This window comes from Dipodomys merriami, unplaced genomic scaffold (assembly GCF_024711535.1).
Source record: "Dipodomys merriami isolate MVZ:Mamm:240054 unplaced genomic scaffold, mDipMer1.0.p SCAF_233, whole genome shotgun sequence".
NCBI lineage: Eukaryota > Metazoa > Chordata > Mammalia > Rodentia > Heteromyidae > Dipodomys > Dipodomys merriami.
In genome coordinates, this window is record NW_027203749.1 from 1,171,522 (window position 1) to 1,243,610 (window position 72,089).

The window sequence follows — 72,089 nt, forward strand, 5'->3', positions numbered from 1 at the left end:
CATTGTTTTATATACTTTAAATCATAGTAAATTCCCTATTGCTGTCCTTTTCTATTGAATGGATATTTTTGGCCTTGCATTCCATGAGTGTTATTAACCCTTTAATTTCTTTAATTTCCTGACCTATTTCTAAGGGATGCAGGCATTGTATTCAATTGGTTGGGCATGAGCCCAACCAATTGCTGCTGTGTAGCGCCGATGGGAGAAAGCTGCCATGCCCACGGCAATGGGGCGATGGAAGGATCCTTTGACAAGAGTCTAACATGGCTCCCATCCCCAAAAAGGATGGGGTGAAGTGTCTGCTTGTGTTTTGCCGCAGGATGCGGAAGCGCCGAGGAGGATTCCAGGCTGGCTAATCCGCCATGCTGAGATTATGTCAGTCACTCCAGAGAATGATCTTGAAGGAGCAGGGCCCCATTCCCCAAATGGGGGCAAACCAAAGCCCTAACCTCTAGGGGTCAAGAGATAGTTAAAGTGGCAGGAAGGGCCCTCACACCCATTTGTGGTAATGCTAGCATTGAGAACCTGTGTCCAACTTCCAGCTGAGATACACTGTGCCTATCTGCCTGACTCCCCCCTACTGCCAGCCCCGTGTGGTGGGAGGGGCCATCCATGAGCATGTATACTAATGCCACAGGGCTCTTTGCGGGAGAAAATGTTGGATTTCTGGAGCCATATTCTAGTCCGATAGAATGGACTGGGCTGTCTGCTTGCCCACCTATTTGCACATCCATGGACAGCCTCCTTGGGTGTGTTAGTGTGGTAGAATGAACACATGTGGTAAGGTATTCAAGGATTGATTGTGGCTCTGAGTTCCTCTGGGAGGAAAAGGTGTATGAATAGAAAAAGATGGAGCTGGGGCATGACCCATCTAGAGTGTCTTTGGAAGGAGCTGGCATGCGCCCCACATGGATTCCACTATGCCAGGAGCTTCCTGCAGCCCCTGCTCATCTACCACCATGAAAGATCTGTGGATTCGACATCTTGTCTACTGTTCTGGTGGTGGGTGTTTCCCACTATGCAGTGCAAGACTGGTCGCAGAGGAATGACGTGATCAACGGTGTCTTGCCAGTCACCATCTTGGTCAGCCCACGTGGACAAGCTCATTCTCATATCTAGAGACTGGCTGTTGCCTTAAGGCTCACTTGGACTAATGCCTCTTCCTATATCTGTTCCAGAGACCTATACCACGCCATGGATTTGTATCACTGACTGTGCAAGCTTGTGTTATGCATCCATTCAGGCTGGTGGCTGGGCAGGGTGTGATTGTTAATGATGGGGAGACATTTCATGTCTCTGGCAGGAATAATTGTGTTCTTACTAACTGCATAAATAATCCTGGACATTTTGGAGCACGTACAATGTCTTTTACTATGCAACCTCCTTATCTTGTTGCCTGTTAAGTTGATGGAAACATGGTATAGTGACTGTGGGCTTCAATTTGCTACTGAGGTTCAAAAGGCTCTTAGCCGCTCACAGAGATTTTTGGAACTATTGGTTGCCAGCATTATTGCTATTGTAAAACTTAATTGCCAGAGATACTGCTTCTGCCATGACCATTACCCAAACCATATATACAGCACAACATGATAACACTTGAGCTTGAAAGGTTTCTAGTGTCCTTGGGATCCAGGTGTGAGTGGATAAAAAGATTGTAGAACGTGTAAGTGCTTTGAAAACAGCCATGATGTGTGTTACTAATCAGGTAAAACTGCTATGGACTCAGTTAAAAATGACATGCCGTTTCCTCTAACTTCAGGAACGAGACAAGGATGTCCACTCTCCACTTCTCTTCAATTTAGTAGTAGAATGCCTACCAATAGCAATAAGATATGATGCAAAAATAAAGGGGATCCAAATAGAGAAAGATGTAAAACCCTCCCTCTTTGCAGATGACATGATCTTGTATTTAAAGAATCCCATGGACTCCACTCCCAAGTTACTCCAGTTGATTCGAAACTTTGGCAAAGTAGCAGGGTATAAAATTAACCCTCAAAAAACAATGGCTTTTCTATATGCCAACAATGAGAAGAGTGTTGCAACTACTTTTGTAATAGCCCCACAATAAATAAAATACTTAGGAATTAACTTAACGAAAGAAGAGAAGAGCCTCTAGGATGAAAACTTTAAAAACCTGAAAAAGGAAATTAAAGCAGAACTTAGGAAGTGGACAAAACTCCCATGCTCTTGGATTGGAAAGATCAACATCATGAAAATGGCAATACTTTCCAAGGCTATCTGCAATACCTATCTATATTCCAACTTCATTCTTCAATGAAATAGAGGAAGCAAATCAAAAATTCATATGGAACAATAAAAGGCCACAAACAGGTGTCTTAAGGATCGCTTTTAATCCTGAGCAGAAAGAACAGTGCTGGAGGAATATTAATACCAAGTTTCGAACTCTACTACAAAGCCATAGTAGTCAAAACAGCTTGGTACTGGCACAAGAACAAACCTGAGGAACAATGGAATAGAACTGAAGACCCACAAATGAACCCCCGAACCCACAGTCACCCAATATTGGATAAGGGAGCTAAAAAACTAGAATGGAAGAAAGACAGCCTCTTCAGTAAATGGTACTAGCAAAATTGGTTTAACATCTGTAGAAAACTAAAGTTAGACCCTTATATATCATCCTGTACCAGAATCAACTCCAAATGTACCAAAGATCTTGAAGTCAAAGCAGACACCCTGAAAGCATTACAGGAAGGAATAGGAGAAACTCTAGGGCTCCTTGGTTTAGGTAGAAATTTTCTTAAGAAATACCTAGAAACACAACAAATCAAAGAAAGGTTGGACAAATGGGACTGCATGACACTGCAGAGCTTCTGCATGGCAAAGGACACAGCTAGTAAGATAAATAGAAAGCCCACTGAATGATGAAAGATCTTCACTAGCCATACAACAGACAATGGCCATGTACCTAAAATATACTTAGAAATAAAAAAATGAAATCCCTAACAACAAATCCTCAAAGAAAAACCTGCCCAATATATAAGTGTGATAAAGACTTAGAGAAACTTCTCTGAAGAGGAAATAAGGATGGCCAACAGACACATGAAGAAATGCTCAACTTCTCTAGCCATAAAAGAAATGCAAATCAAAACAACATTGAGATACCACCTCACCCCAGTTGAATGGCTATAATTAAGAAATGTAATAACAACAGATGCTGGAGGGAATGTGTACAGAAGGGAACTCTGCTGCATTGTTGGTGGGAGTGTAAACTTGTTCAACCACTTTCGAAAGCAGTATGGAGATTCCTCAAAAGACTCCACATAGAGCTCCCCTATGACCCAGCAATCCCACTTTTGGGCATTTACCCAAATGATCACAAACAAGGGTATACTAAAACTACCAGCACAAATCTACCTATTGCAGCATTATTTTCCATAGCTAAGATGTAAAACCAACCCAGATGCCCCTCAGTAGATGAATGGATCAAGAACATGTGATATATATATATATATATATATATATATATATATATATAAAACATACATAATATATAACTATATAACATATAGTTACATATAGTTATATATAATACATAATAATATATAGTATATATTTTATACTATATATATGATGGAATTTTATGCCTCCATTGGAAAGAATGATATGCCCCATTTGTTAGGAAATGGAAAGACTTGGAAAAAATTATACTGAGTGATGTAAGCCAGGCCCAAAGAAACATAGGTCCCATGGTTTCCCCTATTTGCAATAACTAGTATATGTCTAGGACAAGTAGAAAAGGTCAAAAGCTATGTACATATGACCATATAATATGAAGTTAAGCCAAATAAACCCCAAGATAGGGACACAAGTGTTTTTTCTTTCTGGCTATTGTTTTTAATTTACTTTTAATATTATATATATATATATATATATGTATGTGTATATATATATATATATATATATATATATAATATACTTATAATGTACTATGTGATTTTTTTTTTGGTTCTTTTGTATGTTCTTTCCCCACAGTAGAATCCCTGTTCTCACTGGATTTGATGCCGGTGCTCTGCATCTTGTATATACATTTTTATAATTTGGGGAGTGGAAGGGAAATAATAAAATGCTGAAATGAGGATACAGGTTGACCCGTTGTAACAATGAGATATACAAGACGCTATGTTTCAATGAACTTTACAGTTTCATGGGCGTGGTGGGGAACAGTTGGGAAGGTGGGGAGGGAAGGGATTGTTGGGGAAAATCAAAGGAGGAAGTGATAAGGCTTGATAAGAAATGGTCACATTACCTTACTCATGTAAGTGTAACCCCTCTGTACAGTATTTTTCATAATTAAAAACATTAAAAATTGAAAGATTAAAAATTAGAATTACATTTTACAATTGCTAACTGCGGATTTTGCTTCTGTAAACTTGCTTGAACTAGCACTGACCCTTCCCCTCCCTGGAAATAAATAAAAAGTTTCGGAGTCTAGGTGTCGGGACAAGCTCTGTAGTCATAAATAAAGAACAAAGGTCGTAAATAAAGAACAAACGAGTGTGAGTTCCTGTTTGGAAATTACCCATATGGACCCGAGATAAGGGCCATCTGGCGAGTCCAGCCAGCTAGATCAAAGGTCCACCTGTAACTATGTGAATTCCCCTCCAAGGTCACCGCTCCCCCTAGATTTGCCCTGAGCCAACCAGTTTATGACCAGTGTTACAAAATTTCTGGCCTAGCAAAATGATTGCCGGAGTACATGGTGAATTTTAAATTGGGCCAATCCCAGAGCACCTGGTGTCTTATGCCAATCCTGTGGCCTTTGTCTTTAAAAATGCTTGTAACCACTGCACGGGGCTCTCTGACTGTCCAGGGCAGAGAGTCCATTTGCGCAAACGCCAAATAAACTCCTCTTGCTTATTGCATCTCCCGGCCTGGAGTCTGAGTTTCTGGGGCGCTCTCCCGTTGACGAAAGTATCCTAGGGGGCTAGGGTCTTTCAAAATGACATGACATGCTAATTCTCAGTATATTTGTGTTACCTCTCTTAAATATGATGGAAGTGTGATTTGCACCAATATCCAGTGACTTATTCAAGGAATCTGGTCCCATGATGATTTGGGCTTTGATATTCTGCAGCATTAGGGGCAGATATTTGATACTGGCCTCTTCACCATAAAGGTAGCAGACTCTGAAGACTTCTGCCTCAGATCTCCATTCCCTGCAGGGATTCAACCCAGGAAATGTGTGACAGCACTCCTTTTGGTATTACTTGGGCATTTTGTTGTTGGTTGTTTTGGTGTTGCTTTCTCTGCCATTCCTCCTGAGATGTCTGATCTGCTCCTTTGCCCAGGGCCAGGCTGATACATACTTGCTCAAGTTACAAATTAAAAATGGGGGAGATGTTGCAGACCCAAAGGTGGCAGGAGCTGGCAACGTGTGAGCAAAGGCTCCTGGCCATGGACTCCCACCCTCTGGGCTGCAGGTGTTTGCCCTTTCATTTAAGGAAGTGTTTATCTTGGCTTTGGGCCTGGGAGCTTATCTGAGGGAGGATGGCAGACAAAGATCGTTTGAAGTAGAATGAGGAAGAATATGTACCATCTGGGCTTGTTTGAAGTAGAATGAGGAAGAATATGTACCATCTGGGCTTGTTGGTGCGGTGGGTCCTGGAACAATGTGATACAAGCCTCTCATAAATGTAGAAAGTAGATAAAGCTGAGGCTTTTGCTAGAATAAACAGAGCTGTGCCTTCAGCCTCCTCTCCATCTCCTCCATCTACCCCCTTGCCCTTTGGGAGCCCCTGTACATGCTGTGGCTGGACCGAGGCACTCTACCACTTGAGTCACAGCGCCACTCCTGGCTTTTTCTGTGCATGTAGTACTGAGGAATCGAACCCAGGGCTTCATGCATGCTAGGCAAGCATTCTACCACTAAGCCACCTTCCTAACTCATCCATGCGACTCTTAGCTACCATTAACTCTGCAAGGAGATGGAGTCCTGAGGGTATCAGAATTAAGAAAGGGCAGGAAGTGAACTCAACAGATCAACAGCCTTGTAAACCTGTCCCTCCCTCCCCCAAACCAGAAGTGCAGCTGTGGCTCAAGCACTAGCATGTTGGCCTTGAACAGAAAAGCTCAGAGACATTGCCCAGGCCCTGAGTTCAAGCCTCACAACTGGCACAAAACCAACACCACACGAAACTCTGTCATTTTCAGTGGCTTAGGTGTGATATTGATTGACAAGAGGATGTCTATACATTCTCACTCTGATAAGCAGCTGGCTCAGAATCTTGAAGAAGAGGTCAAAGCTTTGCCCTTGGGTACCTCGTATAGGAAAAATTAAAATTAACAGCAGCTGTTGCATTGCTACCAGAGGGAGAAGTTGCTCTTCTCCTGCCGTGTTTCAGAACACAATGGAAATCACTGCAAGGAGTCATTCAAAAACACACATGTGGGTGAGATGAACTAGAGTTCCAGGTCCCCTGCATAGTATCATTACATGAGACTTCTCTTAGTCATGGGGAATTACTCCTCCCACCCAAAGTTCATTCCAGTTGCCTCTTTCCTTATGTCCTTAATTTCAAAATGCTTTTAGTTTCAAATAGCTATAAAAAGGGATTTTGAAGCACAATGTCAATTTAGGAATATAACACATCGTTTCTATGTGTGTGTGTGTGTGTGTGTGTGTGTGTGTTGGTACTGGGACTTGAACTCAGGGCCTGGGTGCTGTCCCTTAGTATTTCTCTCAAGGCTGGCTGTTTGGTGCTCTACCACTTGAGACCCAACCCCACCTCTGGCTTGTTGCTGGTTCATTGGAGATGAGAGGTATATGGATTTGGCTGCCTAGGCTGGCTTCCAACACTGATTCTCAGAGCTCAGCCTACTGAGTCGCTGGGACTACAGGTGTGAGTGCTAGTGTCTGTCATGATAGTACAATGTATCTTGATCAGTGTCATCTTTTCCGCTTTTCTTCCTCTTTCCAATTCTTCATCTAGCAACAAGCAACCATTCTGATTCAAACTAGACCAGATAATTTATATATTAGAGCTTTGCACTGATTTCTAATTTGCTGTCTACCATCAGACATGGAAACTAATCAGTGTCACTTCAAGTCACAGCTTTTCTTTCTGTCATTCTCCTTTTGATCCCTTCCTTCCAAATTTGACACCTAAATAAAAAGTGCCAGGCACCAGCGGCTCATGCCTTTAATCCCAGCTACTCAAGAAATTTAGATATGAGAGTCACAGTTCGAAGCCAGCCCGGAAAAGAAACTCCGTGAAGCTGTTATCTCCAGTGAACCAACAAAAAGTCAGAGGTGGAGCTGTGGCTCAAGGGGTAGAGTGCCAGCCTTGACTGAAAAAGCTTAGGGACAGTGCCGAGGCCTCTAGTTCAAGCCCCAGGAGTGAGACACAGAGTCACAAAACAATAAAGTGAGGGATGATGGATTTTTCCTTACGGTAAGGAAGACTTGCCCTACAATAGAATCACACCAAAGACAACACACCTGACAAGACACACAAGGAAGAACACCGTCTTCCCAAGAGGCTGAAAGTCTGACTGAGAAATCAGAAGCTGGGAAGTGAATCTCAAAAAGCAGTGATGCTGCCCCTGTATAAAGACATCCGGCTGTTGACTATGTATCACTCCTGGAATCCCAGCCACTCAGGACACTGTGATGTGAGGATCATGGTTCAAAGCCAGCAGGAAAGTCTGCAACACTCATATCTCCAATGAACCACCAAAATCCAGATATGGCGCTGTGGCTCAAGTGGTAGAGCACCAGCTTTGAGCACAAAACATCAGGGACAGTGTTCAGACCCCAAGTTCAAGCCCCAGGACTGCCACAAAAAGAAAATAAAAAGAATTGGATTCATAGGCAATCTACATCTGCCTTTTTAATATGGTGAAAGTGCTAACATGTCTCCATGCCCAGCTAAAGAGACAGAAAGAGTATATTGAAAATCTTATAAACGCTTACATTTGGGGTACACCTCACCCAGGTTGGCCTCTGAGGAGCATTGTGGAGTAGCAGGGGAAGTCTCTGGGCATCAGGACCCTGTCCATCCATCCTCCCTGCTCAGAAACTTAGGGGTGAGAACCCCATTGTGAGTCCCCCAAACTCCCTTCGGGGGTAGGGAATCTGAAAGGCTTAGTTAACTCTTCTCTGTGTCTCCCCATTTTACCTTGTTATCCTAAAATAAATCTCTACCCAAAGTTCCCTTGGTGACACTCTTTACTTATGTGCTAGGGGGTGAGGATGGGCGTGGGGAAGTATGATTCGCACTATGTCCAGCATGGGCTTTATTTCTCACAAGCTGATTGCTCTGTGTATGCCAAAGGGGCAGGCGTGTCTGGCTGGTCCCTTCTATATGATTTTCTCATTTCATTGTGATTGTCAAGATAGAACATGAATCTGGGTGAGTGGAAATTCATCATGTGGAAATTTCCACGCGAGCAGCCGGACAAATTTCCCCTTTACAATGAAACCCTGGTGGCATGTCTTTCAGTATTACTTGCTCTAATCCAGATATATTTATGACTGGTCTAAAATATGTCATATTATTCATGGGGCTGAGAGGGATATCTTTTGCAGGGAGAGAGAGTGATTATGTCTGAGTTTAATTTAGATACTAGCGTGGACAACAGGGCTACTACAGCTTAGGAGATATTGTTTCTCATGGCTGAACAATTTCTGCTTTACAAGAAACTGAAGCGGACCATGAGCTCACAAACCACGAGCAAATGACAGACATGTCCTCCATTCTCCAGCTTAGAGCTGCCTTCCTCCCAATCTGATTTCCACAAAGGCTCTGATCCACTCAGGGAAAGCATTTCAGGGACACACACACACACACACACACACACACACACACACACACACACGCGCACACACACACACACACACACACACACACACACACACACACACACACACACACACACAATCTCATCCAGACACCAGTGGCTCACGCTTGCAATCCAATCTGCTCAGGAGGCTGAGATCTGAGAATCCTATTTTGAGGCCAGTGCAGACCAGGAAGTGTGTGAGATTCTTATCACCAATAAACCTCCAGGAAGCCAGAAGTGCAGGTGTAGCTCAAGTGGTAGAGCACCAGCCTAGAGTGAAAAGCTAAGGGACAGCACCCAGGCCCTGAGTTTGAACCCCAGGACAAGTATTCCCCCTCCCAGCGCTCCCTCCACAAGTATGATTAAGCTTTGTTCATGAGATGAGGCTAGCTCAATGATCTCACCAGTGATATTTGTGCTTGCCAGCTGACGCACACATCTGTGGGTCACGTGACAGTTCACAGGACACTCTGGCAGCATGACCTCTGACTCTGGACTCCATCACTGTTGGTTGTGAGCGCTTCTCATTCTCTGTCCCATGACCCTAGGTTGCTCAGACACAGAGAAGGATCTACACTCACATATACACCCTCCAGCACCATTTCTGTTGGACAAAGCCACCCTGGGCTCAAGGATGGTGCCTCTGGCTTCAGGAGGAGGCCGGAAGTCACCCCCAGAGAGCCTGGAGAGAAAGAAGATTTGGGAGATGTGTTTTTTTTTTAACTCAACTTCCCTAGAACTCTTAAAAGTTATTGAAAGTATTTAAAAGTTATTTTTGTATTTTCCTGCCAAATTCCATACAGGGAATATGACAAAGTTTCATCTATTAATCAGGAGATTAGACCCAGTACTGGTGCTCACGCCTGTAAACCCAGCTATTCAGGAGGCTGGGAGCTGAGGATTTAGGTTCAAAGCCAGCCAGCGCAAGAAAGTCAGAATTGACACATTTCTAGTATCATTTCTTTTTTTTACTTTTTTTTTTTAAATTTTAAGTTCAAGACCAGGAATTGAACTTGGTACTTGGCAAGCGCTCCAACAGCGGAGCCACACCTCTAACTCCTAAAGGTTGATTATTTCTTTTCTTTTTTTTTTCTTTTTTGGTGTAATTTGAAACTTCTGTCTCTCTTTCTCTCTATACATATTTTATAGACAAATGCAGACAATAATAGCTATACATCTATTTTAAAAGGCGCACAATATAGGAGGACCCAAGCTGTGAGCTTGTAAAAAGGAAGGATAGATGAAAACACAAATGTGTGCAGAGAGAGTGAAACTGGTTGTAGGGGAAAGGATCTGCTAGTGGTAAGGGGACCCAAAACTAACTCCGTTTTTAATATACCAGAAGTCCCCCCCACCCAGAATAAAAATACTGGTTTGTCACCAGCCCCCAGGGTCAGGAAATAGGCTGTTTGTTGAGACCCCAGCAAATGTGGAAGCCATGCAGATAGTTGTGATAAGGTTGTGAGATCTGCAGCCCGGTTTGGTTATCAATAGTGAAACAGCCCAGCCTCCTTTGCCCTTCCAGGAAGGAGTAGCCTTATCTCTGCCCCTGCCCCCATGATTAAGAATATTAGTCTGGGGCTGGGAAGGTGGCTCAGTGGTAGAGCGCTTGCCTTGCATGCATGAGGCCCTGGGTTTGATTCCTCAGCACCACATAAGCAGAAAAAAAAAGCCAGAAGTGGTGCTGTGGCTCAAGTAGTAGAGTGCTAGCCTTGAGCTGAAAAGCTGAGGGACAGTGCCTAGGCCCAGAGTTCAGGCCCCACGACTGGACCCCCCCAAAAAAACCCCAAAAAAGAATATCAGCCTGCTCTGTGTGGGGACCCTCAAATTCGTGCACCATTTCAAACCAAAATGATAGGTTCATTGAAACAGTGACTAGGAGATGGACTGTAGCCCTATGGGCCACTGATATAAATACGCAATCTGTGTGTGTGTGTGTGTGTGTGTGTGTGTTACAACCCCGTTGGCCACCTGCATGTGATCAGTCTGGACCACATGGCTTTTGCCTTTAAAAACTCTAGCTTGTGGGTCGTTCTGGGTCATAGTTTCAGCTCCGGAGTCTGTGCTGCATCCCTGGCCGGTCAGCTCTCCACTTCCCCAAGAAAGTCATCTTTTTACACGAGGGTGTCACTGAGTGGTGGACTCTTTCCCCCATCACACTGGTGATCTGATAAACAGGGCTCCTTTAAAATCCTAGTTATAATTTTCAAGACAGCCCTACAGAAGGTATCGTACAGAACAAGAGAAAAGTAGAATCAGAACAGTAAACTAGAAAAAAATCTCCAAAATAAATAATGCTAATATTAACTGCTCAGTTCTGCTTCTGTACCCAGCTTGCTTGCACCTGCGCTGAGATTGAGGCTGCTCACTCCAAAGTTGAGTTCAGCCCCAGTCAGTCAAGCCAATAAACTTCAGCATCCATGTCTTTGTGCAGCCCACTTCAAGATGACTGGAGCCTAAATAGGGTGGCGTGGGGGGATCACAGGACACTCCCAGTCCCAGTCACTGGACTGACAGGTTCAGTACCCTATCAGCCAAGTGCCCGCCCCTATCTCCAGGGAGCCAGGCATGTCCATCACCTGAAGGGGCTGGGCTTAACCCTCTCCCCCACCCCCACCATGAAGACAAGATGCCAGACCTTCATTGGACATACTCAGGTATTAGCAGGCCTTAACCTTCTATTTAGGGTCTGCTTAGAGGCAGGCGAATCAAGCCATTTGGGGAGTTAATCAATGTAGGTTCAGAGCACTCATCTGCATGTCTCCTAAGCACAGCCCTCCCAGCTCAGCTTGAGCAAGACATCTGCATTCAATGAAAGGCCTCTGGCACCTCCAGGCTTTTCAGCACTGGGTGGAGAATTCCTTCTACTCAGCAAAAGGCACCAGGATGGCTGTGAGAGAAATTGCTTAAAACTCAGCCTCCATACTTCACTGGAAGGCTGAGATCTGAAGATAACAGGAAAGACCATGGGGTTCTTATCTCCAATGAGTCACAAGATGAGCTAAATACATGACCATGTCAAATCCTCCTTATCCAGAGATAGACCATAAAGTGAACTGGTTTCCTAGAGCTGTGAGCAAAGATCTGGAGTTTCCAGTCCTCAGAAGCCAACCTTCTTCCTCCTCTTCCTCTACAGACTACTGAAATCCCTTTCTTCCCCCAAAAAGAATGCGAACAAGGGAGAGATAGCTACAGTTTAATCTGCAGTAGAACTGTGTGTTTTTACCTACTGACTTGACTCCTCATCTTTACTTTCTTCCCACAAGGAAGTAAAATCTCTGGTTACAGTCCTGACTTCTAAAGCCATGCCAAGGGTCTCTTGTTCTGTGGTGTATAGTTCTTCTCTCCCAGACTAGCCACCCCCTGTCATATAAGAAAGCTGGAAGGTTTAGCAGCTTTCCTAGAGAAACAGTCTCATACCCAGTTGCCCTGGTTATTTTCCCGGACTTGGGAGCATGAATCTCAATATCCCTGAGTCACTTTTTGTCTTGATCATTTTTCAAGTGCCTTACTTGTTTAAAAATCTTTCAGGATATAAAACAAAACCAAACAAACTTCCCCATGCTGTTTGCCTGCAATCCCAGCTACACTGGATGCTGAGATCTGAGGATCAGGGTTCAAAGCCAGCCTGCGTACAAAAGTGTGTGAGAGGGCTGGGAAGGTGGCTCAGTAGTAGAGTGCTCACCTAGCATGTATGTGTAAGGTTCGCTCCTGGATGGCTAGCAAACTCCACCCTCCTTGCAGCGAAGTCTCCACCCAGTACCTGCAAATGGGACACCTGGAAGAGGTCACATCTGAATCCTCTGAGGTCACATCTGAATTTGATGTGGCCACACCTTTCCCCAACCATACCCTAGATAAGGCCTAGCCCAGGCCCAGACTCTCTCTCTGTTCTTACCTCTATTGCTGTTCTTTTCTAGCTCTCTGTTCTTTTCTAGCTCTCTCTGTTCCTCTCTGCTCTCTCTCTGTTCTTTTCTTGCTCTCTCTGCTCTTTTCTAGCTCTTTTCTCTCTCTTTCCTCTCTCTTTCCCAGCCACGTGGAGTGCCAACCTTTCCTGGTCCCAGCGGGTCTACTGAATAAACCTACCCCTTACCTGAATACCACGTGAGTGCTGGTGCTGTTCTTACTCGGCTACCTCTTTTTAAAAACCTAACAGTATGAAGCCTTAGGTTCGATTCCTCAGTACCACATACCCAGAAAAAGCTGTGACTCAAGTGATAGAGCACTAGCCTTGAGCAAAAGAAGCTTAGGCCCTTAGTTCAAGCCCAAGGACTTACCAAAAAGAAAAAAACAAAACCAAAAACCATAAAGAAATCAGTGTGTGATATTCTGATGTCCAGTGAATCCCCAAATTCTTAAGGTAGATAATTCTTAATGGTAGAATATAAGGATGAAATGACTATTATATATAGGCACACACACCCTACTATATACATGTGTATATATATATATATATATACACATATATATATACACATGTATATAGTATATATATACATATATATAAAATTTTTAAAATATAAAAAATATATATTATATATATATAAATATATATATAAAATATATATATAAAATATATATATATAAAATTTTTAAAAGTTAAAGAAAATGTAACTCATCACCTAGATGTTTCTGTGAGAGGCGCTCGCCCCCTGGCGGCCAGCGCTGGTGAGTTCACATAAACCAGGTGAGGCAAAAAAATAAATAAAAGCAAAACACACCAGAAACACCAAGGCCTCACAGGTGATAGGTAGGGGATGGGCCCAGCTTGAAGAGTCTCTGGTCGTTGCAAGAGGCTGAGAAGGATTTCCAGAACTCTCTGCAGCTGAGGGAACAGACTGCTTCATCAAGATGATAACCTGATTAATTAGAAAAACAAAAATAAAAAGGATTCTTCATTACTGGGTGTCAGGCAGCTCAGGCCTGTCATCCTGGCTACCCAGGAAACTGAGATCTGAGGATTACGGGTTCAAAGCCAGCCAGAGTCAGGAAAGTCAGTGAAGCAGCAAAAAGTCAGAGGTGGCTGTGGCTCAAGTGGTAGAGCAACAACCTCGGGCAAAAGAAGCTCAGGGACAGAGCCCAGGCCCCAAGTTCAAGACCCCTCTCTCCCACACAACATCAAATGAGGCCTGGCAGCCTACCAGGCCCACAGAGGACGAGAATAAACTCCAGAACCTTCCACCCCAGGAGAAAATGGCTCAGTGTGCCACTCACAGAAAATCCCACTCCTTGCCTCCGTGCAGTGTGAGGCACACTTCCCGCACACGTGTGCGGTGTGTCTGTGCACGGCAGAGGCGGAGGGCTGAGGAGGTGCACTGCACAGAGGCCGCCGTGGCCGGGCGGGAAGCTTTTCCCTCTGCCAGCGCAGGGCTGCAGAGGGTGCAGGCCCCGGAGGAAGTCCCGCCCACTCCTGCACAGGGTGGACGGGGCCCAAACAGATAGGAGCCAATCAGAGGAGCCTTTGGGCAGCGGGTGACACTGCTTCACCAATCAAACTAAAGAGGAACCAGAGTAACCTAGTGGGAACAGGAGAAGACTCTAGATGTTCTTCCTAGGTCTCCCCTGGGGCAAGGGGGGGGGAGGTGGAGGACCAGGAACCTGAGCCAGCCTTTCTGCCTCCTTCAAAGGAGCTCAGACACACTTTGCTCACCTTCCACACTTCCTGACTTCTTTTTCCTCCTCTATCCTCTCCCTTCATTCCCTTCCCTTCCCATTCCTCCACCTCCTCCCCTTCCTACTGTTTCCACACACCCCTCTCCCCTTCCCCCTCCTCCCCTCCTCCTCTCCTCCTCCTACCCCTTCCCCTCTCCCTCCCCTCCCCTTTCCTCTCCCTCTTCCTCCCCTTCCCATTCCTCCTCTTCCCCCTGCTCCTCTCTTCTGCTCCTCTTTCCCCTCTCCCCTACTTCTTTCCTCCCCCTCCCCTTCCTCTTCCTCCCCCACTTCCCCTTCCTCTTCCTCCCCCACTTACCCTTCCCCTTCCTCCCCCTCTACCTCTCTCCTATCCTTTCTCCTTCCCCTCCCCATTCAAAGGATTGACTTGAGGTGTTGGTGACTCCTTTTGCCGATCATGGGTTCGAGTCCCATCAGCCTCGGGAAGTTTGGATAATTCAAGAACTGATCAGAAAAAGAAGTCCATAAATTGCTGGGGTTTAAATTAGTTGGGCTGTGGAGGCTGTAGATATTTTGTTCAGAATGAAAACACAAGCATCAGGGGGGATGAAGCTGGTTTTTATTAAACTGCCGGGAGTTTGGTTGGGTGCAGTGGTTCTTTCCTGCAGTCCCAGCTACTTACAGGGTGGATGTAAGAAAGAAGTCTATTCAAGGACAGCATGGGGAAAAGGTTAGCGAGACCTAATCTCAATGGAAAAGCCATGTGCTGTAGTGTGGTCTTGTAATATCAGCCATATGCAAGGCCATTGGTTGGGAAGGAGTCTTCTAAACTTCTTTATGTCCAGGCTGGCCTTGATCCACCATGTCCTGAAACTTGCCTCTCATGAAAGCTAGGATTGGGCTTGAGTCCCTGCAGCCAATAACAGCAAGGAAAATTCTACAGAGCCAGGAAACAGCCAGCTTGCCTGACCAAGTCACAGGAACCACCACCTCACCTAAAGTGAGTGCGGCCAGGACTTGAACTCAGGGCCTGGGCGCTGTCCCTGAGCTTTTCCTCTCAAGGCTGGTGCTCTACCACTTGAGCCACACCTCCAGTTTTTGCTGGTTCATTGGAGATAAAAGTCTCATGGACTTTCCTGCCTGGGCTGGCTTTGAACCTCAATCCTCAGATCTCAGATCTCTGCCTCCTGAGTTGCTGGGATGACAGGCATAAGCCACAGTGGCCAGCTCAGCTCTCTTTCTTTCTACAAGAGTAAGTGGCTGGAGCTGATATGTGGGTTTTTAGCTGGGGCTACAGGAGTGCACAGAAAGCTCCTTCCCAGTCTGGAGAGTGTGTGTGGAGGGGATGTTAATCTTTGTGGGATGGCTTGCAGGCCTGCATAAAAGCTGGGAAACTCTCTGTGTCATTTCCCTCTTTTCATTATCTTTAAAAACATCAGACATTTTTATCAAATGTCTAACCTGCTCTCTGCTGAGGCAGGAAATGGAAGAATTTTAAGAACTCATCATTTACACACACACACACACACACACACACACACACACACACACACACACACACGTAAAGCCAAATTTGGAAATCCTCATCCAAAAGACCACCAGAGACTCTCACCAGTGTAAATGCAAAAGTATCTTTATTGCAAGCTTGAGCTTGGTCCTCTGCGCACCAAGAGTTCCCGAGCGCAGGGTTATAGTACTTTTTATACAATTGTTAGGGAAGGAAGTAACTTTGTATACATCACAGGAAAATCTGAATACAATTCTATAGTATGATTGGCGCACTCAGAGCAGAAACAGGTTGTTGGTTAGATCAGAGGGCTGACATACTTTAAACTGGTTGGCTTGCACCACAGGGAGTCTCAAGGAGATAAGTGCTAAACTGCAGGGCTCCTTTCTTAAACACCACCTTTGGCCTGATGGAGGGGGTCACCAAGCCCTGCAGCACCTGCCTGCTCACGATTATCTCAAGGATTGTTTATGTACCCAGTCGCCCAGGAATTGCTTCTTCTGTCCATTCCCAGGCCAGGCTCATGGTCAGCTGCATATCTCATACTTCAGAAGATGACAGCTAGCTCAAGATGGAGGTACTCAGGCCTCACACTCTTCATTCCCCCCTTTCAGACATGTCCCTCCAAGGGCCAGTCATGGTCCTTCCGGGCACATTCTTTCTCTATTGGGAACCAGTTGATACTGAGCCTTTAAGATCATCAGTTGTACTGTGTTAATGCGTTCTCTAACAAACATCACTAGCCGGTTTACAACACAGGACCCGACTGTGAGTAGCAAAATTAACAGCATGCTTAAACAGAGGACGCTATGGCTCACAGGGGTCAGTGTGTGACCAAACACTCCACAGCTGTGGCCAAACTCTCAGGGCCGGGCAAGAACACCAGCCCATGGCATGCCAGCTGGACACCCTGTCTTCCTGTCACCACAATTTGGGTTTCACTCTGTGACTTCCTCTCTGTGCTTTTCCTGACATCTTTGCTCTGATTGACAATTACTACTCTGTGTGTGTGGCAGGGGCAGTCTTGGAGCTTGAACTCAGAGCCTGGGAGCTATCTCTGAGCTTCTTTTGCTCAAGGCTGGCACTCGACCACTTGGGCCACAGCAACACTTCTGATTTTCTGGTGCTTCATTGGAGATAAGAGTCTTCTGGACTTTCCTACCCTCCAACTGTGATCCTCAGACCTCAGCCTCCCGAGTAGCTAGGATGATGGGGTGAGTACCACCCATGCTTTACTCAACTAGAAGAATTTTATGAACTTTAGGCTTAGATCACTAATTTAACACAGTAAGTCTAGCCTGGGACTGGTGGCTTACACCAATAATTCAAAGCCAGTTCAAAGCTACCTTGGGCAGGAAAGTGTGTAAGATTCTTATCTCCAATAAACTACTCAGAAAAAGTCAGTAGTAGTGCTGTGGCTCCAGTGGTAGAGTGCTAGCCTTGAGCCAAAGAAGCTCAGGACAGTTCCCAGGCCCGATTTCAAGCCCCAGGAAAGGGAAAAAGAAAAACAACAACAAGAAAAATCAGTAATTCTGTTTATGTAAGAGAAGTGGATCTGGATTTCTTTTTCTTTTTCTTTTTGTCAGTCATGGGGCCTAAAATCTGGGCCTGGGCACTGTCTTCAAGCCTTCAGCTCAAGGCTGGTGCTCTACCACTTGAGCCACAGCACCACTTGCAGCTATTTCTGCTTGTGTGGTGCTGAGGAATCAAACCCAGGGCCTCATGCATGCAAGGCAAGCGCTCTACCACTGCGCCACCTTTGCAGCTCAGATCTGAATTCATTATAGAAATATAGCAAATGTTTTGAATGGCCGTGTGCTCATGGGAAGATGGATGGGAGCTTGGCAGTTTTCACACAGATCCTCAGACCCTTGAGAGCCAAGCTTCTCTCCTCATGGCTGGCAGGAGAAAAATTCAAACAACACTCAACCACCGTGGAACTGATAAGAAAGTTTAATAGGAAAGAACTATTGAAACTGGGATTTTAGACCCCAGGCCCAGTCTAGGAGAGTCCTACATTAGTTCCAGCCACTCTTCCCCTTAGGACAAATAATGAGAACTGGAGAAGGGCAAAGAAAGGAGTCAGATTCCAGGGCATCCAGGGGCAGACAGCACCTGAGGACATCTTCTGCATCTTCAGGGGTGCAGACACAGGCTTTGACTTAAATAGAGAGAATCGGGAGTGGGCAGGGGAGGAAAAGGTGTGCAGAGTGACCACAGTGCTGAGCCCCAGATGAGGCCTGGTTGACCTTGAGCGCAGTCTTAGTCCTTGGAGGAGATCTGGAGGATTGCTGTCCTTGATTCCCCGGAATGAACAGGAGCGAGGTGAGCTCCTGAGTTTGGGCTGTTCTCTTTGAGATGCTCTGAAGAGGGCATGGCCCGTGTGAGGTGTGGTTTGCCTGCCACACGAGATTGCAGGGTGCAATGCAAGGTCGAGGGGTGTTGAGTTCATCTCCAGGACCCAGCAACAGTGTCTTTTAAGTTGGCTCTGACGATGTTCTTCTTTTATGTTTGGAAAATCCTTTCATCTCAAAGAAATGGGGCTTCCAGGAGAAGGGGACAAAGCGGAAATGTACAAGTCAGCTAACAAGAGGAATGAATGCAAGTCAGGGGCATCGCATGGCTTACACTGCACGAGATCCCGGTTTAAATACAACTTCCTGAAGCCGGGCGATGGTGTGCACGCCTGTCATCCCAGCTCCTCAGGAGGCTGAGATCTGAGGATCATGGTTCAAAGCCAGCCTTCATCACCAAAGCTTGGAGACTGCAGGCTCTGAGATCAAGCCCCAGGACCAGCAAACAAACAAAACAAAACAAAACAAACCACTTCATGACATGAGCACTACTAAAGAATATTTGGAGTCATTACAAATAGCCAGTCTACAGTCTGTCTGTCTGTCTGTCTGTCTATCTATCTATCTATTTATCTATCTATCTATCTATCTATCTATCTATCTATCTATCTATCTATCTATCTATCTATCTATCTATCTATCTATCTATCTATCTATCTATCTGTCTATCTATCTGTCTATCTGTCTATCTGTCTGTCTATCTATCTATCTATCTATCTATCTATCTATCTATCTATCTATCATCTATCTGTCTATCTGTCTATCTATCTATCTATCTATCTATCTATCTATCTATCTATCTATCTATCTATCTATCTATCTATCTATCTATCTATCTATCTATCTATCATCTATCTATCTAGTCCTGGGGCTTGAACTCAGGGCCTAGGCACTGTTCCTGAGCTTTTGCTCATGGCTAGCACTCTACCACTTGAACCACAGTGCCACTTTTGGCTTTTTCTCTATGTGGGGTACTGAGGAATCAAAGCCAGGGCTTCATGCATACTAGGTCAGTACTCTACCACTGAGCCACCTTCCCAGCCCCAGACTTTACTCTTAGGAGAGGAACAGGAAGGCACCTGTGAGCATAGGAAATAATATTTATCAACACGAACTCCAGGAAATGGAAACAAGAGGTTTGTTTTCTTTGTTGTGATTTCTGTTTCCTTTTCTTGTTGTCTGGCTTGTTGGTTTCTCTGTCTCTGAGAGGATGAACGGGGCACAGAAATGGGGGGACAGAGGGTGGACAAAGGCAGCCTTGGCCCTCACAATGAACTCTATAACTTGTGGGTGGGGATGGGAGGGAAAAATGGGGAGAGAGCGAGGGAAGGGGGGACATGGTAGAAATGTACTCATGACCAACTAATGTCTGTCACCCCTCTGTCCATCACTTTTAGCATATGAATAATTTATATAAAAGAAATAGCCATCCCTGTCTCTATTTAAATAGAAGGTCTGGCCAGAAAGTACAAGTTTGCCATCTGAAATAGAAACATATAAGTAAACACATACAGATTTGGATACATATTGCACACAATGCACATTTGCATAGTCTATCTGAGCACATGCATACATAATTGCATACAGATATATACAGTGTGCATATGCATCGTGTGTATGTAGACAGTGTGTATTGACCTCAGACACATCTGTCTATCTGTCTGTCATCTATTTGTCTATAGCTATAGATAGATAAATATCTATGCCACTGGCACCCAATTTGACATCTCCTTATACAACTAACTGGCATCAATAAAATAAAAATTCCACATAATTACAGCTACAGAATGGGTCTTGAGGTAAACTTCAATATTTCTTTTGTCTCCTTGATTATTCTTAGCTACATCACTGTAGCCGGCCAGTGGTTCATGCCTGTTATCCCAGCTACTCAGGAGGCTGAGATCAGAGGATCATGGTTTGAGGCCAGCCTGGGCAGGAAAGTCCCTGAAACTCTTATCTCCAATGAACCACCAGCAAACTGGAAGTGGTGCTGTGGCTCGAGAGGTAGAGAACCAACCTTGAGTGAAAAAGCTCAGGGACAGTGCCCAGGCCCTGAGTTCAAGTCCCAGTCCCAGTACACACACACACACACACACACACACACACACACACACACACACACACACACATACACACACACACACACACTTAAACAAAAAAAGGAAGCTCCTTGTACTTCTGTGGCCACTTCCTCTGTGCTTAGAGCTGTGAGCTTGTTCCACGCCCCAGCTGAATACTTTTCTCTAATGCCAGCTCTGTCTCTACATCGTTGAACCATGGACTACTCTGTGTAGTAGAGGTCTGTGTACTAGAGGGCGGGCAAGGCGCAGGGTGACCATCTGTCCCCCATGCAGTGGCCCAGGAAATATTCACACCACTGCCTGTGCAACTGGACGTACAAAGGTAAGATTCACACTCAGCACTCACAGCACCAACTATGGGGTGAGAGACTTTACTTATTTATTTATTTTGGTGCCAGCCGGTGCTGGGGCTAGAACTCAGGGCCTGGGCACTGTCCCTGAGCCTCTTTGGCTCCAGGCTAGTGCTTTACCACTTGAGCCACAGCGCCACTTCCAGCTTTTTGCTGGTTCATTGGAGATCAGAGTCTCCCGGATTTCCCTGCTCTGGCTCGCTTTGAACTGTGATCCTCACATCTCAGCCTCCTGAGGAGCTGGGATGACAGGCAGGAGCCATCAGTGCCTGCAGAAACTTTAATTGTATGTTTTCAACGAAAGTATTTAAGAAGTGGATATAGAGTCCACCATTAAGCAATATCTGATTTTAACTTGAAATCATGCATTTATATCCGAGTTTCCCAACTAAATTTTATTGTTGCCTGTCTTCGATCTTTCTATAAGCCCTGTGGGGGGCCTATAAAACGGTGTTTATGAAAAATTGTTAAATTGAATGGATTTTAGCCTGCTTGGATGACAAGAAAAATGTAATAATTTTTTAAATTACATTTTTTATTGTGAAAATATTGTACAGAGGGGTTACAATTACATGGGCAAGATAATGAGTATATTTCTTATCAAGCATTGTAGCCTCCTCCTTTGTTTCCCCTTCCCATCCCTTCCCATCCTCCCCTCTACCCCCCACCCAAACCTCCCCCCCAAAGTTGTAAAGTTCATTTTCAACATAATGACTTATACATTTCATTGTTGCAATGGGTCCACCTCTATCCCTAGTTAAAGATTTGTTTTTCCTCTTTCCCTCCACAAATTATACCGACATCAAATACAATGAAAGCAGGGGTTATACTGTGGGGGAGGGACATACAAAGCAACAAAGAAATAATCTTATAAATGTGTTAGAAACAACCGCACGAAAGAAAAAACATTTGAATACATATCTTAAGGTTCATTTCCCTAACATCAACTTATCTGACCTTTTCTGCTTGACTCAGACATATACTAGTTATTGCAAATAAAGGAAACCATGGGACCTATGTTTTTTGAGGCCTGGCTTACTTCACTTAATATAATTTTTTCCAAGTCTTTCCATTTCCTACCAAATGGGGTAATGTCATTCTTTCTGATGGAGGCATAGAATTCCATTGTATATATATACCACATTTTCTTGATCCATTCATCTACTGAGGGGCATCTGGGTTGGTTCCATATCTTAGCTCTAGTGAATAAAGCTGCAATAAACATAGTCATGGTGGTAGCTTTAGTGTGGTCTTGTTTGTAAACATTTAGATAAATGCCCAAAAGTGGGATTGTTGGGTCATAGGGGAGCTCTATGTGGAGTCTTTTGAGGAACCTCCATACTGCTTTCCAAAGTGTTTGAACAAGTTTACATTCCCACCAACAATGCAGTAAGGTTCCCTTCTGCCCACATCTCCTCCAGCATCTGTTGTTATTAGAGTTCTTGATTTTAGCCATTCTAACTGGGGTGAGGTGGTATCTCAATGCTGTTTTGATTTGCATTTCTTTTTTTTTTGTATTTTTTTAATTGTAAAGATACTATACAGAGGGTTACAGTTACATGAGTGAGGTAATGAGTACACTTCCTCTTGAACATTGTTACCCCCTCCATTGTTTTTCCCCTACCATCCCCTCCCTCCCTCCCTTCCCCGTGGTTCTTTTTTTTTTTTTATTGTGATTAAGTGATTACATAATTTCTGGAAATTCACAGAATTGTGGAATAATGATGCTCATTTAATGTCACAAGTTCATTCTAACTTTCCTGGAGCAAATTTTCTATCACAGTCTGTAATATATAACGGTGCTCACATGTTATATACCATATATGTGATCAGCAGCATGGGGAAATTTGGTAGTGGTTCAACCAGATGAGTGGGAGTTCTTTGTTTCTTAAGTCCTGTTAGTTTTGTCATATCACCTAACATTTTGGATTTAGCATCCACTTATCAGGGAGACCATGTACTGTTTGTCTCTTCGTTCTTGGCTTACCTCGCTCAACATGATTCCTTCTAGCTCCATCCATTTCCCTGCAAATGCCATTATTTTGTCATTTCTAATGGCTGCATAATATTCCATTGTGTATAGATACCACAATTTTTGGATCCATTCATCTGTGGTGGGGCATCTAGGTTGTTTCCATATCCTAGCTATTGCGAACAGTGCTGCAATAAACATGGAGGTGCACGTGTCCTTGTATATTGGTTCCTGTTGTTCAGGGTAGATGCCTAGAAGTGGTATGACTGGGTCGTAAGGGACCCTCCAGACTGCTTTCCAAAGTGGTTGTATAAGTGTACATTCCCACCAGCAGTGTAATAGCGTTCCTCGTTCTCCACATCCCCTCGTTGGCTGATTTGTGGATGTGGGACATTCTGACTGGGGTAAGGTGGTATCTCAGGGTTGTCTTTATTTGGATTTCCTTCACCACCAGGGATGATGAACATTTCCTCATGTGTTTCTTTGCCATTTTTGTTTCTTCATTTGAGAAGTCCCTCTTTAGTTCCCTTGCCCATTTAGTAATTGGTTTGTTAGGTTTGGGAGGGATTAGTTTCTTGAGTTCCCTGTATATACAGGATGTTAACCCCTTGTCTGATATATTGCTGGTAAATATTTTTTCCCAATTAGTTGGTTGTCTTTCTAGCTTGGTTGCGATAGCTTTATCTGTGCAGAAGCTTTTTATTTTAAGGTAGTCCCATTTGTTGAGTCTCTTTCCAACTTGTTGTGACCCTGGGACTCTGTTCAGGAAGTTCCTTCCTGTGCCTATTAGTTCAAGTGTCTCTCCTACTCTGTCCTGCAATAGTTTCAGAGATTCAGGTTTAATGTTAAGGTCTTTAATCCATTTTGAGTTGATGTTGGTGCATGGTGATAGGCTGGGGTCCACTTTTAGTTTTCTGCATGTGGCTGCCCAGTTTTCCCAGCACCAGCGGTTGAAGAGGCTGTGTTTCATTGTATGTCTTTGGCTCCTTTGTCGAATATCAGCTGGCTGTAGGCCTGTGGATTTATTTCTGGATCTTCTATTCTGTTCCATTGGTCTTCGGGTCTGTTTTTGTGCCAGTACCATGCTGTCTTTGTTATTATAGCTCTGTAGTAGAGTTTGAAGTTCGGCATGGATAGCCCTCCCATATTGTCTTTATCCCCTAGAATTGTTTTGGCTATTCTAGGTCTTTTGTTGTTCCATATGAATTTTTGGACTGTTTTCTGTATTTCAGTGATGTACGTCATTGGGATTTTAATAGGAATTGCGTTGAATTTGTATATTAGTTTTGGAAGTATTACCATCTTCACTGTATCAAGTCGGCCTATCCAGGAGCATGGGAGGTCTTTCCATTTCCTAGTGTCTTCTGCAATTTCTTTCTTTAACTTTTTATAGTTCTCATTAAATAGTTCTTTTACATCTTTGGTTAGGTTAATTCCTAAATATTTTATTTTTCGGGAGGTTATTGTGAATGGGGTTGCTCCCTTTATTTCCCTCTCTTCCTGTACATTATCAGTGTACAGGAAGGCAACTGATTTTTGTGGGTTTATTTTGTATCCTGCTATTTTGCCGAAGTGATTTATGATTTCTAAGAGTTTGGGGATGGAGTTTTTGGGATCGTGGAGGTATAGTATCATGTCGTCTGCAAAAAGGGATAGTTTAACTTCTTCTTTCCCTATGCGGATCCCTTTAATGTCTTTTACTTGCCTTATTGCCCTGGCTAAGGGTTCCCGGACTATATTGAAGAGGAGTGGAGACAGTGGGCATCCTTGCCTTGTTCCTGATTTTAGGAGAATTGGTTGTAGCTTTTCCCCATTAAGTATAATATTGGCTATTGGTCTGTCATAAATGGCTTTTATTGTTTTTAGAAATGTTCCTTCTATTCCTATTTTCTCCAGAGCTTTTAGCATGAATGAATGTTGAATTTTGTCAAAGGCCTTTTCTGCATCTGTGGCGATAATCATGTGATTCTTGACCTTGGCTCTGTTGATATGTTGAATTACATTTATTGACTTACGTATGTTAAACCATCCCTGTGTCTCTGGGATGAAGCCTACCTGGTCATAGTGAATTATTTTTTTATGTGTTTCTGGATTCTGTTAGCTAGAATCTTGTTAAGGATCTTTGCATCTGTGTTCAAGGAGATTGGCCTGTAATTCTCCTTTTTGGTTAGGTCTTTGCCTGGTTTGGGGATGAGTGTGATATTGGCTTCGTAGAATGAGTTTGGGATAGCTCCCTCCTTCTCTATTTCTCTGAAGAGCTTGAGGAGTATGGGTATTAGTTCTTGTTTAAAGGTCTTATAGTATTCTGCTGTGAATCCATCTGGTCCTGGGCATTTTTTTGTTTGAAGACTTTTGATAGCTTCCTGTATCTCATTATAGGATATTGGCTTATTTAATTGGTTAACTTCTTCTTTGCTCAGTTTGGGCAACTTGTATTTCTCTAAAAATGCATCCATTTCTGCCCAATTTTCTTCCTTTAGAGAGTATAGCTTTTGAAAGTTAGAATTGTTTGATTTGTTAGAATTGTTTGGATATCTTGGGTACGTGTTGTGATGTTTCCTGTGGCATGCCTAATCCTATTAATATGGGTTTCCTCTCTTCTTTTTTTAATTAATCTAGCCAATGGGCCATCAATTTTGTTTATTTTTTTCAAAGAGCCAGCTTTTTGTTGGGTTTATTTTGGTTTTGGTTTTCTGATTTTCTAATTGGTTAATCTCTGCTTTTAATTTGGTTATCTGGCTTCGTCTAGTAGCTTTAGGTCCCATTTTTTCTCGTTTTTCTAGCTGTTTTAATTGCAACATGAGATTATTTACTTGGTCTGTCTCCATTCTCTTGATGTAGGCACTGAGGGCAATAAATTTTCCCCTCAGGACTGCTTTTGCTGTGTCCCACAAGTTTCTTTGTGAGGTGTTTTCATTTTCATTGAGTTGTAGGAAATGCTTTATTTCTTCTCTGATCTCTTCTGTTATCCAGGCCTTGTTAAGGAGTGTGCTGTTCAATTTCCATGTAGTAGAGAAATTTCTGCGGTATGCTTTGTTATTGAGAGCTAGCTTGATTCCACTGTGGTCAGATAGGATACAGGGGATTATGTCGATCCATTTGTATTTGCTTAAGTTCCTTGCATGAACTATGATATGGTCTATTTTGGAGAAAATTCCGTGAGCTGCTGAGAAGAATGTGTACTGTGTTGTTTTAGGGTGAAATACTCGGTAGATGTCAGTTAATTCCGCTTGGAGTATGGCCTCTCTTAATTCGGTGGCTTCTTTGCCAACCCTCTGGTTGGTAGACCTGTCCTTTGGTGAGAGTGGTGTGTTAAAGTCTCCTAGTATTATCGTATTGGGATCTATTTTATTCTGTAAGTTTGAGAGCATTTGTTTGACATATCTGGGTGCACCAATATTTGGGGCATATAAGTTGATGATGGTTATATCCTCCTCTTGGATTGTTCCCTTTATTAATATGTAGTGTCCGTCCTTGTCTTTCTGTACTGATTTTCATGAAAAGTTTATTTTGTCAGATATCAGGATAGCTACACCTGCTTTCTTACTGGGGGCATTTGATTGGTAGATCCTTTTCCACCCCTTCACTCTGAGTTTGTTTGTATGTTTGGCTGAGAGGTGGGTCTCCTGAAGGCAACAGATGGATGGGTCTTGTTTTCTGATCCAGTCCTCAGTTCGTTTTCTTTTAATTGGCGAATTCAGCCCATTTATATTAAGAGAAAGTATAGAGAGATGCATTGTTGTCCCTGCCATTCCATTTTCCTAAGTTTTTCTTCTTTCCTTTCCTCTTGTGCTTGCTCAGTTAGACTTTGAGTAACACCTGTTTGGGGCAGGCCCCAGTTCCTGGTTGCTTTCTTCAGGTTGTGTCCCCCCTCTTAGAATTCTTTGTAATGCTGGCTTAATGTTTATGTATTTATTTAGTTTTTCTTTGCTATTAAAAGTTTTCAGTTCTCCATCAAATGTGAATGCTAGCTTTGCCGGGTATATTAGTCTGGGTTGGCAGTTATTGGCTCTCAGGGCTCGTATGGTGCTTTCCCAGGCTTTTCTTGCATTCATTGTTTGTGTGGAGAGATCTGCAGTGATTCTAATTTTTTTCCCATTCTAGTATAGCTCCTTCTTCATTTTTGCTGCATGCAGGATTGTTTCCTTATTATTCAGATCTATCATTTTTACTATAATGTGTCTAGAAGTGTTTCTCCTGGGGTCTTGCTTGTTGGGTGTTCGATAAGCTTTTGTGATGTAGTTAAGATGGTCGTTTTTGAGGTGGGGAAAATTTTCATTGATTATCTTGTTAAATAGGTGTTGCATTCCCTTGCTCTGGAATTCCTCACCTTCGTCCACTCCGATTATGCGAAGGTTAAATTTTTTAGCATTATCTGCTTGCTCTTGAATTTCCCTTTGGTTTAATTTGAGTGATTTTTCCATATCTGTCACTTTTTGGTCCAGTTGGTGTATTCTGTCTTCTGTATCTGACACTCTACCTTCCATTTCATTCACTCTGTTGACAGTGGCTTCTATTGTGGTTTGCATGGAGGAAATGAATCCCTTTATGGATTCAATGTTGGTTCTCAGAGTACTGATCTCACCTCTCAATGAGGTATGCATTACCTCTAATTTGGCATTTATCTCACTTCTTACTGAGGTTTGTGCAGCTTCTATTTTTGCATGCATCTCTTGTTTGATACCCTGTATCTCTTTTGATAGATCATCCTTGTGCTCTTTCAATTTCTGATCAATTTCTCGCTTTATTTCTTGAGTCATTGCCTCCAGCAACCCTTGGATGTAGCTTTTGTCTTCCATTCCTGCTTTGCTCCCACTGGGGCTCTCCCCTGCTTGGCTGCTGGCTTTTGAGGTGAGCTTGCTGTCCTGGGTCGTGGTAATCCTTGTGATGTTTCTCTGTGATTTTCGCATGGAGGTTCAGGAGACTGTTCTTCAATTTTGTTTTGGTGTGTCTGTCTTTGCTTGGTTGCTGATTCTGTATTGGTAGAGAGAGTCTGTGCCTGATCTGGGTTCTGTTGGGAGCCTATTTCCAGCTTCTATTCTAACTTACTTAGGATTCTCAGCTCTCTGCTGTAGGTTGCTGGCAGTTTCCGCCTTTGGAAGGGTTGAGCAGCCTAGACTGCTTGTGTTTGCTCCTACGGGTGCTCTTGTGAAGAACAGATGCTCTGGATGCACTCTCCCAAATACTGGAGTCTGCTATGGGCTCCTGATGTGTTTTTGTTTTGTTTGTTTTGGGCTGGTTGTGGGCTTGAACTCTAGGTTTGGGTGCTGTCCCTCAGCTCTTCGCTCAAGGCTGGCACCCTACCATTTGAGCCACAGCACCACTTCTGACCCTTTTTGCTTTTCTGATGCTGAGGAATCAAATCTAGGGCCTCATACATCCAAGACTATCACTCTATTGCTGAGCCACCTTAACAGTCTGAGCTCCTGCTTACTATCAGGTGCTGGCAGCCTGTGTTGCCCAATTCCCAGTCTAGGGTATATGGGTGGAGTTTTGGTGGTGTTTGGGCTTCTCTTGTCCTGGGCCTCCAGGTCTTTTGTTGTCACAGGCGTGCTTCCTGGGGAGTGTTGTTTCCTGGTTTTCTCCCCTCTGTTGAGGCGTATGCTCAGCTTTTTACTTCAATTGGGAGGAGTTGGTCATGTTGTTCAGGCGCCGGATCCCCGGGCCTGGTTCCGGCCCCAGCCTGGAGTGCGCTCGTTAGGCCTGTGCTGATGTGTATTCCACCTAGGTTATGCAGCCTGGGGGACACAGTTCAAATTTCTTCTACTGTTGGTAGTCTTGACCCAGGGGCGCTGTTCCTGGCTTGGGCATTTAAGCTCCCTTCCAGGGGCGCTCTTGCTCTAGCCTGGCCTGCTGAGTGTGCTCCACGGGCTGGTGGAGCTCTCAAACAGTTCCAAGTTTTAGTGGGTCCTGTGGTCCGGGTATTGGGGTAGGGAGTCTAGGTCAGGGTCTGGGGATTCCCTCCAGCTCTGGTCTCCCTTGAGGGATACACTTCCCCTGTGGGATACTCACCCTGGAGCTGGTTGTTTCTGTGTGGTGTAGGTCGTCAGTTGTTGTTGCAATCCGAGTTCAGTTGGGGTGGTTGCGGGCTGGGTTGGGTGGTGGTGGCTCTGTGTGATTCTTTTCTGTCTCTGCCTCTGTCGAAGCTGTGGGGTCAAAAGTGTCCACGCCCAGGCAGCTTCTTCGCGGTGTCTCTGGGGCCCGGGAGGCCCCGCCGGGTCGTTGCGATCGCGATCGGGCGGGTGGTCTGCCGACAGGTCCCTTTGTTGCCCTGCTGGTGCCGAGCGGCTTTGGCGGGATGGAGCCTCTCTGCTCGGGTGGAGAGTGAGGGGTGGGGGTGGGATCCACGTGGAGACTCCCGGCTGGTAGGTTTCTCTGTTCCTGGAGATCCGCTGTTCTGCAAACCGGTACCTGGTGATCTGCAAGTGGCCCCCTGTGTCTCTGGGGCTCCGGCAACCCCTGCCGGGCCGGCTGGCCGGCGGCTTGGCGCACTGCCGCGCGGCCAGTAAAGGTTGGGGGAGGGGTCTTCGCTTTTCTCTGTTCTGAAATTCTTCTTTTCCTCTCTTTCTTTTTTTGTTATTCTCCCCCTCTGGTTTTTCTCTGAGTGTTCCTCTTTTTGTTGTTGTCGGTCTCTTTGGGAGATTAAGCATTTGAACTCGAACTCTCTTTTTGGTTGGAGAGAGCTGTGGCGTTTCCCTACTGCCCCATCACCATCTTGGTCCGCTCTCACAATTAGGATGTTTTTAAAAGTCATAAAGACGCTAAGTCTAGCTTTTTGGTTCAGTTATGATAATTGTTATTTTCTCATTAAGAAAAAAATTGTCATTTGAGTTTAAAAATCTTAATGTGTGTCTGTTTTAAAACAAACAGCCAAGAGGCAATGAGTGACACTTGGCCTCAAGATTTCAAGGGATCTTTTCAAAACGCAAATGAAAACTAAAGTATACAATATTAAAAAGAAGATTAGTGGGAGACTTTAAAAAATTAAAAAATAGATTTTTGGATATAAAGTTTAAATGTAAAATTGTTCTTAACATTGGCTTCAATGTGCACAAAGGAAAAATTAGGATTACCAAAATAATTGCTATTCTAGTTTGCTCTTGTAGGTTTTTTTTTTTTTAAGTTTCCAGCAAGCCCAGAGCAAAGGTCAGAGGATTCTTACAAGTTTGTCAGATGTAACTTTGACTCTTAATTAGTTTCAGGTAAGAGCATGCTTAAAAGCTATTTCTATGTTGACCACCTTGTTGCTTTTAATTGGAGTAAAGTGGCCTTTTATAAGACTCATTGATCTACAAACTGGTTCAAAGCCAGCCCGGGCACAAAAGGTCCCTGTGAGACTGTCACCTCTACTCAGCCAGCAGAGTGATGAAAGAGCAAGCAGAGATGCTTTGGGACTCAAAGTGGCAGAGTGCTAGCCTTGAGCTGTAGAGCTGAGGGACAGTGCTCAGGCCCCGAGTTCGAGTCCAGCAACCAGCTAAAGGGAAATGCCAATGAGGCATTTATCCCAATGCGGAGAAGACACTCCTGGGACAAAAGCAATGGAGGAGCATCCAGAGGCAGTAAGCCACTGCTTGGATGGTAAAAATGTCAGATCCTAGAGTCATTTGTGCATGGCCCTTCAAAACTGGTCAGAGCCCGGAGGTCATAAAAAGAGTTTGTAAGCATGCCAAATGTCCATGACTATCTACCTTGTAAGGGACAGGAACTTGCCAGTTCTCTGTGATAGTAAAAAGCTAATGTTATAAAATGTGGTGGATAGTTTAAATCTCAACCCCTTTATGTGCCAAAAGCTCTAATTGGCAGCTCTAATTGAGCTGACACTAGTTACATGAAATTCATCTGCTCAGGAAAAAGTTTGTAAACCTGAGAGAGTGTTTCTATTAATATCTGTCTCAAGGCCTGCAAAGGTAATTTAGGCATTGTTGGGATCATTAGAGATCAAATCCCTAAGCCATCTAGGAAGATGCTTTTGCAAACCAGAGTGCTAAACAAGCTACACTGCTGTAGCCGGAAAAAAGGTCTGTGCAGTTGTCAAAAGTTAAATATTGTTCTTCATGACATCTAACCCTGATAGCCTCTTTGTAAAATAGGCTAAAGTTATAGGTTCCTGGCTAGGTAAGATCAACGCCCCTAAAGTCAGCTTGAAGAAGTTACGGAAGATGGACCTTCGCCCTTCTACATCCATTTTTAAGATCAAGGGTCCAGAGTCAGAAATTTTGGAGAAACAAGGCAAAATAGATTTAAAAAAAGGCATAAAAATAGTGTTAACAGTTGTCGGTGTGCAAGGTGTGGAGACTGCATCTGTACTAAGCCTTCTGAGCCTTCTGTGTCTATTTTACAAAAATATCTGGTTAGTAAAAAAGTTGTGATTTTTGTAAGTTGTCCTGGGCTATTATTTAAAGATCTTAAAAACCAGCAGGATCAAAGCCTGCCAAGCCTATGCAATGTATCTTTAACTAGTCTGTGTAGGAATTTACAGCCCAGCATGAGGTGTGATAGTCCCTTGGAGCCACTGAGAGACCCTGCTGTTGCTGCTGCTGCTGCTGCTGTATACCCTAATGGGTAAAGTTCAACGACGGCCTGACAGCCACATGGAGGAACTCCTGCCTGATTCCATCACCTGAGTCTGCTTCCTGGTTGACTGCTGCTAAATCTAAGATCTTGTGGGACATTCTTTTGGGTGATATCCAGAAACCTTCTCTTCCAACAGTGGGTATTGGGGACAAGAATATCACTGGCTTGCTTGTCTTAGGCACTTCAGTGCATAGTGACTGGAAATCCTCTCTATGGTCAAAGCCTAGTTTGGCTCTGGTATGGTAATAACCTGAGTTTGTTATCAATGGAAGTAATAAACTGAAAGGGAGAGGGGGGTAGTAAGGAAGCCTTGGGAAAGGAATTGGGGAAAATTGGTATCCCCTTTGGATAAGAAAGGATTTGAAAAGTAAGGATTGTCTTTAAGACAAACCTCAGAAAGTTTTTTTTTTTTTTAAACCTCAGAATGTTTAAGTATGTCGTAGATGGTATGAGTATGTCTTAAAATTGGAGCTTACAAGTACAGCTGGTATAAAATTAAGTTAATTGTGATACATGGAGTCAGGACTGGTGGAAAAAAATGTAAGGGGCCCTGGTACTGTTACTTTTGTTACAATCGGACATTTTGTTACATTCATGAGCTGAGGTAGTATGCAAAAAAGTACATATTTTTATAGAGTAGGAGAGATAGACCTGTGATGCCATCCAACTACCTGTTGACTATCGATTCTTAGATCTTCCCCATGCCTTCATTTCTCGACTGTAATGATTATGGTCACGCTTCATTAACTCTTCATTAAAATGAATCCATACCCCATGAGTCTTGCCTACCATTTTCTAGCGGCATTCTGCAGGAAGTGCTCATTCAAGGATGAGACAGATTGCATTCCAGGACCCTTCCTAGTTCACGAAACAAGTATCTCAGGATTTCCCGCCATTCCCTCATCAAAGGGGGCTGACCAGTATTAACCTTCGGGGCCTCAGTTGCTGGTCGGCCTGAGGCTCCCCGGAGAGCCAGCAGGCCTTCAGCCTTGCCGGGTCACCTTCACTCTGCAGGCCGCCTGGTTTGGACCTGGCACCGTGCAAAAAAAAGAAACGTAAAAGCAACAAGATGCAGACATAAAGGGGATCCAAATAGGGAAAGAAGACATAAAACTCTCCCTCTTTGCAGACGACATGATCTTGTATTTAAGAATCCCATAGACTCCACTCCCAAATTACTCAAACTGATTCAAAACTTTGGCAAAGTAGCAGGGTATAAAATTAACCCCCCAAAATCAATGGCCTTTCTGTATGCCAACAATGAGAAAAGTGTGGCTGAAATTAGGAAAGCAATTCCATTTGTAATAGCCCCACAAAAAATAAAATACCTAGGAATTAACTTAACTAAAGAAGTGAAGGACCTCTATGATGAAAACTTTAAAATCTTGAAAAAGGAAATCAACACAGAACTTAAAAAATGGCAAAACCTCCCATGCTCCTGGATTGGCAAGATTATCATCGTGAAAATGGCAATACTTCCCAAGGCTATCTACAAATTCAATGCAATACCTATCAAATTTCCACCCTCATTCTTCAAGGAAATAGAAGAGGCAATCCAAAAATTCATATGGAACAATAAAAGACCCCGAATAGCAAAAACACTTCTCAACGGAAAGAACACTGCTGGAGAAATATCAATACCAAATTTCAAACTCTACTATAAAGGCATAGTAATCAAAACAGCTTGGTATTGGCATAAGAACAGACCTCAGGACCAATGGAATAGAATTGAAAACCCAGAAATGAACCTACAGACCTATAGCCATCTAATCTTCGATAAGGAAGCTAAAACAATAGAATGGAAGAAAGACAGCCTCTTCAGTAAATGGTGCTGGCAAAATTGGTTAACTACATGTAGAAAACTAAAGCTAGATCCTTATATATCACCCTGCACCAGAATCAACTCCAAATGGATCAAAGACCTTGAACTCAAAGCAGACACTCTGAAAACATTACAGGATGGAATAGGAGAAACCCTAGGTCTCCTTGGCTCAGGTCGAAATTTTCTGAATAGAGACCAGGAAACACAACAAATCAAAGAAAGGTTGGACAAATGGGATCGCATAAGGTTGCAGAGCTTCTGCAGGGCAAATGACATAGCTAGCAAGATCAATAGAAAGCACACCAATTGGGAGAAGATCTTTACTAGCCATACAACGGACAAGGGTCTCATATCTAAAATATACTTGGAACTCAAAAAATTAAATCCCCCAACAACAAATCCTCAAAGAAACAACTGCCCAATAAATAAGTGGGCGAAAGACTTAAAGAGAAGCTTCTCTGAAGAAGAAAGAAGGATGGCCAATAGACACATGAAGAAATGTTCAACATCCCTAGCCATAAAAGAAATGCAAATCAAAACAACATTGAGATATCACCTCACTCCAGTTAGAACAGCAAAAATCAAGAACTCTAACAACAACAGATGCTGGAGGGGATGTGGACAGAAAGGAACCTTACTTCATTGTTGGTGGGAATGTAAACTTGTTCAACCACTTTGGAAAGCAGTATGGAGGTTCCTCAAAAGACTTCACATAGATCTCCCCTATGATCCAGCAATCGCACTTTTGGGCATTTACCCAAATGTATACAAACAAGACCACACTAAAGCTACCAGCACAACTATGTTTATTGCAGCATTATTTACCATAGCTAAGATATGGAACCAACCCAGAAGCCCCTCAGTAGATGAATGGATCAAGAAAATGTGGTATATATACACAATGGAATTCTATGCCTCCATCAGAAAGAATGACATTGCCCCATTTGTTAGGAAATGGAAAGACTTGGAAAAAATTATATTAAGTGAAGTAAGCCAGGCCCAAAGAAACATAGGTCCCATGGTTTTCCTTATTTGCGATATCTAGTATAGGTATGAGTCAAGCGGAAAAGGTCAGATAATGTGATGTTAGGAAAACGAACCCTTAAATATGTATTTTAATGTTTTTGTTTCTTTCATGCATGTGTTTCTAACGCATTTATAAGATTATTTCTTTGTTGCTTTGTATGTCCCTCCCCCACAGTGTAACCCCCGCTTTCACTTTATTTGATGTCAGTATAACATGTGGAGGAGATGGGGAGAAACAAGTCGTTTAAGGATTCAGGTGGACCTGTTGCAACAAGAATTACAAAATGTCATGTCAAAGCTAGCTTTACAATGTCGGTGGGGGGGGGAGGGGGATATGATTGGGTAGGGGGGAGGGGGAGGCTGGGAAGGGAGGTGAAGGGTAAACAAAGGAGGAGGCTGCAATGCTTGGTAAGAAATGTATGCATTATCCTGCCAATGTAATTGTAACCCCTCTGTACAGTATGTTCTCAAATAAAATAAAACAAAATTTAAATAAATAAAAAAAATAAAAAAAATAATAAAAAAAGAAATTCTTCTACAGGTCTTTTTTCAGGAACAACTTACAGAGAATTAGCAAATGTGTATTTTTTTTTTGAACAATTCAATGGTGAAGCCACATTTTGTTATATTTTCCTTTGATGGAATACTTTTTACTCTTCTAGTCCTAGGGTTTTGAACTCAGGCCCTTATCACTGAGTTTCAGTGCTCAAGATTAGTGCTCTGTAACTTCTGTTGCAGCTTCAATTCTGGTTTTGAAGGGTTTATTGAGATAAGAGTCTCACGGGTTTTTTTTCCCTGGACTAGCTTCAAATTGTGATTCTCAGATACCAGTGTCCTGAGTTACTAGGGTTACAGATGTAAGTCACTAGTGAACAGTTTGGAAGCCTTTTATGTGTACTTTAATTTCATTTATTTTTATTGGAAAATCTGAAAGGTTGTAACAGAAGTATAAGAATTTTTGATAATGTTCTGGACAGCTCTCAGGAAGTTTGAAGTTACTTTAAAAATGCAATAAGTGGTGCAGAGGAAGAAGGGGTAGGGCATAAGTTAAGCAATTACTTAAACAGACCTGAGTTTGAATGAGTGGTCAAGAAGTTTGGCTGGTCAAGGGTGCTGGGTTTTAGTCTTACTCACCTATCCCCTTGGGTCTGAAAGCTTTTAATAAACCCCTTCCTACATGTTGTTCACTATTACTCAATGCTCTTCCTTAAGTACTGTCTTGTTACTCCTTTGGCAAAGTGGCTCCACAACAGACTGCATTAAGACACAAAAAATATAACAGTGACATGCTAAAACGGTGTGTTCCCGATATATTAGCTGAGAAAATATGAGCTTATAATGTTGCAGTCAAAACTCCATGATCCTGGAGTAGTTCAAATTGCAATGTGACAAAAGTAAAACCAAGGAATCTCTACTACAAGTTCCTGTCTTCTATGTTTATTTACTTACCAGCACAGGCGTGGAAGCATATTGTGTATTCATTTTAAAAATTACTGGAAAGACAGAAGAATGTTTACATACTTTACATCATTTTTGAGTGGGAGTCTTTTTTTGTTTTGGTCAGATGTAGTGCTTTAGCTCAGAACCTGGCGTCTGAGCATTTTCTGAATTAATTGGAGATGAGATTTCTCTTAATTTTTCTTTCAATAGTTGTACAAAGATATAGAATTCCATATGTGAAATTCTGTGCAATTCATCTTTATTAGTGTCACCATTCCCATCATTCTCCCCACATATAAAAAGTACCATCCCCTCAAGTTTCCAGGCTCTATTTCTAATTACGTTCATAATTATTTTGACTGCACTTGCCTCCCTCTATACCCTACAATCCTCGTTGCTCTGCATTTAACCATTCTCTTCTTCTGAAGAACATGTTACAGTATTATTTATTTAAACAGTATCTCATGTTCATTATTCATAGATGACACATAACTGAAAGACACTCTGTACTTTATTCCGTGTGTCTTTCTATGCCCATGACTACATACATTATTTCTTGTGTATTTCATGCTTAATGTTTGTATTTTCAATGAAACTTCCACATATGAGAGAAAATAGGCTTTCTTTGTCTTTCTGAACCTGTTGTTCCAGAAATTGTGTCAGAAAAAAATTGAAAACAAAACAACCCCTTTGGGCCGGGAGGTGGCTCAGTGGTAGATTGCTTTCCTTGCATGCGTGAGGCTCTGGGCTCGATTCCTCAGCACCACATAAGCAGAAAAAGCAATAAATGGCACTGTTCCCTAAATGGTGAAGCACTAGCCTTGAGCTGAAGAGCTGAGGGACAGCACCTAGGCCCAGAGTTCAGGCCCCAAAACTGGCAAAAAAGAAAAAAAATACCCCTTTACTTTCTCTTTCTCCATTTCTTCCAACCCCCTACTCTGAATCACATAGCTAATCCTTGTACTTTAGTTGTCATTATGGCCAGTATTTTCTACTTTAAAACATGCATTTATCCATTACTACCATTAGATAACGCAAGGATCCCTTGTATCTTAAATTAATGAAAAACCTACTTGATCATTTTTCTGACCTTCTGGGAAAGGTTTGAGTGGATTACCAAGAGAAACAGTCAGCTATAAGTATTTTTTAAAGGATATGCTAGTGTTAGAATTAATGGAATTTTCTAATAATTTGACTAAGTGGACAAATTATTTTGCATTTCAATGGCCAGTCAAGGAAAGAGAGCTTTGTAGAAGTAATGGAAGCTATGGAAACACCTTTTGTGTAAATTTTATCCCCCAAATTGCCAGCAAAATTACATGGATCCAGATTTTATACCTGATTTCCTCAAAGCTGTTCATCACCAATTTCTTCTAATTGACCTTTTTATTCATGACACATTCTTTGGAACTGCTCTCATGATGCTAAACAGGGAGTTAAATATGGTTCAACAATTGTCATTGTTATCTAAAATGAATACTAGTGAATAAAATGTGATCAAAGCTAACTACCTATGTGGCTAAAAATGAATATAGGGAATCCAAAAGATGTTTTCCTCCGTTGATTTATTTATTTGACTTTAAAACACTTCCAAAATTGTTTATGAACATAGATGTCATCACTAGAATAAGTAGCTTCCAGAGGCAACTTCGTCGAAAGACAGTATTTAGATATATTTAACATAAGCATGCTGGATATGGAGGGCTCCATCTGTAATCCTACCACTCCTAAGGCTGGAGATGAGCATGGTGTACATAGTTACATTGTCCCTAACCCATCTCAAATAAACCAAGCCCAAACCACAAAATTACAATAAAAATAAAGGAATGAAAACCCAGAAAATCACGAGTGTATAAGGTTTCTTACTCTAGAAAAAATTCAGAGATAATTTTTTGTCTAACACACTATTTGGTATAGGTTTACAATTGGTATGGAAACTTTTTGGACTTACAATCACTGTTTTCTTTAATTCTTCCCCAACACACAATTTCATTATTGTTATGTTAGAGGTGTGGTTTACCTTTACATATATCCAGAAATGAGTGCAATTCCTTTCACATAGAGTCATCTCTTCCCTCATTCTCTCCCATCTAGTTCCAGAGATAAATTTCATTAATGTCCAACAAGCCAGTGTGACCAACATTTCCCTTTGTCACCTTTCTCTGTCTCACAAGTACAAACTGATACACAGATACTCAGTAATTTAAGTACTATTTAAGATGGACTAGGAATCAAAGATTTGACGCTCAAATATTAGGTGAGAAAAAAGGTGTTACATACTCATATATATATATGTTATATATTATATATATAATGTGCTATATATACATGATATATGTATAATATATATTATATGATATATGATATATTATTGGTCCCCATTCATTGCTTTCTGTTGAGTAACATGTTGCCATCAAATTATCATTGCATAATTATAACTGAAATCATCAAGGAACAAACTTGGAATTTAGAATTCTGTGGCTCATTGTTCTTAGCAGCTTCTGTTTTCCACAACTTGGCCAACTCAGATAGCCTTCACAATATTTGTAAAGGAATTACACAATAATTACTTGAAAATTATATCCAGCCATGGATAAGCAACTTATTATGATTCTCTACATTCCTTAGCTGTTACTTCATAAAGACAATACAACTGAGTTGTATTTTGTAGCTTATTAAACCAATTCTTAAAATTATAAAACAATATAGAGATAGCAGAAAAAAAGAGAAAGCAGAGAGGGGGGAGAAAGAAGAGAGGAAGGAAAGGGAAGAGAGAGGGAATGAAATCAGAGAGAATGGGGGAGGTTATTTCACCAAAATCAATTGAGGAATAAGGATAAAGAAAGATGTGTGAGTGGAAATATACAAGTATGAAGCAAAATAAACACTATTGAGTATATAAAACATGGAACTTTTGGAAGAGGAAAATATTAATGAGTCATGATTAAGAAGAATAGTTACAGGTAGGAAGATAATGTACTTTAAAAGTAAAAAAAGTCCATTAATTCAGCTGCACAGGATAACATCTAGTGATCATGGCTTAAAAGTAACCTGGGAAGGAACATTAAGAGAATAACATTTCCTATTAACCATTACAGTGCCAAAAGAGGAGCTGTGGCTCAAGTGTAAAGCACTAGACTTGACCAAATGAATGAATGAATGAATGAATGAATAAACTAACTAACTAATTAACTAACTAAGTGAGAGTAACCAGGCTTTAAGATCAAGACTCAGGACTAGCAACAAAAAATAAATTTTTAGGCAAAAGATTAAGAAAGCAAAATTCAAAAACAAGTAGCAGTTAAAATATATTAGTGGAGATGATTGGATAAGTGCAGTGTAAGCATGAAAATCCAAAGATATTGGAACAAAATTAAAATGTAGGTGGCTAAAAATTGGGACTGTACTATCACATGAAAAATGAGTGAGACTCACTTATTCATCAAATTGATTCTAAAAATATAAACTAATATCTGATGGAAAAAGAAATGTAGAATTTACTTGACCTCCTATGTATTTAATCATACAAAGTTTCATCTTCAGGGTTTATTTCCCCTGGCATGTGTTTTGTCCCAAAAACCATGCAGAAAATTTCTATCTGGCCTTAACAATATGATGTAGCACTTGGGAGCAAAAATGCAGCCCAGCAGCCCTGCACTGGAAGCCAAGATGGAGAAAACCTCTGTAGCCACCATGACTTTCCCCTTGGCACTGTGGAAGACAGGCAGGAAAGTGAACCAGATACTACAGAACACCAGCATGCTGAAGGTCAGGAACTTGGCTTCATTGAACGTGTCAGGAAGGTTCCTGGCCAGGAAAGCCCCAATGAAGCTGGCCAGGGCCAGAAAAAACAGGTATCCTAAGACACAATAGAAAGCAGTGAGGGAGCCCTTGTTACACAGGATGATAATGTGGCCATGTTCAGAGTGTACATCTGTGTCAATGAAGGGAGGTGAAGTCCCCAGTCAAAGTACACAGAATGTCACCTGAATCAGAGTACAGATGGGAATGATGAAGTTAGGAGCCCCTGATAGCAGTAACCACCTCATTCTTCTCCCTGGATAAGTGACCTTGAAGGCCAGAACCACAGTTGCAGTTTTGGCTAAGACAGCAGAAACAGCTACTGTGAATACAACTCCAAATGTGGTTTGCTGTAGAATGCAGGTGGCTGTGTTTGGACGGCCAATAAAGAGCAAGGAACAGAGAAAACAGAAGAAGAGGGAGATGAGCAGGATGTAGCTGAGAACTTGGTTATTAGCTTTAACAATGGGGGTGTTCTGATGTTTCACAAAGACTCCAAGAACAACTGCTGTGAGTGTACATAAACATAGAGCCATGCAGGCCAAAGCAATCCCCAAGGGCTCTCCATAAGCCAGGAAACTTACAGCTCTTTGGAGGCACTGGTTTCTCTCTGTGTTGGCATACTGATGATCTGCGCACTTCATACAATGCTCCACATCTGGTGAGGAATTCAAATAATCTTTACAGTACTTAAAAGCAAAATAGAAAATCCCTACATAGAGAAAATTATAACATGTCAATACTTATTAGCATAAGAACAAAAATTCCCAAGTATTACCAGATATGTTCAGTATCATATTATATCTTCATCATATTCCCAAATACTTTCCCACTTTCTCTTCTTTTATCCAGTCCTAGGACTTGCTTTGATGGCCTGCACACTGTCCCTGAGCTTTCTTTGCTCAAGGCTAGCACTCTGTCACTTGAGCCACAGTGCCCCTTCTGGCTCTTTCTATTTCTGTGATACTGTGGAATTGAACCCAGGACTTCATGCATGCTAGACAATCTCTCTATGTCTAATCTACATTCACAATAACTTTATCTTTACGTGTCTATAACACATATTATTCCTTACCATTACTATTATCCCTAAATTTTTCCAGACCTCTTCATGTTGCCATAGCTCTTCTCAGCCTTGTGTTCACCACTCAAACACTTCATCAAAAAGTGTGCATCACAGGATTTGTACTTCTCTCCATGTCTCTGGACAATATAAATAAAAGCCCTATATCCCTTCCTTGAAGTTGTCATATTGTCTGTCCCACTTGCTTGTAATGCAGGTGGCACCATAAAATCAAATCACACTTTCAAGCTCTAAAGTCATGCTGTGCACAACCCTTTTGATTCCTTCTTATACAGAAAACAATCACATCACTTGCTGTGCAGCAACAATATTTCTGGGCACTAGGAAATAAAAATGTGCAAGATCTCTTTTTTCTTTATTTTCTAAAGTCATTTTGAAAAAAAAAAACGGAGACCTCATCCTTTAAGTAGCTTTGCACTTAATATGATGGGCATTAAACTTACATTAGTGATTACTTGAACAAACATTCATATGCGAGAGTAAAAAAATTAGTTCCATACATAATTGACAACCTGTGATCTTTTTCAGGAAGCAAGAACCTCTACAGTCAATTCATTTATGAGTAAAATGGAAGACATTGGTGCTGCAATCCTAATACACAACTTTTGCATTGCATGGTTTGGGGACACTACTAGAGAATATAAATTTCTCCCTAAGTCATGAACTTACCTGTCCCATTAGCTATCTCATTCTCTGAGCAAGGGGTACAATCATAGCAACAAGCAGCCTTTTCCTCCTGAGGAGTTTTCCTGAATCCTGGAACACAACTTTCACTGCAGACAGAGTGAGGAGGCTGAAGAAAATCAGATCTGTGTCAGTAACTGCTCAGACTGTTACCTGACACTCCAAAAATTTCATTTTTTTAAAGAATAGGATTATTAAATGTAGTATTTTATGCACATAAATCTGGTCAGTTAATTCAACGTTGGTATAGATTCCACATCACACCACAAACAACTTATGTTCTATCAGCTTGATCTCTTTCTAGCCTATTGAACTCTTGATAAGTGTGAGACCTTTAAAAGTGGATTAATGGTGAGAAAGTAAGTCCTATTGTCCAGAGCTATGGAATTTCCTTGAATTCATGTCATAATTTGTTATTTCCCGCTATTTGTGAATGATGAGGAGTAAAGAGAAACAAATTTCTTTGAAGCATGAAAAGTGTGCTGTAAGATATTGCATAGGTCTTCTCTTTTAAGGTTATTTGAATACAAAGACTGTCACATTTATACAGTGGCCATGAGGTGAGAATCTTTTTGCTCAGGCTCTTTCACTGATTCATCTCACCAAAGATACCTAAGCAGTAGGCAAGTAAACATTGAATGGAACTTCCACAAGGGGGAGCAAAATAAACCCTTAAAATATATAACGTGATTGTTCTGATATTTTGTCACAATGTAGAAACTTGCAATTTAATATTCCTTATAAACTTTTAGAAACACTCTGTTAACTTTTTTTGGAAATGATCCTGGGACTTGAATTCGTAGTATGGGCACTGACCTTGAGGTTTTTGTGCTGAAGATTAGCATTTTATTACTTGAGCCGAATCTCCACTTGAGATTTTTTATTGTTAATTGAGATATGAGCATATAAGACGATGTTAAGCGAAATGAACCCAAAGATGGGGACACAAGTGGTTTTTTCTTTCTTGCTATTGTTTTTAATGTATTTATAATGTGCTATATGATTTTTGGTTTCTTTGTTATGTTCCTCCCCCATGGTATAGCCCCTGTTTTCACTGTATATAATTTTGGTGACCTGGGTCTTGTATGTACATTTTTCTAATTTGGGGAGTGGAAGGTAAAAAACAAAATGTTCAAATAGGTATACAATTTGACCCATTGTAACAACGAAACATACAAGACACTATGTTGAAAATGAACTTTACAACTTGTTGGATGATGGGGGAGTTGGGAAGGTGGAGAAGGAATGGATAGTAGAGGAAAAACAAAGTAGAATGTAACAATGCTCGATAGGAAATGTATTCATTACCTTACTCATGTAACTGTAACCCCTCTGTATACTATTTTTATAATAAAAAGCAAAAAAGTCTCATAGAATATTCTACCCAGTTGAGCTTTCAACAAAACTACCATCTTAGATCTGAGGTAGTCATCTACCTGGGTAGATATAATTAGAAGCAAGAGTACCCTCACCCAAGTACTGTTAATGTATTCTATTCCTTTTATAGCCAACAATCAGTCATTCCAATTTCTTAAGTGAGAAATATTTTAAATGTCCACTGCTTGGTTTTTAGTAAGCACATAGGGTATATATTTATGTGTGCGTGCATGCATGTGTCTGTCTGTCTGTTTGTATGTGTGTGTGTGTGTGTGTGTGTGTGTGTGTGTGTGTGTGTGTGTGTGTGCCAGAACTAAATCTTACAATGAGAGTCTGGGATGGGTATCTGAGCTTTGTTCCTTAATGTGAACACTTTAATGCCTAATCCACAGCACCACTTCAGCTATATTGATGGTTAATTTGAGATTAGTCTCAAAGCATTTCCTGTTAGCACTGTTTTTTAAACATGATATTCATATCTCAGCCTGCTAAATACCTAGTATTATAGGAGTAAGATACTGGCACACAACCAGGTATAAATTTTAAGGGTGAAATTTCTTTACTTATATATCCTTAAAATCATTACTGTTAAATCCAACCAACCTCTGTGGTTCCTATGGTCCACTCTACTAGATCTTCAGATAAAGTCAGTTGATGACCATGAAGAGTATATGGAGAAAATTTTCCTACTTTCATCTCAAGTTGAAGACCTTCGGGAAAATTCCAAATGTTCACAATATCATACTCTGCCCCCAATTTCTTTTTCTCATCTAAAATCACTTGATCTCCAGCAGGATTGTGAAACTGGATGTTCTTCAGAAAAGGATGCAGCTACAAGAGAAATATATGGTGAAATATATCCCAGAGTTAAGAAGGAAAACCTGAACCAAGAAAGGCTCTTGATTGCCTTAAATTTTTTATTCCGAATTCAAGAATAGTAGAGGCACCTAGTGAGTTGCCTAGAAGAAAACCTATCAGAGAATAAAAATATTCTTTTGGAGTCCTGATCACTCAGCAAGTAAATAGAAGGCCTCTCTTCAAGAGAAACCAATTTCATGTAAATAGTCATTAGTGAGAAAGTTTTCATTTGCTTACTGTAGCTTTCTAAATCCACTAGTTTTGTGATCATCTGTAGTATGAGCTTGGTAAAATTTTAATAGATAAAATAGAATAAAATGATCTCTTATGAAAAATATGCATAATTATGTGCAGGAGGTCATCATTTACACGTAAGAAATGCAGATTTCAATGGTGATTTTGAAGTCTTCAAAATATTGGTTATAAACATGTTGGTTTATTTGTAAATAAAAGCATTTTTAGAAATGTCCTTTTTCATGGCTGCTTTTCTTGAAGAGTACTTAAAAACATTCCTAGAGAATCTCACACACAATTGAAGAAATATAGTATCTTGGGGTTTGAGACAATACCAAAATTATTTAATTTCATAGAGTAAGAACCTCTCTAAAAAGTAACTTTCTTCCTAATGTGTGATGTACAACACAGAAGGCCTTACCTGTGCAGGGGAAGACACTATGCCAATTGTATGTCCCATTGTTTGTCTTTCTGTTTGATAAAGCAGCATATCATGGAGAGCCTGGGCCACAGCATACACAGCATTGTACACACTGTAACTGTCCCCAGACATACTCATGTCAAATATATGCCTAGGCAACCAACCCAAAGAGGCATCATGAGGACAGTTCTCCCACCTCACACAGCCAGACTCAGAATCTGAGCAATTAAAAGAGAGAAACCATAACCTAGCAAGAAAAAAGTCTTCTGGGTATTTGCACGGGTTAACTGATTTGAGAAAATCTGTGAATCCAGAAACATCTGGGTGATGGTGTGAGAAAACGAGAGGTACAAGGAATGAACCTAGAATGAAATATCTCTTTCTCATGGTTACATCCCATTCTGAGTTCATAATAAAAACTTTGCCTTTTATGAAAAATTGTTCAACACATATAAATAAATGTCGTAGGAACTCATTATCAGCATACACAATGAAGATATTTGCTGAAGATTTATTTATCTGGTTATAATGTGCCATAATTTTGAAAATATTCGACATGGAATAATTTGGTAATGATAGCTCAAAGGCTAGACAAACTCTGTTCTTGGCCATCTCTTCTTTGAATGCAGGAAGAATCCACAAACCATTCTCATCTTGTAAGGTTATCAGTCCCACCCAATTCCAGCTGAAGTGAAGTAATAATAAGACCATGCCATTGGCTATTGAAGTGTCCTTTGGAGCCATTTGATAGAGACCAGGAAACATGTTATTGTCACTCAGAGCATGATCAAAAGGCCCAGACGTCAGCTAAAGGGAATGAGAACAGGATGATGCAAAAATGAGAAGATTTCCATCCCTCCTAATTCCAGTCATGATATATATATCATATAACTATGTGCAATAGTTGGAAGGTAGGTTTTTCATTTAATTTTGGAAGAAATAAATTTAAAAAATTTAAATTATTTGACAATGTATTAATTGGTTTTTACAAAATCTCTTAATCGTTGTCACTCTTTCCATCAACTCCTGTAATCGATATCCACCCCACATATTACTGACTTTCCTAGTTCCATTTTCACATATATGTACATTGAATATTATATTATTTTCTACTACCCATCTCTCCTTTCTCCTCTTCCATATTCCCTGAACACCTAAAAAGCTACCCTCATTGAAGATATGCTTCAGTTGCCTGGTATTTTTATGTACAGTCTCTTTCTCTGAGCGGTTACATCATTCAATTCTACCCTGGTATGTACCATAATTTAGTCAGATTGATCATATATATATATATATATATATATGTATATATATGCATATATATACATATCTGAGTGTGGTCCAGATATTTTTAATATTTCATTTTCCTTATTTAGACAAAATATTACATATGAGAGATCATATACTCCTTTCTCTGTCTAAGTCCGACATATTGCATTCAATGTATCTTACACATGAGCCTGCATATATGTGTATGAGTGTGTGTGAGTGTGTGTGTGTGTGTGTGTGTGTGTGTGTGTGTGTGTTTCTTAGTGAAGGGCCAGGAACTCAGGGCCTTATGTAGTTCTTGGCTTTCCCCCCAAAAGTGGCACTCTACCACTTGAACCACACATTACTGCATTATTTTTTCTAATTAATTAGAAATGATTTCTGAGTCACTAGGATTAGAGATGTGGTCCATCAGCATCATGCTCAACGTATATTGACATTTTAAAGTCATTTTCCATTTCCTAATTTCTTAAAGAATCGACATCAATTATAAGGCTTAAAATTCCAAAATAATACCTTTTGTCTATAATGTTTTCATCCCCTTTTTGAAACCAACAGGACTAGAAATATCACATTATCTTTGAGGATATACTCTTTTTTTACTCTACATTTTAAAATATGTTTTTTATTGTAAATAAATACTGTACATAGGGGGTACAGTTACATGAGTAAGGTAATGAGTACATTTCCAATTGAGTATTGTTACCTCCTCCTCTGTTTTCCCCCTACCATCCTTTCCGTCTCCACCTCCCACACTCCTCCCGTCCACCTTCCTCTCTGCCAAAGTTGTAAAGTTCATTTTCACCAAAGTGTCTTATACATCTCATTGTTACAATGGGTCAACTTGTATCCTTATTTAAGCATTTTGTTATTTACATTCCCCTCCATAAATCAAATCTCTTCCTTTTGTCCTCTTCTAACACCTGAGATGGCACTAAATTAGGCATTCTTAAGATCTCCCACCCCTCACACTCTCACCTGTGGAAAACTATAGAGGTCCAGCAGTGTCCCAATCTGTGAAGATAATGCTCCTGAAGGTCCTGTAAGTACTGCTATAGACTGGTTGTCTCTCATACAATTATAGTTTGGAAAGTCATATTTCCCAAAAAGGCAAACGAAGGGATTTTTAAATGATGTCCTTGATCCATATTGAACATCATAGATACTAAATCCCAGAGTTAAGTTATGTAAAAGATCAGGGTTTTTGTTGATCTCTTCTATAGCAAAAGCCAAGGCCAAAACACACTGGTAGTTCTTGAAGGAAAACCTGCATAATGAGCATAGAAATTCAGCAGGAGTATTTCAAAATTATGGCTTTTATGGAAGGAATGCTTGCGTTTCTGCTAATAAGTGTGGTAAAATATTATGCCCAATTAGGATGGACTATGAATACAATGTCTTGTGCTTGAATATAGGGTTATGTAAATATATGAAAGGAATTTGTCATGAATTACATTCAGAAACTTAGTTAAGCCAAGCGCTTGCTTTATCTCCACTACCATATACATGCAAAATTTTTCCATTAGGCATGGAGTAAGTTGTGATGAGACACAAAATATTCTGTTGCCTTCACCTTGGGTAAATATGGTGAAGCAGGTGGAGACCTGTGTGAAAAGCCTTCTGGTTCAGTTGCCCAGCTGCTGTTAAGTGGTTATATTGCAGGTTGAGCTAACTAACAATTCTTCAACTTAATAGCATCATTCAGAAGGAAAGCATTATTTAATCAAGATTGCATAGCAAGCTTTGCTGACATACCCAACAAAATCAACAGTTCTTCCTGCAATATCAACCACAACCAAAGCTTAATAACTGGTGAGGTAATTTAACTGTTATTTATGTAATGAAAACATAGGTAGACAACCAACTCTAAGGTACTGAATATGGGGAAAGGAGCCTCCAATGTAGGTTATGAGTAAAGAATTGTGAAAAATCTTTACATTGAAATCCACCATCAAAATCCACCATGAGGAATTACACTAATACTTAATACATTTGCTAGTGTGTTTATCTTGAGATATAGAAAAGGAAAAAACATAAAGTTGTAAAGAGGATAAAAATGCTTTCCTTTCTCTTTTGTGATATGTATGTGCAATGTTAAATCTGTTGTGAGAACATAAAAAAATTAATATAATGAAATCAATGTACATTGTTCAAAGAAGGACACAATGGAGACAACATGAAAATACAAATGATTCAAAATATAGAGAAATAATCCATGAATATACAAGAAAAATGGCAAATAAAGCAAGATTAATTCTTAGAGAAAATGTCCAGACTATGGGTCAGACAATGAAGGACCTAGAATATAGTTATAAAATACTTTAAGAAAAGGTTGATGAAAATATGAAAAGAAGGAAAATGTACACAGACAATTCCTGAGCATGATGAGACTAGGTAAAGCTTTTTAGAAGGAGTCACGGCATCTACAAAGATAAAGTTAAATCTATATCGCAGATGAAAAGGAAACTAATAGTACAGATGAAATGAAAGTGTCTTCTCCTGGCAAAAGTATATATGACACTGATAATTCCTGGGGGGGAAAAAGTAAAGAGTGTGCAAGAAATTTAGGGAAAAATGACCTTTACAACTTTGGCATGGGGGCGGGATGGGAAGGGTGGGCTGGATGTGGGGGGGAGATGGGAAGGAATGGTAAGGGGAAACTAAGGAAGAGGCAACAATGCTTGATAAGAAGTGCATTCATTACCTTTCCCATGTAATTCTAACCCCTCTGTACAGTGTATTCACAATAAAAAAGCAACTAAAAAAAAGGATTTTTAGGAATCAACCAAAAGCCCTACTTTAAGATTACATATTCACGAAGGAGGAGAGCAAGCAATAAAAAAAGATAGAAAATATATCTAATGGAATTTTATTAGAAAAATTTCTGAGCATGGAAAAATAAAGACACATTCAGGAACAGGGAGTAATAGAAGCCCAAACAGTCCAGACCAGAAAAGAGCATGGTATTGCCCATGGAAAGGGTACTGGAAGATATTAGAGAGGAATAATTGATTATTTATGAAGGAAAAGCTGTCAGAATAAATACAACTTTCTAATGTGGGACAGTGAAAGGAAGAAGAGGCTGAAATGATGTATGCCACAGTTTATAGGCAAACATTTACCAACCAAAAATTGTACCAAGCAAAATACTCCTTTATATCTAGTGAACAAATATAAAATTGCATAACAAGAATAACTGAAATAATTTTCCTCACCAATCCAGCAATAGAAAAATAGCTAAGGAAATACATATTGAAAATCAATCAGAATACCATAGTGGTGGAGAGAATATTCCTTATTAGAGAGCCAGCTAAACATTATAGGAAAAGATGAGGCACAGCCACCAAGCAGGTGGATAACATGTCAGGACTTACCAAACATTTCTCAATTCTTAACATTAATGGCTTTAAATCTCCAAATAATTGGAACAGATTAGAGAATTGAATCAAATAGCAAGACCCATGTATGTGCTGTCCACAAGAGACCCATCATGCCAAAATAAAATGAACATTTTCTAATTGAATGCTTGCAATAATATATTTCAAGAAAATTCTCCCATAAACAGGGTGGAGTAGCAATCCTAATATCAGATGAAATAGATTTAAATTAAATGGTCTAAAGACATAAAGAGAGATTTCTCCAAAGAACAAATAAGAATAAATATATTAAGAGATATTCAAAGTCTCTGGGCATAAAAGGAATGCAAATCAAAAAACGTACTGGGATTCCACCACAACAAATGAGAATGTCCATTAGCAAGAAAACTAACAATAGCAGATGCTGGCAGGATTAAACAGCTGCCAAGTTTGAAGTTTTTGAAAATACATTTAACATATGTGCAGATCATACTATAGTAATGCTAGAATTTAACAAGCAAAATATGCCCAAACACAAAACCAAAGGACTTCATTTTCCAACAATTATAAAATACTTAAATAATAATTAAAGTATTAAATGTAATTAATTAAAGATTAATGAGTGATAAAGTGAACTTTATGTTTTTGGTCATGGGGGCTGAACTCTGGCCTGGACGCTGTCCCTCAGCTCTTCAGTTCAAGGCTAGTGGCCTACCACTTGAGCCACAGAACCACTTCTGGCTTTTTTTCTGCTTATGTGGTGTACAGGAATTGAACCCAGTGCCTCATAATTCGAGGCAAGTGCTCTACCACTGAACCAACTTGCCATCCCAAGTGAACTGTTTTTTAAGACAAAATATAAGAAATAAAACGATCCTTAGAACAAATGAAAATAACAAGAGCTTACAATAAATCTATGAATATAGAAAATGGATGAAAGAAAGAATATAACAACCCTGCTTAAATCAAGAGAGAATATTGTGGAAGAACAACTTATCTGCAACTCAAGGAACTAGATTGCCTGTGCTGGTTGCTCAATCCTTAAATTCTAGCCAATCAGGGGTCTGAGACCCATGGATCCTGAGTGAAAGCCAACTTGGGCAGAAAAGTCCATGACACATTTATCTCCCCTTAAGCAACAAAAAGACAGAAGTGGTAAGTTCTACAGAAGGCCAATCAAGGGTACAAAGGAAGCCAAACACCAGTGCCTCATTCCTGTAATCCTAGCTACATCAGGAAGCTGAAAATGAACAGAAGAAATGAGAAATATGGGAAAAGACAAAGGACATCGGAGAAGGTATAAAAATGGTTAAAAATAGTGTGAGTGACTATAATCTAATTTTGTGATATGTAGGGTGGAACTAAAATATGAACCAGTGAGAAACATTATGGTAACATCAGATATCTAATTGCAGTGGTCCAGTTATCTACAATAAATACTTCATGAATAAATATTACTATCTGTTTTCAATATCATGCATAATACATTTCTAACCCAGACTGTAATTCTCTTTATGTCTGTAGATAGCTATGAAACTATATTAGCAAAGTAACAAAAGTAGCCAAACATGTTTTGGGAAATGAAGAGAAGGAAAATCAGCTAACCATGGGTAAATAATGAGGTAAATATTGGTGCTCATGCCTGCAGTCTTAGGCACTTAGGAGCCTGAGATTTCAGGATCATGTTTTGAAGCCATCTTGGACATGGATGTCTGTGAGCCTCTTGTCTCTAATTAATAACCAGAAAGTTCCAGAAGTGTAGCTAGCTTGAACAAAGAAGCTCAGTGACAGTGCCCAGGCCATTAGTGCCTAGGACAAGTACAGAATAAAAAACGATAACCAAACATACTAGTGGCATAGAAAATAAGGACAGATATATTCTATAGTAAGGAAGAGAGTAATTCTTATTGCTGCCATCTCTGCTCCCATGGGTGAGCAGGTCTCTCAGACTTTATTTCTCATACCAGGATTTGAAAAGGAGTACACATGATAGAGGCAATAAGCATTTCCTCTTGGAGTAGGTATCAAATAGACTGCTAGAGTTCCTTTGAGTGTTGTAGAATCATTTTTCTTTCCTTTTTCCTTTTCTTTCACAGCCATTTATTAGTGATAACTTCGGATAGAGAAAATAGCCAATGATATGGATGTGCACAAGTAAAGAAGGTCTCATCTTATATAGATAAAGTTCTCCCATAAGGGACCTTTCATAGTGTTTTCTAACACCTAGATATAACATGAAATAATGAAACTGTGCTTAGTTTGAGAGTCACTGTTTGTCTAAAGTAAAAGATAGCAAGAGAGAGTGTGTGTGTGTCTCTAAGGGACTGAAATCAGACACTGGACACAGTCTTTGAGCTTTTTTGCTCAATAATACCACTCTGTCACTTGAGTCACATCACTGCTTCCAGGTTTGGCTGATTAAATGGAGATAAATCTGTCATATATTTCCATGCCTGGGCTGACTTCAAACATTGATCCTCAGCTTTCAGCCTCCTGAATAGATAGTATTACCATGAGCCAGCAGTCCACAATAAGAATGTGTTTCAGAGACCTCAAGATTAAAGTGATACATAAACAAAACCTCTGAGACGATTTGCCTATTGGAAAGGAAATGTGTCTGTAGTCTTTTAGCACAGAACTCATGAAACTGACTCAATTTGTTTGTAATAATATCACTTCATCAACTCCAGTGGATCTGGCATGGAATAAATACAGGAGTAAAGTGAAAGAAATACTGTTTCCCCAGGAAAGAGGAGTTACATGGAAGGAAACCAGATACATTTTCTACCAGCATGTAGAAATTTACTCAACAGTAGATAGAAGAGGAAATAATGAAACTGAGCCATTTCTGGTGCAGTAAGGATGGATTTTTCAGAGTAGAAAGAGACAGTACACTCAGCAGTAACCAGGAGTTCCCTCAGCAGTTGCCTATCCTGACAACAAAACAGTAAATAAAAATTAACTGATGAGTTACTTACGGCTTATTCTCTTCTTGTCCAGAAACATCACTGCTACTGAGATCTGTTCCTAAAGAGTAGAGGGGGAAAAACCCAGCAATCATCAAATCTCCATTCGTGTGTGCTCGTTTCTTCATTGTAGAAAAGCAGTTCGTGCTAGGCAAACACCTGACAAGGAGCAGAAGCTGAAGGAGAAAGAATATGAAAGTCAAAAGAGACATTCCTGAAGCATCTGCCAAGCTGAAACCCTGACTGGCAGTGAGGCCAACAGTTTCAGGTATATATACATTCATGTATTTTCATATATATGTATATGTGTCTTTTTATTGACAGAGATGAATACTGTAGCCCCCAGTTCTTGGAAAGCTCTTGCAAGTCCCCAGGCAGAAAGGGTAAAACTCCTCCATGGGGCTCTGCATCTGAGACCCTGCATTGAGAAGGAAAACATAAGTTGGAAAACATGTTTACAGATTCTCCTTGTTGAACCCATTTGCTATGATTTCCTTCAAGACCACAAATAGTGAGTCTCTAGGGATAAAGTTAACTTTGATATATTTGGTCCAACATCTGTAACAAGAAACTATTTGCATGAAAGCCATTTAGGATGATGCAACTGGATTGCATCAGAGGATGCCTAATCAGGTGCATGGTGAAATGGCCAGAAAAAAATGTATGCCACTGGGATATCAACAAAAGCTATTAGGACATCACACACAGTGGGTCAGTTCGCAAACTCAAGATCCAGAACAGCCACACAACATTGCTTCTTGATCCAGGCAGGTTTCCATGAGAATTCCATGTGCACAGTCCTCTGCAAATGTACCTACTTACTATTCCCTGGGAAGCAGTGCTGCTGGTGAAAGCAGCAGCCTCATATTGAAGGCTCTGCGAAAAAATTGCTTCTTATGTATTTTGACAAATTCACAGATCAGTTCATCAAAAATAGCCTCAATTAAATAGCCTCAATAAGTCAAGTTCAATGCCCAAATTGAGTTTTACATTTACATTCTGATATTTCATCTTCACATAGCTAACTTTTACTAAACAGGATCAAGATTTTTTTTTGTTGGTCGTGGGCTTGAACTCTGGGCTTGGGCACTTTTCAGCTCAAGGCAAGAGCTCTACAGCTTGAGCCACAGTGCCACTTCCAGTTTTCTAGTGGTTTATTGGAGATAAGCTTCTCATGGTCTTTCCTGCTCGGGGTGGCTTTGAACCACGATCCTCAAATCTCAGTCTCCTGGACAGCTAGGATTACAGGCGTGAGCCACCAGCACCAGGCTAAGTTATTATTTTTAATGATGTACTTCTCTGAGAAAACGTGATTGTGAAGGTTGTTAAGACTCGAGGTCTATGTTACGGGGGCAGAATGATGCAGGCTCCAGCCTCAGGATTATCTGAGGACTGAGTTTGGGATTAGGAAAGCTCTTGCAACGCCAGGCTGGAGAGGGAAAATGTTCTCTCTCCCTATCTCAAAACACATGTCACAGACTCCTGGGAGCTGAGGAAGTGGCTCTTCTGCTTGCTTAAGCATAGATGAACAGCTGGTCAAGCATTTTCCTGAGATTGGAGAAGTGGTTTGAGCTTGCTCTAAAATAGTTTAGATAATAATATACCTAGACATTGTCTCATAGGTTAAGTAAAAATGTATCTGTTGAAATTTTTGTGTGAATGTCTTCTGACCAAATCTTGGCAAAGATTATGCTTGCTGGTCTTTAAATACCCACTAATAATAAAGCACAGCATGCAGTGGCAATTGCTGTTTGCACTCTGCATCCCCTGTGTCCTGGTGATTTCATGACCTTTACCCAGGGACCCCAGAGCACCAGACATTGACACGTGGTAATACAGGAAATTCTTGCTATGTCAAGTATAAGTCAATATGAAACCATCTGTCTGTTTTCTACTTGTCATAATGTTAGACCCAAATTCCATGCAGAGACCTCAATAGCACAGCTACTTCAGAGTGGTGAGCACACTCTGCACAAGGCTGCCGTGTTTCATACACATACACATCACAGTATAAATGAAGCTGAATATGTACTTTAACAAGCAGGAGGAAAAAACCTTTCTCATGAGGTTTCCAGTGGATTTTTTACTTGTATATTTTAAAATTCTTGGTACTATATGTTAGCTCCACTGAGGCTTTATTTATACTTGTACATGTATGTGTAGAGTGAAACTCAGTCTCACAAAAAGTGGCAATGGTTCATGTCATAAATCTATTAATAGTTTCTTGAGGAAATCACATACATTCTGTAGTGGTTGCATGAAATGATATTGCCATGAGTATGTGCTCCCTTTCACTTCATTCTTGCCATAATTTGTTATTGGTGTTCTTGAAGATAGACCTTGTCACTGGAATGTGATAAAATTTAATGTCCTTTGGCTTTGCATTTTCTTAATGCCAAGAATTTTCAGGGATTTTTATTAGGCAATTATACTTCTGGATTTGAGAACAATCCTTAACCATATTTGTCAATGTGACATGTTGATTGCTTAAGAGTAGTTTTCTGAGTTTCCTGTATATCTGCTTATTAATCACTTGCCAGATGTTTAGCAGTCCGACTCTGTAGGCAATCTATTCACTCTATTGATTCCTTTGTTGTGCTGAAGGGGTTTTTTTTAAATTTAATTTAATTTGTGAACATACTGTACAGAGGGGTTACAATTGCATGGGCAGGATAATGGGTATGTTTCTTACCAAGCATTGCAGCCTCCTCATTTGTTTACCCTTCACATCACTTCCCAGAATTATATTAATTGATTTGCGTATAGTGAACCAGCTTTGCATCCCTGAAATGAATCCTGTTTGATCGTGGTGTATAATTTTTTGGATGAATTGTTGAAGTCGATTGGCCAAAATTTTGTTGAGAAGTTTTGCATCAATGTTCATCAAAGAAATGGGTCTATAGTTCTCTTTCTTTGATGAGTCCCTGCCCAGTTTTGGGATGAGGGTTATGATGGCTTCATAGACTGTGTTTGGTAGTGAGCTTTCTCTTTCTATTTCATTGAAGAGTTGGTGGAGTATTGATGTGAGCTCTGCTTTGAAGGCCTTGTAAAATTTTGCTGTAAAACCATCTGGTCCTGGACTTTTCTTAGCTGGGAGGTCTCTTATTGCTGTTTCTATTTCAATGCTTGATATGGGCCTGTTAAGATAGTTTAACTCATCTTGGTTTAGTTTTGGCATGTCAATATTTGCTAGGAAAAGGTCCATTTCTGTCAAGTTTTCAAACTTATTAGCATAAAGTTTTGAGAAGTATTCCCTTATAATGTTCTGAATCTTGGTTGTTTCCGTGGTGATGTTTCCATTCTCATCTCTGAGTTTATTAATTTGGGTGTGTTCTCTTCTTTTTCTGATAAGATTTGCTAAGGGTCTGTCAATTTTGTTAAGTTTTTTGAAGAACCAACTCTTTGTTTTGTTGATTCTTTCTATAGTTTTTTTGGATTCTAATTCATTTAATTCTGATTTAATGTTGATTATTTCTTTCCATCTACTGGATTGGGGTTTATTTTGCTGCTCTTTTTCAAGGAGGTTTAGATGTGTCATTAAATTGTTAGTTTCAGATCTCTCCAATTTGTTGATGTAGGAGCTCAGAGCTATAAGCTTGCCTCTGACTACTGCCTTTGCTGTGTCCCAGAGGAGCTGGTAATTTGTGTGTTCATTTTTGTTGAATAGCATGAACATCTGAATTTCCTTTCTAATCTCTTCCATGACCCACTCATGATTCAACAGTGTGTTTTTCTGCCTCCATGTGATACCGGACTTTCTTTGGTAGCTTTTGGTGTTGAGTTCTAATTTTATTCCCTTGTGGTCAGAGAGAATGCAAGGTATAACTTCAATGTTTCTGAATTTAGACAAGTTTGCTTTGTGGCCTAAAATGCGGTCTATTTTAGAAAATGTTCCATGTGCTGCTGAGAAAAACGTGTATTCTGATGCTGCTGGGTGAAATGTTCGGTAGATGTCTCTTAAGTCTAGTTGATCTATGCAGCTGTTTAGATCTTCAGTATCTCTGTTGAGTTTTTGCCGAGTTGATCTATCTAGTGGGGAGAGTGGTGTGTTAAAATCCCCAACAATTAATGTCTTTGGATCTATATGGGATTTGAGGGAAAGTAGTGTTTCTTGGATAAATTTGGGTGCTCCATTGTTTGGCGAATAGATATTTAGAATTGTAATATCCTCCTGAAGGAGAGATCCTTTAATTAGTATGTAGCAACCTTCTTTATCTCTTCTCACGAATTTTAATTTGAAGTCTATTTTATCTGATATTAGGATTGCAACTCCCGCCTGTTTATGGGGGCCGTTTGCTTGGTAGATTTTGTTCCAGCCTTTAACATTGAAAATGTGTTTGTTTTCACGGGCAAGATGTGACTCTGAAAGATTGAAATTGGGGCTATGTCCATTTTACAATATGGGCTATGTCCATTTTACAATATGCTAACTGCTAATTCTGCTTCTGTAAACCTGCTTGCACTAACACTGACTCTTCCCCTCCCAGAAATAAGTTAAAAAGTTACAAAGTCCAGATGCAGGCTGGCCCAGGGACAAGGTCTGCAAACATAGATAAAGAATAAAAGAGTAAGTTCTTCTAAATTCCTGTTTAGAAACTCAGCAAAGGGGCTCAAAATAAAGACCATCTGGCGAGCCCAGCAAACTAGGGTCAAATGTCCACCAATCATGAGCCTGTAACTATGTGGACTCCCCTCCAGGGAAGCTTCCCCCTAGAGAGCCAATCAATTTTCAACAAGTGTTACAAAACTTCCCGAGCAGAGCTGAGCCAATCCTGGGGAGCCTGGGGTCTTATGCTAATCCTGTGGAAAAACCACAAACCACTTTTAAAGACAAAAAGTCTTTAAAAGTGCCTGTAACCGCTGCTTGGGGCTTCCAGTCTGCCTTGGACAGGGAGCCCGTTTGCGCAAATGCCTAATAAAATCCTCTTGCTTGTTGCATCTGCTGGTTTGGAGTCTTGGTTCTTGGGGTGCCCTCCCGTTGAAGAAAGCATCCCAGTGAGTCTGAATTCTTTCAGTTGGGGGCTCGTCCGGGATCCAGGCTCCCCAGACCCCAAATTCCAGGACCAGTAGGAGGTAAGATAGAGCTCTTGTATCTCGTGTCTTCTGTGTTTGTCACTTTCGTTTGGCATTCTGGGATCCAAATCTCTTTGGACTAGAGGGAAAAGCAGACGTGCCCAGTACCCTAGTCCCGCCCTGGAGCCCTGCTCCAGGGTCGTCTGAATCTGTATTTGGGCCAGAGGGAAAAGCAGACGTGCCAAGTACCCTGGTCCCACCCTGGAGTCCTGCTCCAGGGTCGTCTGGAGGAAGGAGGAGATCCGAGTGTCTCTGTTCTGGGGAGTTAAGGCGAGGCCAGCCACTCCCATCTGTAATTCCTTCCTCATCTGCACTCGGTTGCCACGCGGCGTCTGGTTTTGTCTGTCTCTGTTTAGTGTTACTCATTTTTAATGAGTGTTTTGTATTCTCTATAGAGATGGGACAACAAGTAAGTCCACTCCTAGGACACCCGAGACCTTGTCCTAGTTCGTTTGCTTTTGTAACTTGCTTGTTTGTCAATTATGAAACTGCCACTGACCACCTGCAAGTGGCCCCAGTTAGATCTCAGCCTTGGGCCTTGGCTGGGGGGGGGGTGTCTGAGAGTGGGGGAGAACCTGTCAGTCTGAGGGGACGGCCGCTAGGGACTTTTGTCCCTTGCCCCAACATGCCTGGGAATTCTCCTCCGCCTTGTAAGGCCCCTGGGTCAACGTCTGCAGGAATCTAAGAGAAAAATCCTCCGGAGGTGAGTGGGGGGGTTGAGCACCCTGGTAAGTGAATGGTGGTGAGATGTGGCCCCATTCACTGAGACCTGATTTTGTCTTTGTGGCCCCTTGTTTGTCTTGTTTACTTTAGTGTGTGTTTGTTTTATGTTTTCTGGGTGAGTGTGGCAGGCTCACTCAGCAGACTCTGGATTCAGCTTGCTGAGTGGGAGCAGCACAGAGTTCCGGTAGGGATAAATTGGGGCGCATTAGTCCCCAACTCAGCCTTCAGTTCTTGTCTAGTTCTGTTTTAGAATTGGTACCAGTTTTAAATGTGGATTCTTGGTTTTTGTGTTTATCTGTGTTTTTGTTATTTAATTGAACATCTCTGGGGGAATAAAAGTTCCAGCGGGGCTCTGTCACAGACCTGCTATGCCCACCTTCCTGTGAGGCATGGAAGGTTACTGGGCTAGTTTGGTTCCCTTCTAGCCTCAGGCTGCATTTTCTCCTTGTGGAGGCTGCCAGCAGGGAGGGTGTAGAAGGCTGTGTGCCTGGTTTGGACTTTTTCAGCTAGTCCTGACAATGTAACAATTTGTAAAGTGCTCTTGTCTGAAATTGGAGAAAAAATCTGGCCAGTTTAAATTGGCCCCCTGCCCCAGCCCTCCTCCAACAGAAGGGATTCAAAAGACTAATTAGTGAATTGCCTTGCTAGACAAGCAAGCTCTGGGAAAATAAAGCCCAACAAAGGTACCTAGTTTAAAAATGAAATTGTTCTTAACATTGGCCTCAATGTGCACAGAGAAAAAATTAGGATTATCAAAATGATTGCTATTCCAGTTTGCTCTTATAGGTTGTTTTTTAAGTTTCCAGCAAAGTCCAGAGCAAAGCACAGAGGATTCTTAAAAGTTTGTCAGATGTAACTTTGTAACTTTGACTCTTAATAAGTTTTAGGTAAGAGCATGCTTAAAAGCTACTTCTATGGTGACCTCCTTGTTGCTTTTAATTGGAGTAAAATGGCCTTTTATAAGACTCATTGATCTGAAACTGGTTCAAAGCCAGCCCGGGCAGAAAAAGGTTCCTGTGAGACTGTCACCTCTACTCAGCCAGCAGAGTGCTGAAAGAGCAAGCAGAGTTGCTTTGGGACTCAAAGCGGCAGAGTGCTAGCCTTGAGCTGTAGAGCTGAGGGACAGTGCTCAGGCCCCGAGTTCAAGTCCAGTGACCAGTTAAAGAGAAATGCCAATGAGGCATTTATCCCAATGTGGAGAAGACACTCCTGGGACAAGAGCAATGGAGGAGCATCCAGAGGCAGTAAGCCACTGCTTGGATGGCAGAAATGTCAGATCCTAGAGTCATTTGTGCGTGGCCCTTCAAAACTGGTCAGAGCCGGTAGGTCATGGGAAGAGTTTGAAAGCATGCCTAATGTCCATGACTATCTACCTTGTAACGGACAGGAACTTGCCAGTCCTCTGTGATAGTAAAAAGCTAATGTTATAAAATGTGGGGGATAGTTTAAATCTCAACCCCTTTATGTGCCAAAAGCTCTAATTGGCAGCTCTAATTGAGCTGACACTAGTTACATGAAGTTCATCTGCTCAGGAAAAATACAGAGAGTGTGTTTCTATTGATATCTGTGTTTGGGATCATTAGAGATCACATTCCTAAGCCATCTAGGAAGATGCTTTTGCAAACCAGAGTGCTAAACAAGCTACACCGCTGTAGCTGGAGAAAAGGTCTGTGCAGTTGTCAAAATATTGTTCTTAATGACATCTAACCCTGATGACCTCTTTGTAAAATAGGCTAAGGTTATAGGTTCCTGGTTAGGTAAGATCAATGCCCCTGAAGTCAGCTTGAAAAAGTTACAGAAGATGGACCTTCGCTCTTCTACCCCCATTTTAAGATCAAGGGTCCAGAGTCAGTTTTGGAAAAATGAGGCAAAATAGATAAAATAATTTTAAAAAAGACATAAAAATAGTGTTAACTGTTGTAGGTGTGCAAGATGTGGAGACTGCATCTGTCAGAAATGGTTACAAGACCTTGCCCTCTGTGTCTATTTACAAAAATATCTGGTTAGTAAAAAAGTAGTGATTTTCGTAAATTGTCCTGCGCTATTGTTTAAAGATCTTAAAGACCAGCAGGATCAAAGCCTGCCAAGCCTATGCAATGTATCTTTAACCAGTCTGTGTAGGAATTTACAGCCCAGCACGAGGTGTGACAGTCCCTTGGAGCCACTGAGAGACCTGGCGGCTGTGGCTGCTGCTGTTGCTGTTGCGAAACGACGGCCTGACAGCCACCTGAAGGAACTCCTGCCTGATTCCATCACCTGAGTCTGCTTCCTGGTTGACTGCTGCTAAATCTAAGAACTTGTAGGACATTCTTTTAGGTGATATCCAGAAACCCTCTCTTCCCACAGTGGATATTGAGGACAAGGATATCACTGGCTTGCTTGCCTTAGGCACTTCAGTGCATAGTGTCTGGAAATCCACTCTATGGTCACAGCCTAGTTTGGCTCTGGTATGGTAATAACCTGAGTGTGTTATCAATGGAAGTAATAAACTGAAAAGGAGAGGGGGGTAGTAAGAAAGCCTTGGGAAAGGAATTGGGGAAAAATTGGTATCCCCTTTGGATAAGAAAGGATTTGAAAAGTAAGGATTGTCTTTAAGACAAACCTCAGAAAGTTTAAGTATGTCGTAGATGGTATGAGTATGTCTTAAAATTGGAGCTTACAAGTACAGCTGGTATAAAATTAAGTTAACTGTGATACATGGAGTCAGGACTGGTGGAAAAAAAATGTAAGAGGCCCTGGTACTGTTACTTTTGTTACAATCGGACCTTGTATACTCAACAGACTTGTAAAAGAAAAGATCAGCTCAATCCGTCTATTAGTTCTGAGATCCAAATACCAAGCATTGAGAACAACTGACACCCCACAAGATAATATAGAGATACTCTAAATTTTAAGATTAAAATTAGTCCAAAGACAAGAGGAGGGAATGAAAGATTGAAATTGGGGCTATGTCCATTTTACAATATGGGCTATGTCCATTTTACAATATGCTAACTGCTAATTCTGCTTCTTTAAACCTGCTTGTGCTAACACTGACTCTTCCCCTCCTAGAAATAAGTTAAAAAGTTACAAAGTCCAGATGCAGGCCGGCCCAGGGACAAGTCTGCAAACATAGATAAAGAACAAAAGAGTAAGTTCTTCTAAATTCCTGTTTAGAAACTCAGCAAAGGGGCTCAAAATAAAGACCATCTGGCGAGCCCAGCAAACTAGGGTCAAATGTCCACCAATCATGAGCCTGTAACTATGTGGACTCCCCCCCAGGGAAGCTTCCCCCTAGAGAGCCAACCAGTTTTCAACAAGTGTTACAAAACTTCCCGAGCAGAGCTGAGCCAATCCTGGGGAGCCTGGGGTGTTATGCTAATCCTGTGGTTTTTGTCTTTAAAAGTGCCTGTAACTGCTGCTCGGGGCTTCCAGTCTGCCTTGGACAGGGAGCAAGTTTGCGCAAACGCCTAATAAAATCCTCTTGCTTGTTGCATCTGCTGGTTTGGAGTCTTGGTTCTTGGGGTGCCCTCCCGTTGAAGAAAGCATCCCAGTGAGTCTTGGGTCTTTCAAAACATGCGAGCAGAGTGAAAGAAGAGGAGAGAAAATCCTTTTCAGAGAAAGCAACTATAAAGAACATTGGGTAGTTTACTTTTAAATTCAAACCATTGAAATGACCCTGTTAAGAAGTCAGATGATCCAGAGTAAAAATGAAGAAGATAAGAAAGGAAAGTGCCAGTGGCTGCTGACTAATCCCAGCTCCTCAGGAGGCTTAGATGTAGAGAATCTTAGTTTGAATCCAGCCAGCATAGGAAAGTCTATGACACTGTTATTTCTAAGAGATTACAGAAAAACCCAGAAGTGGGGCTGTGACTCAAGGTTAATGCACTACCTTTGAGCAAAATCAGCTTAGGGACAATGCCTAGGCTCATAGTTCAACCCCAGGACCTGCCCCCCCCCAAAAAAAATTAGCCGGTACCTCCATGTCCTTGTGTATGTGGATGTATCCCTGTAGGTGAAGCTCTTGAGTAGCTATGATGAATGGCACCAAACTAGGAAATTTGTTTTCAATACAATGATTTCATAGCACAGAGAGTGTTTTCAAGACTGTGCATATTCCGGGGCTCCCCTCACTTTTCCCAGTGTAGCCTGAGATTTTCGCTGCATCCCAGGCCTGGTGGAAGAATCCTCTTTCATTGTCTGAACAGGCAGACAAAAAGGCTCACTCCTTTACAGCTATGTAACAAACAACTCCATCCAGGCCAATTAGTGTGGAGGAGTTTGGTTGGACTCTGAAGGTCAAAAAGGCCTCTTTGTACCCCAAGCTATCTCTCTCTCTCCCAGTACTCTATTTTGACAGGAAGCCTTCATTTGTGCCACCTCCCATGGCAGGCCAACATCTCTGCACTTATTCTGTCTGTGTTAGACTATGTTCCAATTTTGCAATAACCTGCTACAATTAAGTCAAGTGTCCTTCTGGCAGACAACTAGGGAGCTGAACCTGCCTAATTTTCCGGAAGCTTGTTAAATCTAAGCACATGTGTAATATCATAATGCTTAATGCTTCCTGTCATCTAGTGTTGGTGAAGCTCAGCATGTCTGGAAACCTTTGACCTGTCCTAGTTGGGGCTTGGGTAGCTAGGTTTTGGGGTTGAACACACGACCAAGGTGATGCCCATGGGCTCAGGGCAGAAGCTATTTGCTTTACCATTTGGTGTCACAGCTTCACATCTGATATCTTTGTGTGTGTGTGTGTGTGTGTGTGTGTGTGTGTGTGTGTGTGTGTGTGCATACACTTGTCCTGAACTTGAACTCAGGACCTGAGCACTGTACCTGAATTTCTCCTGTACAAGAATAGCACTCTACCACCACTTGAGCCACAGAGCCACTTCAGGATTTTTTCTAGTGATGTGGTACTGAGGAATCAAACCCCACGATTCATACATGCAAAGCACTCTACCCCTCCACTTCAGGTTTCTTTCTCTTTTTTTGTAAATTGGAGGAATTGATGTCTAGGCTTGGGTGCTGGCCTTGAGCTCTTCAGCTAAAGCCAAGCTCTCTACCACCCGAGCTACATCACCCCTTTAGGTTTTTGGTGGTTCACTGGAGAGAAGCTTCTCAAGGAATTTCCTGCTCAGGCTGCCTTTGGACCATGATCTTCAGCTCTCAGCCTCCTGAGTAGCTAGGATGACAGTTGTGAGTCAGTGGTGCCCATCTTCCACTTCAAGTTTCTATGTGATTAATAGGAGATAATAGTCTCATGAGACCTTTTGTGTCTGGGATAGTTTGGAACCCAGATCATCAGATCTCAGGTTCCTGAGCGGTAGGGTGACAGACCTCATCTACCAACTCCTAGACCGTCACACTCTGTTGTAAGGGGGTCCTTGGCTCTACGTGGTAGGGCGCTAGCCATGAGATCAACAGGGAAGGGTCAGTGCCTAGGCCCTGAGTTCAAGAAGGTTCACAATGGAGAAAAAGAAGCCAAAACATTTGTCTGCAGGAGACCACTCACTACTGTTCAGAACACACATCATTTTGGCCCTGACATGGTGACATATCTGAGCCTCAACTTTCTCATTTGCACACTCATCTTACTTGTGGAGCTCTTACAAGGACCAGATGAGAGAATACACCCCGTGAATGACTCAGCACATCACACCTCACGAAGGACTCAGGCTTTGGGTCAAAATGGCCGTGGTTGGACCAGAGGGCTACAAGGAGGAAGATCCCAGTCTATATAACTGAATAATGGATGGACATCTCTGGCACCCTATGAAGATATATATATATATATATATATATATATATATATTTATTAACATGCTACCATCTGCATGTCAATCTGTTCTTGTTTTCTCAACCCCTGGGGCTCGATCTCAGGTCCTGGGAACTGCCTGTCAGCTCAGTTTGCCCCAGGATGGCATGCTGACTCTCACCCATTCATGAATTTGGCCCTGTAGGCTGTGAGTTCAGATGCCAGCACTCCCAAACAATGAATCGTGGAGTAAGAAATGGATGGTGACACATGTCTTCCTTTTCTGTGAAAGTCGTGGGTGTCAGGTATGAAGTGGAATACATATGCAGATCTATATCCTATGTAATTAATGTAATCAATATTCTAAGTGCCATAATAGTAAATAAAATAAACGGTCAAGACATGAATAAAGCAAAAAATAAAATGAATAACTACCCTGAACGCAATATGGAGTCAACCTATGTATGTAAATATAAATATATCATATATTTAAAATGTCCATGAATAGGATGCTTTCTTGTGCTGAGGATCGATTTCAGTCCTAAGGAACAGACTTGAATTTCTTGACTTCAAGGAGGTGAGCTTCCCCTTCCCGCACAGTGCAACAGAGTTAGCCAGACCATGAGTTCCAATCCCAGTCCTGGCAGAAAAAATGTTTCTAGACTATGTGACTCCCAATTGTTAGGTATTTCATTCTGCCTCCATTTAACGAACGTGATCGACTCAATGCTTCATAAAGTATTCATTAAAATCGATCGGTGTCCTAGAATATAATTGTGTATATTTTTATCCTAGAATCATTCAAGAACTGCCCACTCTCCATACTTATTCCTGTGGATGTGAAATAGTCTTTCAGGATTTCTGGCCATCTGGAAGTAGCATGACTGGGATTGGAAATGTAGAGCTACAACATTGCCTTGCGGGACTATGGCTTCCCCAGCAGCACTCAATTTTAAAAAATTATTTAGCTACCTGGTTTGCAATTTATGCAGTTTTTTTCTACAAGGCCTGCGACTTGAACTCAAGGTCTGGGTAAATATGCAGCACGGTGGGGGAAGGGGAAGCTCACCATCCTTGAAAACTAGAATGTCAGGCCAGGTCTAGGCCCTGATTTGAAATCCCAGCACTGGACAAAACAAAAAGGCCACCACTTTTAAACATAGGATCTCTATTTACATAGAGGAGTGGTATGCATCTTGCATTTAATGTAGTTTTTTTTAATTTTGAGTCTTCATCATGATGTTTTGTGTATATTATTGAGCATGGTTACAGGTATAACTGTGATGACATGGATGGCAACCTGTTCCCATGGTAATAGAGTTGATTATGTAGCATACTCCATCCTAGCTGAGACATGCACAGCACGGGAAAACAGGTGCAAAGATTGGCTTCTCTCATCAGAATGATTCCAGGGCCTAGCAGGCCCAATTGGTGAATGGTTTAAGGTTAGCACCACAGTCCGAGAGCCAGTAAGTGGCGAGGCCATACCCATGACCTGAGACCCAGCCTCAGGGAGGGCCAGAAGAGTCATCAATTCATAATTTCACCATAAGATCTATATTGACATCCATGTGTGGACAGCATCTTGCGTTCGGTGCACTCCTTCTCCAAGCTTTGTGTCTAATTCATGGAGGTATTGTGTATTTTACTGAGTATGCAGGGAGGTATAACTGTGCTGACATGGATGACCAGCAGTTCCCATGGTTCTAGGGTTACCTATGCATTCATTCTCCATCCTAGGTGAGACCCAGGGCTTCCACAGTAGAGCAGAAGAGGCACAACACCTGGCTTCTGGCATCAGGATGAATCTTTGGTTAGTGCTGGGATTTGAGCTCAGGTCTGGCTAACCCCATTGCACTGTGGGGGGGAGGGGAAGCTGACCATCCTTGAAGACTAGAATGTCAGGCCTGGTCTGGGCCTGATTTGAAGCCCCACCATTGGACAAATTAACAAGCTCACCTCTTTTAAACATAGGATCTCTATTGACATACATGTGTGGTATGCATCTTGCATTCAATGTTGTTAATTTTTCTAGTTTGAGTCTTCTTCATGGATGTTTTGTGTATTTTATTGAGTATGGTGACAGGTATAACTGTGCTGACATGGATGGCAACCTGTTATTATGGTTATAGAGTTGCCTATATAGCATACTCCATCCTAGCTGAGACCCAGGACTTGCACAGCATGGGGGAAAAATGGTCCAAAGATTGGCTTCTCACATCAGGGTGAATATTTGGCAGTGCTGGGATCTGAACACGGGGCTTAGCAGGCCCAATAGGTAAAGGGGAAGGGGGAGCACAATAGTCATCCATTCATGAGCTGAGGTAGTATGCAAATAAGTACATATTTCTATAGAGCAGGAGAGATAGACCTGTGATGCCATCCAACTACCTGTTGACTATCGATTCTTAGATCTTCCCCGATGCCTTCATTTCTCGACTGTGATGATTATGGTCACGCTTCATTAACTCTTCATTAAAACGAATCGATACCCCATGAGTCTTGCCTACCATTTTCTAGCGGCATCCTGCAGGAAGTGCTCATTCAAGGATGAGACAGATTGCATTCCAGGACCCTTCCTAGGTCACGAAACAAGTATCTCAGGATTTCCCGCCATTCCCTCATCAAAGGTGGCTGACCAGTATTAACCTTCGGGGCCTCAGTTGCCGGTCGGCCTGAGGCTCCCCAGAGAGCCAGCAGGCCTTCAGCCTTGCCAGGTCACCTTCACTCTGCAGGCTGCCTGGTTTGGACCTGGCACCGTGCAAAAGAAAAGAAACGTAAAAGCAACAAGATGCAGACATAAAGGGGATCCAAATAGGGAAAGAAGACATAAAACTCTCCCTCTTTGCAGACGACATGATCTTGTATTTAAGAATCCCATAGACTCCACTCCCAAATTACTCAAACTGATTCAAAACTTTGGCAAAGTAGCAGGTTATAAAATTAACCCCCCAAAATCAATGGCCTTTCTGTATGCCAACAATGAGAAAAGTGTGGCTGAAATTAGGAAAGCAACTCCATTTGTAATTGCCCCACAAAAAATAAAATACCTAGGAATTAACTTAACCAAAGAAGTGAAGGACCTCTATGATGAAAACTTTAAAATCTTGAAAAAGGTAATCAACACAGAACTTAAAAAATGGCAAAACCTCCCATGCTCCTGGATTGGAAAGATTAACATCGTGAAAATGGCAATACTTCCCAAGGCTATCTACAAATCCAAGCTCATTCTTCAAGGAAATAGAAGAGGCAATCCAAAAATTCATATGGAACAATAAAAGACCCCGAATAGCAAAAACGCTCCTCAACGGAAAGAACACTGCTGGAGGAATATCAATACCAAATTTCAAACTCTACTATAAAGCCATAGTAATCAAAACAGCTTGGTACTGGCATAAGAACAGACTTCAGGACCAATGGAATAGAATTGAAAACCCAGAAATGAACCTACAGACCTATAGCCATCTAATTTTTCGATAAGGGAGCTAAAACAATAGAATGGAAGAAAGACAGCCTCTTCAGTAAATGGTGCTGGCAAAATTGGTTAACTACTTGTAGAAAACTAAAGCTAGATCCTTATATATCACCCTGCACCAGAATCAACTCCAAATGGATCAAAGACCTTGAAGTCAAAGCAGACACTCTGAAAACATTACAGGATGGAATAGGAGAAACCCTAGGTCTCCTTGGCTCAGGCCGAAATTTTCTGAATAGAGACCCAGAAACACAACAAATCAAAGAAAGGTTGGACAAATGGGATCACATAATGTTGCAGAGCTTCTGCATGGCAAAGGACATAGCTAACAAGATCAATAGAAAGCCCACGGATTGGGAGAAGATCTTTACTAGCCATACAACGGACAAGGGAAGGGTTTCATATCTAAAATATACTTGGAACTCAAAAAATTAAACTCCCCAACAACAAATCCTCAAAGAAACAACTGCCCAATAAATAAGTGGGCGAAAGACTTTAAGAGAAACTTCTCTGAAGAAGAAAGAAGGATGGCTAATAGACACATGAAGAAATGCTCAACCTCCCTAGCCATAAAAGAAATGCAAATCAAAACAACATTGAGATACCACCTCACTCCAGTTAGAATGGCAAAAATCAAGAACTCTAACAACAACAACAGATGCTGGAGGGGATGTGGACAGAAGGGAACCTTACTGCATTGTTGGTGGGAATGTAAACTTGTTCAACCACTTTGGAAAGTAGTATGGAGGTTCCTCAAAAGACTCCACATAGAACTCCCCTATGGCCCAGCAATTCCACTTTTGGGCATTTACCCAAATGTTTACAAACAAGACCACACTAAAGCTACCAGCACAACTATGTTTATTGCAGCATTATTCACCATAGCTAAGATCTGGAACCAACCCAGATGCCCCTCAGTAGATGAATGGATCAAGAAACTGTGGTATATATATACACAATGGAATTCTATGCCTCCATCAGAAAGAATGACATTGCCCCATTTGTTAGGAAATGGAAAGACTTGTAAAAATGTATATTAAGCGAAGTAAGCCAGGCCCAAAGAAACATAGGCCCCATGGTTTCCCTTATTTGGAATATCCAGTATATGTATGAGTGAAACAGAAAAGGTCAAATAATGTGATGTTAGGAAAATGAACCCTTAGATATGTATTTTAATGTTTTTTTCTTTCATACATGTGTTTCTATCGCATTTATAAGATTATTTCTCTGTTGCTTTGTATATACCTCCCCCCCACTTTCACTATATTTGATGTCAGTATAACTTGTGGAGGAGATGGGGAAAACCAAGTCGTTTAAGGCTACAGGTGGACCTGTTGCAACAATGAGAAGTACAAGTTGTCATGTCCAAAATGAGCTTTACAATGTGTGTGTGTGTGTGGGGGAAAGGATTGGGACTGGGGGGGGGAGGCGGTAGGCTGGGAAGGGATGTGAAAGATAAACAAAGGAGGAGGCTGTTATGCTTGGTAAGAAATGTACGCATTATCCTGCCCATGTAATTGTAACCCCTCTGTACAGTATGTTCACAAATTTAAAAAAAAGAAACCTAAAAGCACCAGGTGGAACTTCTCGCTGCTTTTTTTCCCCATCCCGCTGCTTTTTTCCCCTTGCAGTTTTTTTTTTTGTTTGTTTTCCTGCAAGCCCCAAGTTCCTAGGATCCGAGGATGGGCTGTGGGTCCAGAGGCTGCAGCCTAGGATGATCAGAGCTGAGGCAGAGATGTCAGGACTTGAGTTCAAGCACCGGGTCTGGTAAAAAAAAAAAAAAAAAAAAAAAAAATATATATATATATATATATATATATATATGTATATATATATATGAAGGAAGCACCCTAGCTCAGAATTTGTGCCATTTTACTGCCAAAGCCTGGATTAGAACTCAGGTCTGGGTAACTCTGTTGCACTGTGGGGTAAGGGGAAGCTCAACATCCTTGAAACCACAAGGTCAGGCCTGGTCCTAGGACCTGACCTGAAGCCCCAGCACTGGCAAAAAGATCTCTATTTACATACAGGTGTGGAATGCATCCTGCATTCCGTGTAGTTCTTCTTTTTATTGTGTGTCTCAGTCATGGATGCATTTTGTCTTTTATTCATAAGGTGACAGCTATAACTGTGCTGACAGAAATGTTAACCTCTTTCCATTTCTATAGAGTTGCCTATGCCTTCTCCATCCATGCTGAGGACCAGGACTTTCACAGGATAGGTAAACTGGTGGATTCATGCATGGCCTCACATCAGGATGATTCTTTGGGCAGGGTTGGGATTTGAACTCAGAGCCTAGCACGTCCAATTGGCTAAAGGGTCAAGGTGAGGACACAGGCCTGTGAACACCTAAGGAGCTAGGCCTTCCCAGGACCTGACATCGAGCCCCAGGGAGGGCCAGGATAGTCATCAATTCATAATTTCAACAGAGTATCTGTATTAACATACAGGTGTGGACAGCTTCTTGCCTTTGGGGCACTCTTTCTCTTTCATTGTTTTCTAATTCATGGAGGTATTGTGCATTTTACTGAGTATGGTGACAGGTATAACTGTGCTGACATGGATGACGAATTGTTCCCATGGTTCTAGGGTTGCCTATGAATTCATTCTCCATCATAGCTGAGACCAATGACCCACAGGAGAGCAAAAAAGGCACAATGCTTGGCTTCTGACATCAGGATGAATCTTTAGTCAGTGCTGGGATTCGAACTCATGTCTGGGTAAACCCGTTGCACTGTGAGGGAAGGGGAAGGTTACCATCCTTGAAGACTACAAGGTCAGGTTTGGTCCCAGAGTCTGAATTGAAGCCCTGGCACTGGCAAAAATCATATGCCCAACTATTTTATGCATAGGATCTCTATTTACATACATGTGTGGAATACATCATGCATTCATTGTAGTTCTTTTTATTGTGTGTCTCGGTCATGGATGGGGGAGGGGGAGCACAATAGTCATCCCTTCATGAGCTGAAGGTAGTATGCAAATAAGTACCTATTTGTATAGAATAGGAGAGACATATCGACCTGTGATGGCCTCCAATCCACCTTGTGATTACTGATTCTTGGATCTTCCCCATGCTTGCATTCACTACTGTGATGATTATGGTCACCCTTCATTAACTCTTCATTAAAACTAATCAATACCCCGTGAATCAAGCCTTTCAATTCCTCCTGGCATCCTGCAGGAACTACTCATTGAAGGATGAGATCGATTGCATTCCATGACCCTTCCTAGGTTAGGAAAGGAGTATCTCAGGATATCTTGCCATTCCCTCATCGTAGGGGGCTGAACGGGATTCGACCTTGGGGACTCTGGTGTACGGTCTGCCTGAAGCTCCCCCAATAACCAGTAGGCCTTCAGCCATGCCAGGTCACTTTCAGACTTTAGGCCAGTTGTTTGAGGTTTTGTTGTTGGGGTAGTTAATATTTTGAGTTCCAGATATACTGTAGATATGAGATCCTCATCCATTGTATGGCTAGTGAAGATCTTCTCCCAATCAGTGGGGTTTGTATGGATCTTGGTAGCTACCCCATTTGTCCAGCCTTTCTTTGATTTGTTGTGTTTCTGAGGGTTTATTAAAGAAAATTTTGGCTGTGCCAAGGAGAAATTATGTTTCTTCTATTCCATCCTCTAATGTTTTCAGAGTGTCTTCTTTGACTCCAAGGTATTTGATCCATTTGTAGTTGATTCAGGTGCAGGGTGATATATAAGGATCTAGCTTTAGTTTTCTACAAATGATTAACCTATTTTGCCAGCACCATTTACTGAAGAGGCTGTCTTTCTTCCATTCTATTTTTTTGGCTCCCTTATCAAAGATTACATGGCTATAGGTCTGTAGGTTCATTTCTGGGTTTTCAATTCTATTTTATTGGTCCTGAGGTCTGTTCTTGGGCCAGTACCAAGCTGTTTTGATTACTATGGCTTTGTTATAGAGTTTGAAATTTGGTATTGATATTCCTCCAGCACTGTTCTTTCTGTTCAGGATTGTTTTTCTATTCATGGGCTTTTATTGTTCCATATGAATTTTTGGGTTGCCTCTTCAATTTCTTTGAAGAATGAGTTGGAATATTGATAGGTATCGCATTGAATGTGTAGATAGCCTTGGGAAGTATGCCATTTTCATGATGTTGATCCTTCCAATCCAGGAGAATGGGAGGTTTTGCCACTTTCTAAGTTCTGTTTTGATTTCCTTTTTCAGGTTTTTAAAGTTTTCATCATAGAGGTCCTTCACTTCTTTGGTTAAGTTAATTCCTAGGTATTTTATTTTTTGTGGGGCTGTTACAAACGGAGTTGCTTTCCTCATTTCAGCCACACTTTTGTCATTGTTGGCATACAGAAAAGCCATTGATTTTTTTTTTTTTTGTGTCCGGTTGTGGGGCCTGAACTCTGGGCCTGGGCGCTGTCCCTCAGCTCTTCAGCTCAAGGCTAGCGCTCTACCACTTGAGCCACAGCGCCACTTCCGGCTTTTTTCTTTTTGCTTATGTGGTGCTGAGGAATCGAACTCAAGGCCTCAGGCATGCAAGGCAAGCGCTCTACCACTGAGCCACCTTCCCAGCCCAAAGCCATTGATTTTTGAGGGTTAATTTTATACCCTGCTACTTTGCCAAAGTTTTGAATCAGCTTGAGTAATTTGGGAGTTGAGTCTGTGGGATTCTTTAAGTACAAGATCATGTCATCTGCAAAGAGCGAGAGTTTTACTTCATTTTTCCCTATTTGGATCCCCTTTATGTTTGCATCTTGTTTTATTGCTGTAGCTAGGCATTCTAATACTAGAATGAAGAGAAGTGGAGAGAATGGACATCCTTGTCTCATTCCTGAGTTAAGAAGAAATGACTTTAATTTTTTACCATTAAGTATAATGCTGGCTGTAGGTTTGTCATATACAGCCTTTTTTGTATTGAGGAATATTACCTGGATTCCTAGTTTTGCCAGAACCTTCATCATAAAGGGGTGTTGGATCTTGTCGAATGCTTTTTCTGCATCTATTGAGAAAACCATGTGGTTCTTATCTTTACTTTTGCTGATGTGATAAATTATACTAATTGATTTGGGTATATTGAACCAGTTTGCATCCCTGAAATAAATCCTGTTTGGTCATGATGTATGATTTTTTGGATTAATTCTTGAAGTCGATTGGCCAAAATTTTGTTGAGAAGTTTTGCATCAATGTTCATCAAAGAAATGGGTCTATATTCCTCTTTCTTTGATGAGTCCCTGCCTGGTTTTGGGATGTGCATTATGGTTGCTTCATAGGATGAATTCGGTAGGGATCTTTCTCTTTCAATTTCATTGAAAAGTTGGTCGAGTATTGGTGTGAGCTCTGCTTTGAAGGCATTGTAGAATTCTGCCGTAAATCCATCTGGTCCTGGACTTTTCTTATATGGGAGGTCTCTTATTGCTTTTTCTATTTCAATGCTTGATATGAGCCTGTTAAGATGGTTTAACTCATCTTGGTTTAGTTTTGGCATGTAAATATTTGCTAGGAAAATGTTCATT

The 72,089-nt window shown here is 41.4% G+C and overlaps 1 protein-coding gene across 1 annotated transcript; it reads right to left on the reverse strand.

Moving 5' to 3' along the window:
* Positions 1 to 39,077: 39,077 nt before the first annotated feature.
* LOC138835274 (vomeronasal type-2 receptor 116-like) lies at positions 39,078 to 56,969 on the reverse strand. The gene is given in 8 exon segments (XM_070033843.1): positions 39,078 to 39,997; positions 41,093 to 41,216; positions 43,088 to 43,315; positions 43,998 to 44,804; positions 46,245 to 46,533; positions 51,601 to 51,649; positions 51,923 to 52,006; positions 56,519 to 56,969. Coding segments are annotated over 8 exon segments (2,952 nt in total).
* Positions 56,970 to 72,089: the final 15,120 nt, after the last annotated feature.